We start from the raw sequence: 72,089 nt of genomic DNA on the forward strand, positions 1-72,089 counted from the left end.
AGATCCAACAAGAAGGTTTTTATTCACAAAATTTTCAGCCTGCCTCAGGCAAGTGTAGTGTATACTAGGACAATGACGCTACACTGACGAAGGCCTATAAAGGCAGGCTGAAAATTTTGTGAATAAAAACCTTCTTGTTGGATATATTAAATAACATTCAAAGTCCAACACGTGGAAAACTCCAAGATGTATATACATATATACATATATATATATATATATATATATATACACATGTATATATATATATATATATATATACACATGTATATACAAATGTATATAAATATATAGAAAAGATGATGAAGTAGGGTGGTAATGCATATCAGTCCAACAGTGCTATTTATTCAGACCAAATTTTCGACGAATACATACGACTTCATCAGGGTCGACAATGACAATTAATTGTCATTGTTAATTGTCATTGTTGACCCTGAGGAATATTTTCCATCAAAAAGTAATACACGTACCATCACTCATAAACACATACACTACTCTGTAAAGCACACTTTCACCACTCCAACATAAATATTCAAGCTCTGCAAACTCTCGATGAGAGAGCGAGAGAGAGAAAAAAAAATGCGTCCATCAAACAGAATTTGAAGTTTAACATCACGCAATTTATTCCGTATCTCACATCAAGAACAGCCGCAAGTGACAAGAGTGAATTATCGCCACAAAGCAAGCATCATGCACAGGGACCACGGACACTTTTGTTGATTTGTTTTTACCTGTTTTCTCGCAGTGATCTTGATTCACTGTTGCCTAATGACACAACAGTTGTGAGCACTGCTCTGAACTGTCATACACAGGGTGGCTCCCATGGAACTGTTCCTATTCTCGCCAACAGAGGGAGTGAGTAGCTGCAGCGATATACTCTTTACACATATTATGCCTTACTAGTGTACCATGCATGGATAACTTAAAAACACCTTGGAGAAATTTGGCCGAGGTGCATGTGTAGCTTCATTGATTGCTTTGTGAGGCTTTTCTTGTCCATAAGTACACTGCCCTCGAAACTGCTCAGACATAATGAACATGCCAACACCGTACATGGGACAGTGGCTCATGTGGCAAACCTAGTGTGTTATTTTGAGCATTCCCCTTAAAATCTCAACAGCTACAAGAGTCTATGAAGACAGGAAACCATTCTATCAGTGTGTATGGAGGGAGGGTAATATCTGTTACACAAGATAAAAATAACATTAGAAAGCAAAAGCATGCAGGAGTAAGGTAGTGATTTCATAACACAATTCCTTGAATCTGTCACTGTACATAAGGTTTTGTATCTATTCTCTTGTCACGTTTGGATGTAAAAGCTGGAACACAAATCAACACAATTCAAAGAGGAGCGCAGCCAATCAAAATTCACTTGGGTGGATGCTGCAATTTGGGGGATGTCATACACTTGAAGCCTTAACACCAGCAACTACAGTGTACAACAATCAAGGCACAAATGCTGTATCTTCATGCCCCCATTCCTTTCTTTTGGATCTCGAATGCTGTGAGAAGCTGCGGATCGGTAGTATGTTGCAAACAGCTACAAGAGACAAAAATTCAGTGCATTTACGGAGTGACATGCAGGTGTACAGAAACACATTGAAGTGTACCGCTGTTTGCTCTGACATATTAAACATGACAAGCTTTTCAAGACTGGCAACATTCTCAGAGCACTGGCTGCTCCCTAGATGCCATCTGTACCCAACGGTCAAGTGGTCATTCCTGGGGGACATCTCCACAGCTCTTGATTCCTTCAAGCTTGCACACCTCACTATGGGCATGAGCAACTGGTCAGCAGCAGCAGCATTGGCCAGCAAATTTTCTTCTTCTTTTTCTTCTTCCTCTTCTTTTGCTGGTGCACGCTGAAGGTGAGGTGGTTACACACTTGTCACTACAACATCATCAATTTTAATGCTTCACTGCATATGTATTAGTTTTTTTTTGTACATGCGTGGGTGACACATCTTGGCAATGCTGCATGAGTATGACTAATGGGAGTTACATGAGAGTGGAGGAGGGTTTGTACAGATTAATGTGTTAGCATGTACACAGCGGCAGGAAACAAAGTAAGAAGTGAGAACCAAAGAAAATCTCATAGAATTCTAAATTATACTCTGATATTCTGCACTGAAAAACAAAACACAATTAAAGAAAAAAAAAATCAAACAATCAATATTTCACATGCTATCAAAATATAGAACTCTTGTGGCAGTGATATCACATTGTTTCAGAGTATGACAAAACTGCAACAGGTCTTCCGGCATCTCCTGGATCGGAAATATTGCCTCTTACCACCACTTGGTAGTTATCGAAAATCATACGATAATCACGACAATAACAACTCATTTTTCTTTTTCCACACTGAACCCCTAAAGCTTATCAGTCAAAGCACCATTGAGTGTTCTAACAATGCTTCATGCAATCAGTTAATGCAGCAATTCGAATTTAAATCATTGCATTTAGATTTCAGTTCAAGAATAGCTATCAATCATGTCTGACATTTATGCAAGAGATGTATTCTCCAATTACAAAATATAAACCAAAACAAAGATTTAAAAAGAAGAAAAATTCCAAGAATTCCATCTTGTATAAAGACTAGATCAAAGGGATACAAGACCAGATGTGACATACCATTAAATAATCGGTTACAATCAGTTTGAAATAAATTTATCGGAGGGCATTTTCTTGCTCACAAATGGTCCTGAAACGAAGGATAAACTTTTTGACTTTTTCCCCCATTCGACTATTGGTGGTAGGGACACTGAATTGATTACTTTGGGTAATGCAGAGCAGATGGGACTACTACATGTTTGTTCAGAACCTGCCTGACAATAACTATCGATGAGAAAAATTCACCAACCTTTGGAATATTAACTATATCTGACTCTTCTCCCTTGTATTACATACAATGTATGTTATGCCATCCTCAAATGTGGAACAAAACTCTTTCTACAAGTCACTGTTCCACAAATATTTTTTTTCTCTAAATGTCACAGAGAGAGAGAGAGAGAGAGTGTGTGTGTGTGTGTGTGCATGTGTGTGTGTGTGTGTGTGTGTGTGAGATAGACTGCAAGAGAGCACTTACTTTACCAACACCAACTAAAACAAATAACAGTGAATTTTTGAACACTCTACACCTGCCTGAAAATTATTCACATATGACCATTCTTTACAATCTCTTTAGCTGTCACTGCTACTCTGTCTACACTCTTTTGACATAATACTGATGAAAAGAACCATACAACAGCCCGCCCACATTTCTGAATCTCGCAATATCATCTTCTCACACTCAGCACGTATGTTTTTCAGACTGCAATACGTGTCCACAAGCTACAGACGGCCTTTTTAAAAAAGACAATGCAACTCGTCATGGTGACTTTGCATGCAAATGTGGCTGACTTACAGGTACGACTAATTCCTAGCTTTGGACAATCATTCTGCACTACCTCAACTTGTGCACTGAAACCATGACACGCACACACGGAGATGCAATTTTTATTGCCGACTCTTGTTTGCCTGTGTCCCTGCAATGAAACCGGGCTGGTGCTGTCTACTCCGTGCTGGTCTGTCATGATCTAACCAGTCAACCAGGGTTGTGTCAACATGGGAAGGAAACCTGCTGCCACAAATGACAGTCTTTGCACGCCAGCCACCAGGGCCAATAAACGACACCATCAAATCCGTCACTCGTAGGAACTCGGGTCAAAAGTATATCATTCCAGCAGTAGCTACACGTCTGTCTCATCTGCTTCCGCTGATCAATTGCTATGGAAGGTTTCTGGGAGTGACAACCATGGGGGAGACATACCCAGTCAGGCAAACTGCATTTGCTTCATATGTTTGCAAGTAGTCTTTCTTGACCAGGCACCAAATGCTATCTTAGTCTGCATGGATATACAGCCTAATTTCTGTGCCAGCAGTTTTGTCGATACAATGTCTGTATATCTAAATTTTCTAGCCCCATAAACTTCTACTATTGAACTAGTCGATTAGCCTACTTACAAAATTGAAGTTTAGAGGTGGACATGCACATGCTGTGCCTTGCATGAGGTCTAGTAACGGATGTTACCTGTATCACGTGGCCAAGGGGCTTGCTATTTTGCTAATGAAGTAGGATCTTGTTTGACGCCTCTACAGGACTGCTTGACAGCCTTTTAGCGATGATTCCTCTTCAAATAAGCCTTTGTCGTCACTGTGAATAGGGCAATGCCTTGTTTTAATTCCGAAGGTTGCACACTCTATATGAATATATGACAGCACCACAACCATGATGCAACATTCAATTTTCAAAGAAGAAAACAAACCTACGACTGAACAATCAATTAAAAGAATATTATGGTGATAATTGAACTCGTATGTAAAATGCTATGCAATCCCCTCCTCAGCAATGAAAAAGTCGGGAACGAGTTGATCAGGAATCTTAGAGTCCGCCCGGCGGGAGGAGCGGTGCGGCAAGCTGGCGTTGCGAAACCAGGGATGTTGCAGGATCTCTTCGGCAGTCAGGCGCTCACTGGGGTCCACGCGCATCAGACTGTGAATTACCGACTTGGCCTGGGTGGACATGGAATCCGGGAGCTGGTACTGTCCCAGGCGGATCTTGGTGAAGAGGGCGGCGGGGTCCGAGTCGTGGAAGGGGTAGCGGCCCACCAGCATGGTGTAGAGGATCACCCCCAGGCTCCACACGTCCGCCGCCTTTCCCGAGTAGCTGCCATTGGTGAGGAGGATCTCAGGACTGACGTAGGCTGGGCAGCCATGCTTGTCACTCAGACTGTCGTTGTCAGGGGACTCCAGGATGTGGGCATCTTCGACACCTTCTAGAACTACCTCAGTCCTTCAAAGAGAGACAGAAAGAATGCAAGAGAAAGAGAAGAGGGACACATTCACATTTAAAATCAAAGCCAGATAAAGCAAGGGCTTACTTTGCAAAACAACAACACTTGTCAGGATCTACATGTAATTAGACCTTTTACCGTCAGTGGAAGCTCCAAAATATAAACAAAGGCCCATAACCTACACTGTGGCATTTCTTCTTCTTCTTCTTTTTTTTGCACTTCCGCATATAGAGCAGCTATCTCATAGCGGTCATATCCTCATCTTACACCTTTAAGGATGGCAAGAAGTACCGCAGATCACATGACAGGTTATTAGTCATGTGATTTGGATAACCCACTTTGCGTGGTGGTTACAAAGCCCCAGACGGGCGGATGACAGATAGCAACCCTGGGTTGAACTCTCACTCCAGCTTTCGAGCACTGGGCTGTGGAAAGCCATTGAGGGCTGCTGACAACGTGAGAGGAAGCGTTTCTAGGCAATGAGCAGTCATGTGGTTTCTTTAAGTGGCAAGTGCTGCTATAAAAAGGGGGAAACTTGACTGATTGAGCAGCAACTACACAGGCCCCTATCGCAGAAAACTGTTTTAGTTTCAAGACCGAAGAATGGTGCTGTGCACGCAAGCCACGATCAGATGTTCTCTTTGTTTATACTTTTTTAAGTTGTTCAAAACTCCTACAGAATCACTTCACACTTTGTATGTTAGGGTCTGTGATCTAACTATTTCTGACACCAAATTCATCATGGCAACCAATACAAATTCAACATGGCAATTAATACAAATTTATCATGGCGATCGATAATATATTACCAATTGTCAAATCAAAGCATAGTACCTTGCAAGCGTATGTTATGATGCAGTGAACATGCATGCATACTGTGGCAAAGAAATTACTGAAGACATACATTGTAGCAACATTTCCAATAAAAAAAAAGGCACTATTGATAATTCATTTACTGTATATCATGTAGGAATCCCATTCCTGTGAATGCGTCTAAGGTGAAATATCAGCCATTAAAGGTTAAACCCATCCCCTGCCATAATATTTGATTTCTTAATCAACCCATTTTAGTCTTAAACCAAAGTCTGTAGTTTGGTGCTACAGCTTGTTGACATATCTTTGTATCATAATTATTCATTAATTATTCATTGAGTATTTGAAATGGCAGAATCAAGACTTTCATTAAACCTTTATCTTTCATCTTTGTTAAAGATAATAAAAAGTTTTGGTACCTCAAAAGTTTCCCTGAATTTCCTTGTCTTGGTTTGTGTTTCACGTTAAAGTACGTTGTCTGTGAGAATTACTCGCCCCAAAGTGCTCTCATGTCTTAGTAATCATGCAATAATGGTTTCGTACCAGAGCCGTCGCCGTACAGCGTCGATAAATATTGTACGAAACCGCTGACTGCGACCAGCAGCGTGCAGCCCATTGTACGCATAGCTAACTGCGACCAGCAGCCCCATACGCATAGCGTAATGGGGCTTCGCATTGTAGCATTCAGGATCATGACAGAATTAGTATCGCGGGTAAATGGCAACTTAAAATCCAAAAATTTCTTCGATTTGAAGACTTACCAATTAAGTTGAAGTATTGAAAATAGGCTTCGAACAACGTTTGGTTCTGCCAATAGTCCCTTTCTTTTCGAATTGATGACTGAATGTGACTCGGTCGAGAGGACCTTAGGAGAGCTACTACACTGACTACTACGGCCAGCGTATGCGCACACAAACATCTTATCCGTTGATGGATTTGAAATTTGTGCGCATGTGATGTGTTCGCATGCACTGGCTGTAGTATTCAGCGTATGGTAGCTCTCTCAAGGTCCTCTCGACCGAGTCACATTCAGTCATCAATTCGAACAGAAAGGGACTATAGGCAGAACCAAACGTTGCCCGAAGCCTGTTTTCAATACTTCACCTTAATTGGTAAGTCTTCAAATTGAAGAATTTTTGGGATTTTAAGTTGACATTTATCCTGCGATACTAAATCTGTCATGATCCTGAATGCTACAATGCGAAGCCCGATTACGCTATGCGTATCGGACTGCTGGTCGCTATGCGTATGGGGCTGCTGGTCGCAGTTAATTGCATGATTACTAAGACATGAGAGCACTTTGGGGCGAGTAAGTCTCACAGTGTTAGTTATATGAAAGGTACTTTAACCTGAAACACAAACTAAGACAAGGAAATTCAAGGAAACTTTTGAGGTACCAAAACTTTATATTATCTTTAATTTTAGTTGCAGAATTATCAAAATCCTCTTAATCACTAAATCAATTTATAAAAATCTTGAACATATCAGCACATTTAACAGGTTTAAAACTGAGGAAATATTAAGGTGTCTTTCTTTCCTTTCTTTACTGACTTTGTGCAGATTTAACCCTAACTAGGCTGGGGGGAGGGGGGGCCTCCGAGGCCCCCCCTCGACGTTTTGCGCGATGTATCGCTATCGCGAGAAGCTATCGCCGCAACGTTTCATGACTTTTTTCTTTTGAGTCTCCCGCATCTTTTGACACCAAATTTGCGATGCCCGGGTGTGCGGTTCCGAAGTTGCGCATGAATATGCACGTGCATGTCAGACCAAAAATTGCTCAAAAACATGAATTCGTGTATAATTTCAATGCAAACTGTGTTTACAGGCAAATTTCATAAAAGCATGATTATTTTGGGGTTTCATTGATTAAAATCAATTAATAACATATTTTCTTGTTCAGAACAATGTCGCGGACAAATTTCATTGAAAAAACAATGAAAACCATAAAGTCGAAAAAACAAGGAAATACATAAGAAATTCAAAAAACAATAAAACACTTAGGAAATTTTTTCTGATTGCACAATTTTTTTTCTCTTACATTTGCTAAGGACACTAAAAAGAATATTTACACAAAAAATGTGCCTGTTTTGAGCTTTGTTTAGTGATTTATACCCAATTGTCTGATTTCATGCATCATTATGCATAAATTAGCATAATTTAGTGTAAATGATAATTTTTGAAAAAATTAACTTCATGGTACCTTAGATTACATCATAGGCAATGTGTGTGCCAATTTTCGTCGCGATCGCGTGGTCGACGGCCGAGATCTGGAGGGAGGGCCTGGGAGGCCCCCCCCCCCCCCCCTATCATCTACCTAAATAGCCCGGCCTAGTTAGGGTTAAGGGATTAACCAATTTCATCTAATCTTTATGCAATATAAGATACAATTTGTACATAATAAAATTCAGATTACTTGTTCAGGACAAGATGATAGAAGTAACATATGCAGCAAATTTAACTCAGGAGTTGATGGGTTAAACTACAGTAAGAAAAGGCTTGGTGATGTTGTCATTATGGGGGATATGGCTACGTGAGATTTCATTCAAAAGCTACGATTTACAGCTGGTTTTTCTCAGACTAGTCTTCTTAACGTGGTCGGCACAAACTCCCACTAGGACAGAAAAGGGAGCAAAACCTAGTGAAGACGAGTGACGAAAAAATTATATTTTGCAGAGGGCATGTCTCAAGTACATTCTACAAATATAGCAAACATAACAATCGGGGCGTTGGTACACTTTTAAGGATGGCAAGAACTGCCGCAGATCACACCACAGATTATAAGTCATGTGATTTTGACAACCCACTTGCGTGGTGGTTACAACACACCAGACGGGTGAACAAAAAGTCAATATCAATCCCCTTCCAAATTGACAATGAAGAAAACACTGTATACAATGTACCTTTCTTCATTTTTGAAGACAAACTTCCGCAGCTTGAGGTCTCGAAGTACCACTCCGTGAGCATGGCAGTGGGCTACAGCCTCCACCATCTGGCGAAACAGGGGCGCGGCCTCCCGCTCTCGAAGCTTGCGCTTCCGGCGCACAAACGTGTGCATGTCCCCGTAGGTTGCAGGGAACATGACGTAGGCTTGAGTTTCTCCCAGCAGTACCTCCTCGACATTGCTGATGTGGGGGTGGGGTCCCAATTGGAAAGTTGGAGCAAATGTCTCACGGTACTGCTGTATCTGTGTTACCTGTGATGCAGAATGAATAAATGATCAATGTTTAATAGTGAACACTGACAGACATTTAAAAGGACATCAAATACACAGTGTACAGTACATACTGGACATGTATGTGCACATACTGTACTGTACACATTGTTCATTGTATAATACATGTATGTACAATGTATGAATATACTATGTACAGAGTCGTACATGTAGCCTTGAATAACTTTTAAAATAATAGAACACAGTAGAAAAAACAACAACATTATCTGGTGAATATTGCCCCTTTCAAAATACTGTACTTGCTGTCATCAAAATAACACTGAAACATGGCAGGGCATAACAAAACATGTACATCTACTGTATGTACAGCTTGTATTTCTCTCTTTTGGCCAACTCCATAGGCAATCAACCAAAAGGCCCTACTCTTTGACAGCCAAGTCAATTACTATGGTGCTTGTCTGACAGTAAGTTCTAGTTGCCCAAAGAAAGAGGGCAAGTGGAGTTGTTAAAGACGATGCTCAGAATTTTTCACTTTTATAAACCTGCATAATTTTAGTGTCGATCGTGTGACTGCTAGTACAGAAGGTTTGACTTACAGGGCACTGTGCAATTAATTGCATACAGGACAAGTAATTGTACCATACTGGTACACAAGTACCACACATCTGCTACACAATATTGCCCTTGGTTTTTGCAAAGATGGAGTCATATACTGACCAATAGTCACTGTATAATATGACACATACTGTAGGATTGATTGGCTGCCTAATCAGCATTTCATACTGACTATCAATAGCATGGTTGAGTTGGCCAGCCAGATTAACCTCCTTGGACCGGTGATTCACCAAATATCAGTCGGAAGTGACACAGAGAACAACACTCACATGAGCAATGGCAAGTGGTCTACTGGCTTCCACCCCCAGCAATTGCGCAATATGCTCTTTACCACCCACAACCATTGGCACATGTGCATACACTGTGTGTACTGTACAACAAACCTTAGCACTTTCAGGAGCACCCCATCTCCCTGCCCCCCCCCCCCCCCCAAAAAAAAAAAAAAATGATAATAATAATAATTATAACAACAATCCTGCAACTTTGATGTCTACATTTGGTGCCAATGGGACTAGAAGATTTACAGTACATTCCTTCCACTTATACTGCACACGTGTGCCATTGATTGAAATTGTCAATTCCGTTCAGGTTATGTACAATACAGCTGTACATGTCGTTTGTATGACAGTGTACAGTCGTGAGTAGAAGTTGGCTGAGGAGAGTTCTCTTCAGTTTGTCTCCCTCTGCAAATGAAATTTGTTAAGATCACAACTGCTGATCTGTAATTTAACAAACATGTCGGAGAAAAGTAACCACGGGATTTGAACCTGTCATCTACTGCTTTCCGGGCAGCGACACTACCACTAGGCTATCCCTGGTTACCGGCAGTGACATGATGAACATGGAACAAATACTAAAGCTCCGGAATTCAGACATTGTTATGTTAAGTACATGTAGTCCAAAGCAGACAAAGCTTTTAGGAATAATGAAAGCAGCATGTGCAACATGCACATATGTATAGACAGGGTATGCAAAAATGTCTATAAATACTTTTTGTACTCCATACAAAATTAGAAACTGATGGCCACAAGAAACTTGAAAATTTAGAGCAATTTATCAATTTATTTAATTTTTTGTTTTTGTAATGGTGACCGATCAAGGTCATCTTGGCTCATTACTTTTGCTACCGTTACAGTACCACACTACTGTGTGAGAGGTTCACAAACTTGCAGTGAACTAGATAACAGCGTATACTATGTACACTCTGTGTACACCGCAGATATTATATCATGGACATCATCTACCCATCTCAAGCTTTAGAAGAAAACAAACAGGAAATTGGCAGCCTCAGTAAAACCACCTACACACAATTCAAGGTGATGTTACAATTATCATTCTTTACTAGAAAGTACACTCATCAGTATCAGGCAGAAAAGCAGTGACTTCCGTTGCCTCAATGAGCAGCATCGGTCTACACGGTGAAGTTGTACGAGATGCAATAAATGCTAACCACAATTTGCTGTATACTTGTGAGTGATGTACAAGTGTAGATGGTGGCTTCGTGTCTGTGTGAATACACTGTATGCTTGCAGTTGCAGGTTTTAGCATTGTACACTTGGGTATCTGTGAGCAAAGTTCAGCTGGGGTTGCTACGAGTCACAAAACCAGCTACTCTGGCAATATTTGACTTAGGCGGTGAACACGTACGTCACAAGTGAATGTGTCACTATGCACGTATACACTGAAATCATCAGATCTCGACAGATACAGAGAGAATGATTTAACAAGAAAGAATCCCTTCATACGATCACTTGTTTCATCATGGACTGTCTGATAACAGAATCATACACACAAATACACGTGTAGATGGATTTTATCTCCTCACAACTTGAATAATGTTGAATTCTCATGGCTTCCACAAATCTGGTTGTGCCAAACAAATTTTATTCTGCTATCATTTATCATACACTTGGAAGATGGCCTCTCTATTAGAAAATTATCGCATGCATCTCTGCATACCTGTGATTGGAGGATCATCAACAAGGTAAAGAAATCCCACTGACCATTGTACAAACATGTACAAAATGTACTATTCAATGTTTTCAAATTTTGTACTCTGGAATTCTATGTCTACTAGTACAATGTAGATACAATAATGGCCTAACTTGAAACCTCTTACAATGTGTATTACCGTGGGTCAAATATTTGTGCACATAGTCCATGGCACTACTGAGTTGTGGTGTTCTGAAGCAGGCAAAACACAGTACTAAGTACTAAGCAATTTTTGATGGCTACGTGCAGTACACCAAGATACATTTTAGGAGCACTGCTTTCATTTTAAAACCTGCATTAGCCTGCCAAATGTTATTTTCACAACTTCTCAAATACACGCAAAGTTGCCAACAGTTCTTAAAGTCTATAAGTCATATATATTGATATATTAATATGATCGAAAAAGAAAATACTCAAATTTGAATCGTTTTCGTTTGTTTGTTTGGATGTGTGTGTTTTGTCTCTTCTTTTTTTGAGGGGGGGGGGGGTGAAAGGGGCAGCGCTTTTGCAGTGAGAAGTACAATTTTGTACACAGAAAGGCAGAATCATAAATATTGATGTGCACATGCACTTGTACACGATGTATGTGTACAATGTGGTACACTGTATGTAATTACCATTCAGAGGCAATGGGGTGCCTATTTGTACTGGACATGGGGTGCGACTCACATATGAAACGGGTTGCTTCGTGAACACTAATAAAGCACAGCCTACGGAGAGATACTGATCAGTTCTGGTTCATGACAAGGCACGCATTGACTACAGATGTGTCTCACAATTGCCAGGGCTTGGCTGATAAATCACAAGTGAAACTATGTCACTGTGGACTTCCTCTTCCCCGACACATCTTTTAATAGTAATAAACAAAAGGCAGACAAAGCAGGGGTCACTACAGTTGTCCCATTGTCTCACTCTGGCTGCAGTTGTACAAGTTGTATGTGGCTGCTCAAAAAACATACTGATCTGGGGCATGTTATGAAGTGTTTTTATGCTGCAAAAATCACTACATGGTCTCTGAATTTATAAGAACTGCTTAACTTCATTAAATTTGCACAATAGGAGAGAGAGAAACAGGAACCTTCATCTTCACAAATATGTTGCCAATTTGAGAATTGGTTACTTTTCCAACAATTCAGAGGCTTTTGCCAAAATTTTTTTCTACTGAAATGAACAATTTTATCCTAAAGGGCTCACATGAAAGATATGTTTCATTCATAACAATAATAGTGATGGGGGGGGGGGGGAGTACTAAGTGTACAGCACCATGCAAACAAATGTGGTTTTGGAGATTTTCTGGATTAACTACAAAGAAAAATAAATTACATGTACTGTAAAAGTGGAAATTTTCGCGGTGTTGAAATTTTTGCGCATTTCGCGCAACCAGAACCTAGCGCGAAAATAAAAGCACGCGAATATTTTTGCTTGCCATACGTTCCTGTGCGTGATGTCTTGATTCCGCGGAATTAGAAACACGCGAAACTCTTCTGACCCGGCAAAGCGCAAAAAAAATAGTCGCGCGAAAATATCCACTTTTACAGTAGTTGTATTCACATTGAGTATGTACACATGTAATGTACATTATATGCATTGTACATGTACAACGACCGTTGTACATGTACATGTATGATGTTATAGCAAATTAATTTATGTTCACATTGTGCATGTACACATGTACATCTGGTTGTAGCAAAATTAATAAATAATTCTATGTACAAATGATAGCAGTTGTACATCTTGAACACTACAGAGATATATGACAGTACTACTGTATGTCCACTGCAATCCCAATGAAATGCTTCTTCTTTCAGGAAAAGTGCAATACCACTGTAATAGATTGTACAGCTGTACAACTTCCAATTTTACTGGCTCACATCAATATGAAAGATTACTAATTATTTTATAGTTGTACATTGTATGGTGTTGGGGTTCAAATCTAGTGTCTCATACTATAGGCCTACTTACAATATGTAACCACAAACTTGACCTTTCATTTCAGTTCACAACTTTACAACATTTGAACAATGTCTGGTCAGGAAGCACTCTGATTACTGTAGGATTCACTTCTACATGTGCTTAATGTCAGTGCTATTGATAACAATTTTCATCGCCACAAGTTTCGATATTTTTTTATAGAATGACTCTCAGGCAAAGTAATCTAAAAAATCAAATCACATAAGTAAGTGTGTTGTTGTAAGTTGTACAATGGACATGTACAAAACAGTTGTAGGTGGCATCGAAAGAACAGTGCACAAAAGATCAATTACAGCATACCCTGGCTGTAACTTTAGACTGTAACAACTTCCTGCAGCATCAAAAGAAAAACAGTGAATGTTTTCCCAGGATGATCACCTGCTAAGGTGCAACAGTTCCACACACAATTGTAATAAGTACAGCTGTATATCTGCATACTGTGTAATGAAAAGGTAGAAAGAAAAAAATATACATATTTTCTTTAACCGCAGGAAACTCCCGCTTTGATTCAGTTCCTGTTTGTTTCCAGCGTTTGTTTGGTATTCCACAGAAACATGATGCAACACCATGATCACCGACCTACGGTTTCCGAATACCGGTGCTTCAGATTCAAGTGTACTTTGAATATCGATGTGTACTCGTTCAAGTGTACCTGTTCACTCATGCATACAGCATCGTAGTAGTTCCTGTGTGTGTGTGTGTGTGTGTGTGTGTGTGTGTGATGACACAACAGTTTGCACAGTGAGTTTGCATGGTCGTCGAACATTCAGCATCATACGTATGCATTGCCACCGTTTAAAGGGGGAGTTCCCAACGATTTTCATAATTTCACATTGTGTACATTGTAGTACATAAACAAACAGCTCCACATAGAGATCTGTGGAATTTATAGTAGCACTACAATGTAGATTGGAGAAACCAATACTATGCAAAACCCAAAACAAATTGCACTGAATGATGACGTACAATTGTAGGAGGCTCATGTTGTATATCAAAAATGTAGCAATTTTCCATTACAATACACTATACAGCTTGCTTGAAATAACAAGTTTACCTGCAGGTGTAGAATTTATGCATGCTTTTTCCTTTTGTTCTACTTCCTTGAGCCCCCACTCATGCATACAATGTACGTACCTACACTTTTTGTACAGTGAGGCTTCACCATGTCATCAAATGATCATCCTTGTTCATTGTGATTTGTTTAATAAATCTTGAAAACCTTCATATTCCTCATCCCAATCATAATATAAATTCTGAAACTCTAGACCCAGTAGGCCTATACCCAATTTATAGCTAATCAAATCAAAAAGTCTGAAAATCATCCAGAGGTCTCCTTTAAATCACTCTTACATTGTCGCAAAGGAACATCTCTTATAAACACATTGTAAGTGTATTACCATTTGTAATGGAATTCTTCTTCGATTACAATCTACAATTGTAGTTGCTTGCTAACAAGTTACAATGTATGCAAGTGTGCGTGCAATGTACACACGTACCTGTGTACATTGTGTACATCGTGTATGTATTGTACAGTATACACAGCCCTGTCACACTGTACACAAGTGTAAGTCGCTAGCGCACGGTGTCTGGTCGGGCTGATTGTACTACTGATGTACAATGTACATTTGTAGTGTACAGGTAGGCCTACAGGGTGTACTACTCGACTGTATTTCCCGCTGAAATGTGGAGAGCACCAGATACAAACTATGATGTATATGCTGGATAAACAAACATTCATGCGATTGTGGTGATGTTGAGGTGCTACGATGAGTCAATGTACATTTACAGTACAGTACATTGGCACTGGTCTACAGTAAATACTACTGTACATCACACAACAATTGGTGTCCTGCCAAACCAGAGTCATGCTCGCACACTGTACCACTTTCTACATCCTGGCTATAAACAATGATGATGATGCAACAATTCATAAACTGTAATGGGCAACTATGACAAGTGTCTACACAAATACGAAGTGCGCTCAGATTGGTGTACATACTGAACCCTTTGACAGATTATTACATGTACACATGTACAAAGGCCCCATGCAATGGCGGATCCAGCGGGGTGCGCACCGGGCGCACGCCCCCTCTTTATTTTTTGTGAAAACAAAAGAAATAAAAAGAAAAAAATGGGGGCTGCTGGCACCCCCTCTAATTTATGTATTAAAGGTGCCTCCCCTTTATGGAATTTCTGGATCCGCCCCTGCTTCATGTATCCTGTTGCTGAAAAAAAAAAAAATTGAACAATAGGACTAGAAATACCTGAAACCAGGTAGAGATCTAGGGCATCTAGATTGGGGCCCCCTAGATTGTATTCAATCAGTTCAATGAAAGAGAGAGATATTTAATCAACCAAGATTAAACCCGACAACCAGATGATGAGTGTTTGGACTATGAAAGAACATAGACGTCTGTTCTATAATGTAGACTTTCCAGAAATTCTAGGTCAATATAAAAATAAACATGAACTCCCATGAAGTAGAGAGTCCATTATTAATTAAGTACAAAAATGTCATGACACAAAAACAAACAATTGTAACAAGGAAGCTGTTTAGTGTTGCTCAACAAGTCTGTCGGAACGCAAAACACTTACCTTACAGATGCACTCATGATGATTGAAAGTATTGATACTCTTGAATACTTTGGGGCCTACTTCCTCCAGAAGAACATGGTTTCCAATTCTTGATATCACATGCTCCTCTTGGGGTATAAAGTCGGGTGGGCTTGGGGATAACTGAGGTTGCGGGCTTAACGCCCCACTGCTGCTATTCAAATTGGATGATGAGTCCTGAAAAATTTGAACTTTACTCCGACCATGATGGATCGGAATAGGAGCAGTAGGCGAAAGGTTCATGTAGGATTGGTACAAAAGGTACGGCGTCCTTCAACTTTCTCCCTTTTGTTTAATCTCTCAGTTGAATATGCTGCGAACTTCTCTGGATATTTGTTAAGGGGTTTCGAACAAAAAGCAGCAGACAGGTCTTTTCCTTGCTACAATAGTAGCAAGAACACTCACTAGTCCCTAAATCTCTATTTCAGTTCTGATCACATGAAACTTTTGCAATTCCACAGCAAGCAAGGCAATGCAATTACAATGTCATAGTACACTAGACGCCTTTGTTTGTGGTTTAACTTGGTATGGGATGCGCAACAAGCGCGTAGAGAAATGCGTCTTTGTTATACAAAAGGTTCAAATTGTCCTCGTAGCGCAGATCTTTGTCGTGCGATGAACCTTACTTCCAACAGTTAGTCATAACACTTTTACAAAATGAAATATAAAATCCAATACTGCTTTGGTACATTCCCTGAGATTCTAAGAACGGTTAGGCGGTAAATCAAGACATAAAGAAATATTCCACCGTTAGATCACTGCTAAGAAAACTGACAGCTAACGATAGAATTTCGTTCAGTTGCGATGCGTTGACTCCACACGTACACACACACACGTCACTCGATTTTTGTGGATAGAAATTGGTCCGGCCAAAAGTCCACCTTCAAAATCGCTGGAATGAAACTAGTTCTAGTCCAGCTAGAAAAATATCAGGAACTCCCAAGTACAACTGTCCAGCTCTGTACTTTCTTCAAAAAATCGCGAGATAATAAACACTGGCATAATCATTTTACGCTAAGGTGACGCAATTACCAATCAATGAAGATTCTGGAGTTCGTTGGGTGGCCGTTGCGTTGTGGCAGTCGGTTGTGTCACCGCAAGATTGCAGTTGCACAATAACTACAAGTCCATGTGAAAGATGATGTTTGCAAAGCGTATTTTTTAACTTTTGATTGAGCGATGATCACAAAAACTGACAGGCATATCCAGGGAGATTTCAATCAGGCACACAGCATGTTATTTGGTGCGATTGATGCCCTGTACAGCGTCAATCTCGCTCAGAGGCTACCGCAGTATTCCTTTCCTTTACACCAAGCCATCTTTGCAACGAATGGGATAGTTCGAGATCCGTGCAGAACCGCGGCGACCGATCTATCGTACGAATTACGTGTGGGCCGGGTTGGTGCGAGTGTGCGCGTGTTGCTTTTGTGCCCCACTACCACACCATCTCGCACTTATTGCTACGTAACTGCAAAGGGTGGCTAAGGCAGCAGCGTCAGGATTCGCATACACACATACACACACTGGGCACACACATACACACACATACACACAGTACATAATGCAGAATGCCCGATAGAATTACGATCATGACCGATTGCCACGATCGATTGTCACAAGGTGACTACTAGTAGTAAGGAATTCATTGAGTTGAGTTTGGAGTTTATTTGATTGCTTTGTTCTCTTTAGTTTTGCTCCACGTGAAGAACAAAAATAAGTTACAAAAACACAAAAATACTATTTTTTACATGCTAGTTACGCATCTCGAGAATGATTCTACAGTGGGACACTCAAAACATTTTTTCCTGACTGAAAGGATCGTACCTAAAAAAAAGGGAAAAAAAGAAAACTGCCTGCTATAGCTCAGCAACTCCATCTGAAATGCAAAACTCCTTAGTAAAATTAAAAAAAAAACAAAAAAGTCAATACACTATATAAAGAGATAGATGAGTAGATTGTAAAATGCAAAATTTCAACCACTATTTGGTAGGGCCACGACCTATTAAGCCATGACATTCAGATCTAATTTCAATTTATTTTTGCAATTCAAATTATTGAAAACGAAACCAAACGTAGATATAGGGCCACATCCAGGATTACTTCTTTCTGCTCTAATGGAGACACACACACTCCACATGCATAGGCCTTGTCGCATGTAATATTATAACCTGCATGGTAATATCAAAGATTTTAAAAAAAAAAAATCTGTTGTATTACAAATACATAATTCATATCAACTATCAATGCCATTATATAGATATGCTTGTCACAAACTATTGATAGTGAAATGAAATTATATCATTCTGTTTTGCATCTTAGCTCTACTAGGAGTGAAGAAACCAATTCAAAAAGAATTGACCAAATTCTTTCACCGAATAAAAATACAATCATTCAACTGTATCACAAGAGGAAGCAATTGGTTCATATGTAAACAGATATCAGCTCTGTTTTTTATTTAAATAAAAATCTTTGTTTTGTTACTGTTACAAGAGAAAATCTATATCAAGCGTTTATACTGTGCTTTCCTAGTTAATATCTCAATTCAAATTCAATTCAAATGAGATTTTATTTCCAATATCACATTTTTTTGTTGATACAAGTTCTAGGGAAAAATACAATGTAAATCATACAACAATACTAGATATACACATATACAGGTGAATAATGATGTTCCAAATAATGATGTAGTGAAATTAGTAGTGAAACGAATTGTAGTGAAACGAATCAGGATTAGTTGAGTTGTGAACATCGTGTTGAAGGTCAATCGAAAAAAGATGTATTTTAGGGTTTTTTTTATATAGTTCTTATACATTTTGCAGTGTATGATGACTACTTGTATAAGGCTTATATTGTCAATGTGTATTTTTAAAAAAAAAATCTCATAACAGTTACGCTTGAAAGTTTTCACATACAGTCAAAATAAGGACAAGACGGGGGGTGTTTCATCAACGTTTGTCAGCGCTGACAAGTTGTCAACGCTGACAATTTCAGCAAAATCCTTGGTTTTGATTGGCTAAGACGCTCTGGTCACTGACTGTTACTATGGTGATTCAAGTTGTCAGCGCTGACAAACGTTGATGAGACACTCCCCTGAAGCCAAGAGTTTGAGTCAGAGTTTCGATAATAAGTTACTCGGTGTTTCCTTACTTTACAAATAAAATGCGCAATCGTTTTTTTTTATCCTTAGTCAATAATAGCCTACAACGATTTGCAACATATCGTCTTCAGCAAAAGATGTAGCAGAATATACAAAAGTTTTGAAAATTAATGTTGTACATTTATTATTATGTAAAGGTTATCATCCTGTGTATAAAAATATTTAGTTGATTTTATTTGAATAAAGAAAAAAAAGATACACGTGGTGGAACACAAGCTGAAAGGACAGATTGTATAGTTTAGGTCAAACATTCGTTAAAACGATGGCCAATCTTTTAAAATTTTCTAGTAATATGATCTTCACCAAAAATACATGAAGTTTTTGTGCTTAGATGATTGTAGTGCAGGGTCCAGGGGTTGCAACAGTTGTTGTAGACACGATATATCGATATTGATAATATTGGGATATCGTATGTCTATCGCAATCGGAATTGGTGTTTGTGTACGTGGTGGTGGCTTCGGGGCCGCGGATACAGCGTGCGATTGCGACATAAACTGAGATGACGCAACGCACACTGAATAGCATAGGCATGAGCTGTCACTACTTCATACCATATTTGGAAATCAGTTAGCTTTATAAGGAAGCAGCAATTGACGTGTACCATGTGACGTAGCCAGTTCCACCGATAGTCTTCCAATGAAAATCTTCCAACAAAGCGCTGGTTCCACGATTGCTCACGAAAACTATTCGCCGTCTCGCTATGTTCATGGTACTTCTTCGAACCTCTTTCAACTCTTTTCAAAGAAGTAAACTGACAGAACAATGGTATCAAGGCCTTACGTGCTTACATCTTGACAGAGCCACTGGCTGACAATGCACGCATTGAAGGCCTGAAATGTCATATTGTCATCATTTCACTCTGGTCTCAGCTATGGTCATTCGCAGCTATGACAGGTCTAGTACGATATAGTAAACATGGTAAAGATATGTCAAACTCCAGCAAGAAGTTTTCGGTATTAACCAGGCGCTCGGATATTTGAAGGAGTATATATCTCTAAAGTTTTGGCTGGTTTATTGGTAATAAGTGATAAGAGAGAGAAAAAAACCCGGAAAGCACATAAAATGGCCGTATAATATAAGACAGATAATAAGCAAACATGATTACGTAAGAAAGCCAAAGTTTCGCATTAAATTTGTGTGTATTATTAATACAGTTGTTTCATTGATTATGTATTTCATTTGGGGGAAATGAACAAAGTGGAAATACACTTGACTAAACTCAATCAAGACAGCCTACACTCTTCAGAATTAGGCCAGAGGAATTGAAATGTATTTAGGTTAAAACCTCATTCTTTTTCCATCACTTTGCTCTCTCCCTCCCCCCCCCCCCCTCTCTCTCTCTCCCTCTCTCCCCCTCTAGTCTCAATTGAACAACGTCGGAACAAAATTTACATATCACAGATAAGATACGAAAAATAATTTAATGTCATTAAATATCATAAAACGTAACAACAGACCACCTTTCGGAAATTCATCATACTGACCAACTGGACTCGCAGAGCAATTACAAAGTTCAAAGGATATTCGCAGTGGGCATAATTATTCTACTATATGTGTGTGTTTAAGATATATAAATGTGAATACAGCAGTATCACACTATACGCACACACACACACATAAGGAAATTATATGACTACCACGTGATCATTGTATAATTTTCACATTGAAGAATTATTTTCTACGCCACGTACAATTTGTATTGTCATGGAGCTGATAATAACTCGAACCAAGATGGTTCAAGAGATGAAATTCCAACTGACTTTTTATTCAACAGCTTTCAAGTTCTATGGATGGACAAAAGAATTCCTTTAGGAACATTTTATGCCTTTGATGATCGGGGTTCGCGAATGCCACTTTCTATAATTTCTGAGCAATCTTAAGATTTATTTGAACGCTAATTAATGTCAGCTATATTTTACTTGCTTATCTGTTGAATGCGACATTTCACCTCATGATTAGTAAGCAAAATAAATCGCGTCCAGAAAATTAATGAGTAAAAGCGAAAATCTTATTTAGCTGTACATTGTGAAATTATTTTAAACTGTATATATACCTTCACTTGAAAGCCGATTTTATCATTTTTCTGATCACTTCCAACAAATGAAACTGATGTTTTATGATCTTCAAGTATAGTTCTCTATAGACTTTATTTTGTTCTATATGGCTGTGTGAAGTTATTCTATTTTGCCTATAGCAAACAAAATATGCTGTAAAAGAATTGCAATGAAATATCTAGCTGATATGGTTGTCATATGGTACTGTATAGATGTCTCAATAAATGGGAAAATGAAAAAATTATGATGATGATAATAATAACAGTAATAATAATGATAATAATAATGACAAAAATAATGATGTCAAAATAATGATAATATAATATTATGATATAGGCCTAATGATAAGATTATTTAGTTGGTACATGGTTGTCCCGTTATCTTGCATTGCTCAAAATTACAACATTTCCAGGAAAAATGGTAACAAGAAAAGAATTCGGGACATTGTCATAATGATTTGATTATTATGAGTTAAATGGAGACTGAATGTTGCTCGGATGCAATACATATTATTGCTGCTATATATATGACAGGATTCTTGTTCATGAATGCACCTGTGCAAATTCCGTATGTGTGTATAAACTTTCGTTTGTGATCTTCCTTGAAAGAATACAGGCATCTCAAGCATATATTGACAAAAACAAAATGGCTATTTCTTATCATGACAATAGCCCCTTTTTAACGTGTAACCCTCATTGCATTCTGTGTTTATACGGTGTTTACATCCTCCATCACAAAAAAAAAGTCTCATGGATGAAAAATAGATAGTTGTTGTTGTTGATGCTGCTGTTGTTGTTGTTGTTGTTGTTGTTGTTGTTGTTGTTGTCGTTGTTTCTACACGTGATGAAATGATAAAGTTGTATGGGATTTCAAGGTATTGCAAGTTTTTGGGAAACAACAATATCTCTTGGGGGAAAGTATCACTGTATCACTGATAACAATTACACAGTGTATGCAAATTCGCCGTCACAGCTTATCTCCACTTCATATATGGTTTGTGCCTAAATTTACATCACAAAAATTGTTCTCTTTCAAAACACGATCAAAATACAACCCCTCAATTTTATAAATCAAGTCGTCATTGCCAAATTATAACTATCCCTTAGAACAGGATTTAGATATTGCTTGATAAACAAGAAAACTTATGGAAATTATTTTGTGTGTGTGTCCAAGAGAACACGAGACCTGAAAAGCCACAACACGTCATTGCCTTGTCCTATTTGCTTTGTTGCACGTGTCCCCGATATCATCACTGATAAAATCTCTGATAAAACACGTAAAATCAAGAAATCAAATTATTTTCTTGCATTCTTTTTCTTTTGTATATATTCTGCTGCAAACCTTGGTGAGCCTATACATCCCTTTTCATGTTACTTTAATTGAGTAGTTTATTATAGTCAAATGGAAAATGGTGGGTGTTTTTACTTTCCCTAATAACAGTGCAATTTTTCTTATCCGCATCTAAAGTATTTTTATTCCGAATATCGGGAGTAAAGGGAAGTTGATACAAATAAAAACACCGAACACCACATGGTGACCTGTACTTTATCGAAAGAAGAAGAAATGCGAGGTGCGTGAAGCTACATGAATGAAATGCGATGCACATGTCCGTTATGTATACGGATGTAATCATTTCGACAGACTTAGTTTTATTACAGAAAACCATTTCCTTCCAAGCATAAATATTATTATCCAAGGATTTTTGCGTATCTCGTGATTTGGGTGATGAAAGCCCTGAGAGCTGTTCAATAGGCCTACACCATGGCACACACGCATGCAACGCACACACACAAACATGAACAAACAAGGAACAGACCATCGCTTATTCCAAAGAACAGACGCTGCATAAGACTTTTGTTTTTCATTATATATATATATATATATATATATATATATATATAGGCCTATATATATATGTATATATATATATATATATATATATATAGGCCTATATATATATGTATATATATATATATATGTATATATATATATATATATATGATATATATATATATATATATATATATATATATATATATATATATATGATTATACACACATATACATACATATCAAAATATTACACCGTGGTGTCACCACGTAACTGACGCCACGAAACCACTCCGCACCGGCCGCATTCACATTGCGCAGCAGTTGCGCCATTAGGGTCGTCACGTGAAAGCGAATGGCGTTAATCCAACGTTGCGGCTTGTGTAAGTAATACTAGTAACCTACGGGTTGGCCTGATCAACCTCCTTGGCCTGATATTGGGCAAAAGGTTGCAATTGCGCAACACCAGTAATCCGAGTGAATCGGCTTATCTGGCGATCAATGTCCGCGATTTATGTCACGTCATCATGGCCCGATTATGTGGACTACCAGTAACTATCCAATCACAATTTGAGTACAGACTTGTGGAAGTCATCGTTTATAGGGCCTAATCATTTCACATTATAAATGGCGCCGACGTCGAAAACTAATCGTTAGTGTATACTAAACACTGACAATGGATCCGAGTTTTGGGACATCCACAGAACTTGTAGTCACAAGATATTCTATTCGAATCGTTCTTTTGATTTTACGACACGACGCAGCATTGCTATCCATGACTATAACAGGATTCCCTATATGTGCTATACGATATACCTTTGCATATTATCTTTGATAAAATTTACGGTACACATTACATTGGTGCATTAGAATGCAATATACAACAGGTTGTTGAAAGAAATAATAAAATCAATAATAGGGTCTATGCGTTATGTACTAAGCGTTCTGATATTCATTTATTGTAGCTTCTTAAGAAAGTATCTATAATTTACAAATACGACGATTTAACAGAATCTCTGTGCTCTTAAAAAGTTAAATTCGTTATTTGACGGAGTCATTTACACATTAAAAAAAAAAAAATGAAGAAGACATTCGCAGTCCTTCAAATCATGTTCATGCATGGGAATGGAAAGGAATCCCAGCAATGTATTTCGAATTGTGAATACACGGTCGAAGTCGATACTATCATAATCATAATCCTCCGCAAAATGTTTCACAAAATAATGATAACAGCTATACAGATTGCATAAAGAATTTCTTTTGTGGAATGGGGGAAGGAAACTCATCTAGGCTTAATCGTTGAAACATTACAAAATCGTTCAACTGATCCATAAATCACACACACCGAAGAAAATAATAACCGGGCATGCCGGGGGAAAGTGCATGATTTTGTAACGTATTGAAAGGCTGCACATTCATAACAGGCTCTTACATATTATTACGATTTACAGTTATTTCTGCGTTGGTATAATGAACCTTGCATAATGTCAAGTAAATGTAAGAATTTTCTATTTTCGGAGTAAGAGGGTATAATATATTATTATATAAATATAATGTTGCTTTCCTGTCCTCCCCTCTCTCTTGGATCTGTAAGTAGAGTTGATATACAGTAGGATGTAGGATTGGGAGTTACATGTACACATATAATAGGCTAATGGATTGAAGAATAATATCTTTCAGCTATATACGGGCGGTTCAGCTGGCCAGTACAGAATGAATCGCGTATATTTTGTGTTCTGCAGAAGCTCGGTATATTATAGTCTAGTGGACATGACGCATGTCCACACCAGTTATAAGGTCGTGGAATCAAATCCCACCCAGGTAAGTGTCCATGATTTGTTATTATTATTGTTATTATTACTATTATTATCATCATCATCATCATCATCATCATCATCGATGTTATTGTTGTTCATCTTCTTCTTGTTATTGTTATTATCAATCATTGTAAGAAGGGCCTGAGGGCTAATGGGGTAATGGGGGGGGGGGGGGGAGGGAGGGTCAAGAACAATGTACACCCCCCACATGTGCGATGTATATTTTATCTATTTATCTATTTATTTAATTATTTATCTATCTATCTATCTATCTATCTATCTATCTATATATCTATCTATTTATGTATATATATGGTATGATAACACGTTTTGCGCTGTGTGATGTGTGAAAAGATGTGCAAAAATTACAGGTAAATAATTTTTAGATGTCTCTAAAACATGACAACAAAATGTTTTCTCGATATGGATGAGAACAAGAAATGGAAATAGTAGCTTTTGGTTTCTGAGGACAAATTTTACACTGATATTCTTGTAATCATATACGCACGACACACAAACACACACGCATTCTCACACTCAACATTCTACACATCTGCCACGGATATCTTCTGACTTTCTTTATCCCACAGATCGAACTTCGAGTTGTTGCGTTTTTAATGAATTTTATACATAAAATGTACATGTTCACATAGTAAAATATCAAATTAACTGTATCAGATAAAACACCTTCCTTGTCAACCCCACTCAGCAGTCTCAACGTACTATTTTCATAATCATCTATTTGTCTAGATTTTTTTTTTTTTTTGTTCAACAGGATTAGCGACTTATAAATACGAATGCATCAACTTAACATGTGGTTCAGAATCAAAATAGTTGGGCTGTTAATGTTACTATAAAGGAAGCATGTAAAAACGATGTTTGCTCAATTGAAGTCTGATAATGTTGGCATCATACTCTTCATTGCAATTCGAAAAGACGAATATTGTGACAAAGATGCAAGTAATTACATAATAACTACCACCATACCGAAGATAGATGAATTGGAAAATATACATCCACAATTAGACATAAATTGACGAAATGAAAACATAAATCAACAAAAGAAATATAGCTAGTTCACAGTTAGCAATGGTGTTCAATGAGCTCTGAACAAAATACTTTTTTAAAAAACACGGGTTGGTCTTTTAATCAGGAGAGCATGCATGATTGAAAACAGCCAGGCAGAAAATGGTAATCTACTTGAAGTAAGTGCTGCATGAATGGCCCTGGGTACTTCGGTTGAAATGAATACACTTTCACCTCATATGCACCTAATAAGCTAATTCATTTGATATTTATAACATACACGTAGTTTTCATGAAGACCTAGCCAATTTTTCAAATACTTCAGTTAAAAGTCAGGTTCAAGAAAAGTTTGCAATGACCTTTATCCGCACATGCACAAAATGTAATTGTGAACTGGCTAATTTTATTGTAAACTGGTATCGTTTGACAGCTGTAATGTGGTCATACATGTACATAAAACTGCAGTATGGGAAAAAAAATCCTTGACGGGTGAACTGAATTCCACCAACAAGTACGCAATTCTCTTTCGGATGAACATTTCTAAAGACTTCTGACTAATGAAACGGTAACATATAAATGCTTAAAATGATGACGCAATGGGCAGTTTTACCCAAATAATGAAAATGTTTGGCTTTGTTTGGAGCAGAAACGAAATTGAATAAAGGAAGAATGCTGCATAATCTAAAATATGAAAACAGTGACAAAGAGAAATGGAAAGGTAAAACAGATATATGCATTATAAAATATTCAAGCAACTAATATACACTCTGAAAGATTAATTTGAATATAGAAATCGTTTCAAAAGGGGAGGTACAAGATTTCTGCTCAAATTTTAGTTAGATTCCATTCAAATATCGCAGAATCTATAGATAGACATGAAAAGAATCCATTTTTTTTCATTGTAAACAAAAGCCTTGTAATTCTCCATCTAAAATGATTCCTCTTCAAAACTGCTTTTACAGTGTACAATGTCTCCGCATCCGCCCTAAAAACAAAACGAAACGAAACGGAACATCATTTCTTTGTTTTTGTTCCTGCTGATGATATCGGAATGTCGTCAATTTCATGAGCAATCATTTGCGATAGTGTATTTGCCAATTATTAAACGAATCGTATTTTCCATGATTTTCAAGCTGCCATATACTTTACGTTCGCATGAGACTCGATTTGCGATACAAGTAGGTAGCACTTGGTCAAAGTTTAGTTTGGTACAATTGTAGTACAGATTTCGTGCGACGAACACATTTACATTTACATTTATCCAATTTCATCAACCCTTTCACTTTTTTTTTCATCAACCCTTTCACTTTTTTTCATCGATTTTCTTTTGTAACTTGTTCAGTGCTTGTCATTTATTGTGTAACATTGTATAATTATGTTTGCATTTTCGCCGTGTGTATGTACGTTTTGTTATTCGATGTAAAACACGGCCTTCCTGAAAAACAGCTGTCCAGCTGAAAGCAGGCTTTTATTTCCGTGTATACTAGTAAATAAAATAAACTCAACTCAACTCAAACTTCAGCCACTTTAGTATCCTTCGTTTCGGTCAAGGTTGTAGAACAGTCTTCACATGGTTAACTGATGTTAAAACTTAAATATTGTTCGGAGATACATTTGTGTACACTATTCAATTACAGTGCCGGCATAACCATGATGGAATAAGCAAAAGTTATTCATAATTCTTAGGATGAAGGTTACTTCCAAGAGGTATATTTATAATCATGGTAACATTATTTTCTTTGACAATGTGTTCTGCTAAGATAACCAGCTGACTGGGCAGAACCTCCTCATTTTGGTGAATGTCAGCATGGTAACACGTCCCCTTTTTTCCGGCGGCATGCACCTTTTGCCGCTAATGAACAACTTTCCCCGTACTGTTACGAGAAGATGCGATTGTCGATATGCACTAATGTAAGTCATGTTGCATTTCTTATATTATGGCATGCATTATGTTAATTACAATGTCCCCCCTTCATTACGTTGACAATAATTAGCATCATCTACTCTTTCCATAATCAGCTACCATGGCTATCTTAACAAATCCATCCAAAATGTGATTTCACGAGCAGCAGTTGCGAACTTCGTCGCCACAAAAACATGCAAATACCAGCAATATAATTATGACGCTGGTCCTTGTGCCCGACAGCATATTTGCTCAGTTAGGAAAAAAAAATCAATCAATCAATAAGAAAATATACAAAAAAGGGATCGTTCATGTAGATTCTAGTACCATCAGCACAGGTCTTTCAGATCATATTGCACTTCCTTCGTTAAACATTTCAAACCAATTAAATACTACTAGTACACTAAGTTGTATAAATTTTGACATTATGTTATCATGCAGGTAGCCTATGCGTAACACTTTCGCAGTTATTCCTTTATAAGAACTGTATCGCGTTGAATGACGCGAAAAGAACCTACAACAAGCAGGCACATCACTTTATACGATATCATTGGTAGATTCAGTAAAAATTTACTGTTCGTACACAAACAGTAACTTTCAAACTACGGTCAATCTCGCGCCTAAAGTCGACCTAGCACGAGTTAACAAATTGGCAAAAGCGAAGAAAAAAAATTTACCTCGGATGGATGTAAACATGACTATTGAGATGATCTATTCTGTAAGTCGAAATTCAAGTAAGTCGAAGGATTTTCTCACGCTTCTTTGAACTAGACAAAAACAAATTTGACTGTACACCTTGACTATCACATACCTTCAAAAGCAACACGCCTACTATGTTCGGGGAAAGAGCAAGGTAGCGTATAGGTGGAGCAAACGTTCGACTAATTCATTTATTTTTGTTTCACCCTCTCTCAAGAACATCATCCTTGAGTGTCGCCGAGATTATACATGAGCCATACAATCGCCGGTGATACTAAAAGACTTGGACAACCTCACCTACGTCGATGTCACACAAGTCGAGAAACTCAATAAGTCGAAGAACACCTTTACGCCGAACGGATATAAACATGACGATTGTGTTCATCTAATCTGTAAGTCGAGATGCACGCAACATGTCGAAGAATTTCAACAGTTCACTTGGGATTCGACTTAGGCGAGGCTGATGTATTGCAATATACACTGTGAACTCAGACACATTTTGATACGTTTTCCTTACGATACCCCCTTTGGGTGTCAAGTTTAAAATATTGCAACAAACACTACCGAAGCAGTAACTTTTATGACCAAGCAGGAATTCGCAACACAGTTACGCCTCTCTACAGACCTCCCTAGAACCCACAAAACTGAATTTTAAACTGACTTGGCTCTGATATTCTAAAAGTAACAACGTAATCAAGCCTATGGAAGAAGCATATAATCTTTAACCAAATAATACCTACATTACAAGAAAGTTCACTATTTCAGAACAAGTACTTCTAAATGACAAAACCGACACCATTATTATCGTAATCATAACCAATGCACATGTAATTGTTCTTACGATGGGACTTTACCACTGAAAGAGAACCTCGACCAGATGCACGGCCACTCCCTGTGGACACGTCAACTGCTCACAGAACCGCATACATTTGGAAAGGCATTCGATTCCACTCGACGAACTCAAGAAGATGAGTGAACGTGACGCTTGGCGTGACGTCACAATAAGAACGCCGTTCTAGATCTTAGCACGACGAACGGGTGGAGTTCAAGATGGACGCGTGCTAGAGAAACGATGTGGCCCACGCGCAGAGCTGCAGTATTGATGACCATCCGCAAAGTCGGCGTGCGAATTGGAACGTTTTCATACTCAAAAAGTACCTTCACCCTTACATAAAAAAGAAAAGATACAAAACTGACCAGCAAAACTGATCCATACGATGTGCTACTAGTAACATAATAGGCCTACTATATTGACATATCCTCGATTGCCTAAAAAAAATAATTTCTGTCTAATTCTAAGTCAGGCACTATATCGTGAGCAACCAGAAGGTTTGATTTGATTTTTTTTTTGATTGTTTTTGTTTTTTCATCCAAAACATCAGTCGTTGAGTTGGATTATGCTCGTAGTGGCTCCTTATCGCCACATTTTCATGATTCTAACGCTAAAACAGTTAAAAAGTAGAAAACTACAGCTCTACGTGCGACACTCTTTGACCTTTTTTTTAGCAACCTCTTGCCTCCTTCAAATCTAAAGAGACACCGTTCTAACCCTATAATAAAGAATCAGTAGCTATGCACATTCATGGGGAAAAAAAGATGATAATGTAAATCCTTAAATGTGCATTTATAATTAACATTTCATATAAAAAAAAATGTGAAGACAACGTGCGTTATAAGGCCTTTCCGAGATCTATCTTCTTTTGTATTGCCCTCGCTGAATGGTAGATCATCGAATCAATGAGTCCCGCCACTGCAAAGAGAGATGAAACAAATATATATTATATAGGTAGAAGCTTTCATGTGCTTTCATATGTCATGATAACAACAAAGAATTAATAATGATAATACAAATTCAAAGAGAATGATTACGAAACGCAAAACGAACATCCGAAACAATTCACGAAAATTGAATCAAAGAAGGAAATAATAAATAATTCAAGATTGGTATGATTATTCCACTTTTTACGTTAGTTGGCGTCACGTCATTTCATGACATATATTTTTGAACCATTTCATGAGATGATGATTTCATTTATTAATTTCATGGAGGACCGAAGTAAAGAAACAGAGCAGAAAAGTTTGATCCAATCGAAATAGAGAATGATATAGATATCAAATGATGTTTTACGCGCTCTTGCGAAACAGTGACAACGCCCACATCCACATGATTATTACGCAAATTAAGCATGGTGATGATATCATATCATAAATGTCCAGCAGGTTTTCAAAACAAATCTTACTAGTACGCATTATTCTTTTGGTCAATGATATAGCACACAAGATCCTTTCTGTAGAGGTACAATGTATAACATTGCACTGTCATTCAATACTATCGAAAATATCCACGCAAAGGCTTTATTTTTTTCAGTCAGAATTCATGTCAGATTGGGAAAGGAAGTGGAAATTTATTTGCAAGCGAATTGGATACTTGTGCAACCAATTTATCTCCTTTACATTTTCGTAACTTTTCCCCATTTCAGTCTAACTTCAATGCATCACATTTCTGTTTGCCCGATTTTTATTCTCTCTGTCCGTGTCATTTCGTCTTGAAATGCTAGATACGTCAGAAATAAGAGCGATGGACGGACTGAACTTTGAATCGGGAGTGCGAGGAAAGACTACCTCATTAATTACCACCGCCAACTCATCTACGTACAAATCAGTGGTATTTTGAGCTGGCAGTCCAGAGGGTTTAGGGGTAAACACACACACACACAAACACAAATGCAACAAATAATTTACCTGTAAAAACTCCTCCAATTATTGCGCATACGCCAGTCAGGAAATGCATGAAAGATCTGCAGGGATACGAGGAAAGCTAGAATTAGAGGGCGTCCAGATCCATCACAGTGCATGTATAATCTCGTAATTATGATGTCAACTTTGAGGTGCTGTTTCAACGTAGTTCATAGAAAAATCGCAAGATTATGTAAAGAGATCACAAAGTGGTAAACTGTGCTTTGAGTATTTACGATGTATAGTGAATTCTGTACACGCATATAAATTACATACCACTATTAAGTAGGGCCCTATTTACATTTTGTGTCAAGATGTAAAACTTTGCTAAATAGCAACCAGTCATACGCAGTGTACTACATGCGTCAATGTACAAAATCATCATTCCTTTCAGCTACTTCACTGAAATTGTTCAACGAAAACAAACACAACGATAAGTGAAGCGTGCTTTTTTTTTTTGCTTTTTTTTTCTGTTATGTTGACTTCTTACTCATTTGAATTCCAAAGACAAAATGGCATTATAATCAAAATTGGTAAGCCTTTGTTTTGCCCTCGCGAGAACGACATAAAGCCCGATCATTTGTAGTGTAGGCTATTTCATTGTTTGTACTTTGTTTTAATGTTCATGACATATTTATCTGTACATAATGTAAGCAGGGCCCCTTGGTAGAACAGTTAACCAACTGAAAGGGCTACCTTGCTAAAAGAATATTGAAATAAATAAAGCAAACAAATAAATGCCATGCGTTGCACTCACCTTTGTTTTTCTGTAAATCTGACCATCAAAGGTGATAGCTCGTAGAGCACGAAAATTCCTGGCAGCCCGTGTTCGCCGGCCGAGAAGGTTGTTGTTACTTGCTTCTCGTGTCTTGTCACTGAATATTGGTTGGTTCGTGTCACCGTCTTATCGAGCTTGGTATAAGTCGTCGGAACAATTTTAACGAAATATTGAAACATCGACGATCCTGAAGGAATAAAAGAAAATAAGAGAAATAAAATAGATAACGTGACAAATAATTATGACAATGCAGGAGAGACTGCAGGCTAAAAGACTGTGGTGTGAATTTGAAGAATGAGCGGCCTTGTTTTCATGCTTGTATACGTAAACGCTGACATCACAACCAGATCAGATTATTGTTGGCGGAACAAGACGTTAGTAATTATGCCTCTTTTTTTCATGGGTCCATCGATCGTTTTGTTGTTTGATGGGTGTGGTGTTATTTGTTTGTTTGTTCACTATTTCTTGATGCAGGAAAACGTATTGAGGGCCGGCATGCGAAGCGGCATTATGATGTGATGTCCGATGCATGTATTCAGACATACTCTTCCCCCCCCCCCCCTCTCTCTCTCTCTCTCTCAAAAAAAAAAAAAAAAAGAAGAAGAAGAAAAGAATGAAAACGTTCACTCACGAAGGGGTGAATTTCAGAAAAGAGTGCATTTTAGTAAAGTGAAATCGTAGTGAATCTGGAGTAAAAATACGTTGGTTTGTTGTTGTTTTTTTCTCATTTATTTTGGAGTGACCGCAGGGATCACTCAAAAACCTTTGAGTGATCCCTTTTGGTCTGCACTCCAAAATTGGTGAAAATAAAAATTTTTACTCAAAATTCATTCCAATTTCACTCTAAACTCACTCTATTCTGTTATCCACTCCTTCAAAAGTGAAATTTTTCACTATTTTGGGTTTGTTTGTTTGTCTTTAGAGAGAGAGAGTAGGCCTGTGTATAATAACGTTTTCTTTGACGAAGTGACTGATGTCCATAAGATGAATGGGGGGGGGGGATAATCTGATATAAAAATACATGAAGCTCCATCCCGGTTCACTTTGACGTAAGCGTCATCGAGATCTTTTTCTTCCGCAGCACTTGTCGGCAGGGAGGTGGGGGGAGTCTCTTTCTACCTCTCTGTAGTCAGCGAGCTGTAGATTGTAAAGTGAATCAAACTGCATTCAATTATACGCACGGACAAATAGAATGCACGGTTTCTTCGCTACAGTGAATTTGTGTGCGAGAAATCATGGTCAAAGCGCAGGACCAGCGTACTCCTCAATACTGAAGAGGGCCTATTATTACATTACTTATTTTCTGTAAGAGTGATTATTGACAGGTCAGAATATTGACGGCGGTACTGTAGTAGAACGAATTGGTGCCGATGCCAACAGACTGAAAGAGCTGGCGTAGTATTGGTTGAGGTGAAGATTCAGCCGTTAACTTTTTTGCAACTAAGAAAGCAGTCTATAAAATGCTACAGATCATACGAGTTTAAGAGGAATTCCAAGTTCATTTGATGAAAATCGGTTTTAAAATGGTTGAGACATCTAAAAACAAAGTAAAACAAAGCAATTCTAATAAAAGGTGGGTCCCACCTTTTACTAGTAATTGGATTGCTTTGTTTTTTATATCTCAGCCATTCCAAAACCAATTTTCATCAATTAAACTTGGAATTCCCCTTAAAATTATATGCTCTTTCATATTTCATAAGAGATCTTTCATTATCTCACAAAATCATCATCAAAAAACGTTGGAAACCTGCAGCCCCATCTCAACCGAAATTGTACCCATCCCTAAATCCACTGACACTCATTCGGAATTTCTAAATCGCATACTATTTGAATGAACTCGTTAACGGTGAAAAACAAAAGCTGAAAAGAAAGAAGGGAAGGATGAAGACTTTTTTGTTTTAAAGAATATTTTATTCTTCATCAATGGAAACATAACATACAAATAAATTGATACAGAAATCTCCGGACCAATTTTATAGTCCTTTTCATCAATGGATGCAAAACTGATATCAAAACTTAACATTGATTTAGCATGTTTTGATACACTCTGGTACATTTTTTTCACAATCAATATACACAATCCATATATAAACATCTCTTCTTTTCTAATTTTACATTATTAATTCCTCAATCTCTTAACAATTTTTTTCTTTCATTACATAATAAATTCTATTAACTGAATCACTTACCCCAAAAATAATTTCTTTTCAGCTTTCATACAATCCAACCTAAAATATCAATATCCATTGATTGAAGTTTTTTGTTAAAAAAACAAAACAAAACAACCCCCCTCGCCACCCCCCCCACTACTCAATACCCCCGTCCATTCTCCCTCTTACTACCCCACCCCGTCCCCCCTCCCCCTTCCAAAACCCCCATCACAACAAAACCTCAAAAGCAACTGAAACCTGTGTGTCCTGACTTACATTATAACACTTAATACGAGTGCGTGGAAAAGGCATTTCCTGGTGGATGTACGGCAGACCATACTCTGTTAAATAAACGCAAAGCAAATTCTCAATTCTTTTTCCAGTTTTCCCACTTTTGTAAATGTATTGACAACGTATTACGTATAACTGCTAATTTTTCTTCTTCTAACCTATCCTGCTCTATAGACCTTTTAATGAAAAATTCCGTTGGGACGCAAGCGTTGATCGATAGACTGTATTTTAGCGTATAATCGATTAAAGTACTAATCGACCGCATTTACTTGCTTGGCCGCTATCCGTACACAATTACTGGCGAGTACCCGATCACATTTGGACCTCTAATAACTCCTAAAGACCTTTCAAGCTGTAAAATATCACCAGAGTTGGTGCTGAAGATATGAAGGTGTAAGATACTGAATAACGTCAACATAACGCAATTCCTCAGATTCGCTTTCTCAAGGGATCAGAAGAGACGAACACACCAGCCATTCACTCCCACCAGCGAATAGCAAGGTGTGGGACTAAAAGGTAAACCAGCAAGCACGTCACGCACGTAGGCAGCAGGGATAGCGCGTCTGCTGCGTAGCTATGTATTGTAGCTGGGTAGCGACTTGGATATGTACCGCAGCTAGCAAGCTTGCCTTTGTTGGCAGACCAATCTCTGAATCTTGGGCAAATTTTGCGGCGTAAATACCACAATATTCTGCAATAGATGTTAAAAGCTACTCCAAGAACAGCTTGCGTGTTCTTTTCAATTCCATTTTTAGATTTATTATTTATTTTTTAATTTAATATTAGATCTATTTTATATTTTTTAAAGCAAAATCCGGATTGATGAACAGGCTCTTGACTTGAGTCCTGGGGCTTTGATGGGGTGTTTCATCAATTTAGTCAGTGCTGACAATTTCAACAAAATCTTTGGTTTTGATTGGCTGAGATGCTCTTGTCACTGACTGTTATCATGGTGATTGTCAAAGTGATACAAAGACTGACAACTTGTCAGCGCTGACTAACTTAATAAAACACCCCCAGACCTTTACAGCATCGTTCCAGAAAAGTAAAATAAATGGAAGCATTCAACAACATGTTCAAGAAGTTGATTAAATCGACTGCCTGAGATGAGGTGTCTAAGGTCCTAGACCTTTTTTTAATTTGTATAGTTTTACTATTATTAGCAGCCCAACCAGCAGTGAGCACGGCGTCTCGCAGAACACAGCGACAGGGCTGTGTATACACCTGTAGTAATATTTTCCATGACTGAGCAGCTAGTTTATTTGAAGCATAAATGGCCGGCTAGTATGTCAGAGCTCTATTTGCAACCTCAATAGTCAGATGATTAAAATGTGAAGTGCCATAAATGCTGTTTAAAAGGGATGGTACAGTATTGTTGGTGGAGATGAGAATTGGGCTGTTAACTTTTTGCGAGATACCAAGCAAGAAAACACTTATAAAATAGTGACAGAGCATACCATTCTAAGTATTACTAACTAGAGGAATGCAAAGTTTATTCGATGAAAATCAGTTTTGGAATGGCTGAAACATCCAAAAACAAAGTAAAACAAAGTGATTGTAATAAAAGGATGGGTCCTGCCTTTTATTAGAATCGCTCTGTTTTGGATATCTCAGCCATTTCAAAACCAATTTTCTTCAAATAAATGTTAAATTCTTCATGGAATTACATACCCTTTCATATTTCATAAGAGCTAGGTTTCTTATTATCTCACACCAAAAAAAAAAAAAAAAAATGTTAGAAAACTGAAGTTAGGCCTCAACCAAAACTACAATCCCTTTACAGCCATTGTGAGGTCAGTCAATCTTTGTCAAAGACAAATTGGTGGTCAGTGGTAATTGACAATCAGCAAAACAACAAACTTCTGATTTTTCTCCCCCCCCCCCCAAACAAAAAACAAAAAACAAAACAGGTTTCTGATTTGTTGGTGTCTGACACGTGACCATCCACAAAAATGCCTGTTTCCATGCAACCCACCGGAGGCCCCAGCTGCTTCGACCGAGTCAAGATGGGATTCATGATTGGCTTCGCCGTGGGCATGGGATCTGGTGCCCTGTTTGGTGGCTTCTCAGCTCTTCGGTGAGCATTATCCACAAAGCAATTATTAAGAGAACTACAGTGGACTCCCGTTATAACGAAGTCTTCGGGACCAGCTGTTAAATTTCATTATATCGAAATTCCCTATAAAATCGATCAAATAAACAATAAATAACATAGAGCAAATAATGATGCAGCATGAATTTTTACTTCATTGTAACCGGAATTTTGTTATAATCGTGTTCGTCATAACGGGAGTGCACTGTAGAACCATTACACAATTCGTTGTTTGCACATTGGCAATATATCATACATACAAGTAAATACTGAGCTCCGCTCTTCATTAATTAATACTGTATAAATGGGACCATTCTCATTGCAAAAGTATTGTCAAACGGAGAGTAGCAATGTTTCAGCTTTCCACTCATATTGCAATGAAAAATCACATAGCTCGATAAAATACTACATGTGTACACATTACATAATTTGTGCAGTTGGGATGGAAGTCTGCAGCAAGCAATCTCAGCCACAAGTATGACATGGCAATAGACAGGATGCTAGCTGCACATTTTGTGTCTGGTCATGTGAAGGAATCGAGACATCGAAGTGTAAATCAATCATTAGTGAATTTTGGGAATATAGATTTGATGTTTGTCTGGATTTGTGCAAGGTCGTATCTTAATATCAGTTGTAGAATTTCCCTTTTCCATATTTTTAAAAAATTCAGAATTATACAGATGTCAAGAGTAACAATTGGCATGTGTACATCTGAGAATGCTGAGTGCAGTAGCCTTTCTTCTTTACAAGCCTTCCAATCTGTGCAAAAATGATTCATAGGGAAATCCTGTTAGTAATGGCTTAAAAGCAATGACAATTTCCTTGTTATACAGGCAACTCCATTATAACAAAGTTCCTCGGGACTAGCCAAACAATAATGTTGTATACAAAGATAATGCATGTATGACGATTTTTGGACCTGCATTTTTACTTTCTTCTGACAAGAGTTTTGATATGACCATGTTCATTATGATGGTAGTGCTCTGTATCAGGTTTCTTACCATATCAGGTACAAAAACAAATGTAAAATACATGTATGGGACCTCCAACACCTTGTTGTATTAGGGTTTTATTATACAGTGCACTCCCATTATAATGAACACGGTTATAACGAAATTCCGGTTACAACGAAGTAAAAATTCAGGCCGCAACATTATCCACTCTATGTATTTTTATTGTTTCTTTGTTCATTTATAACGAAAGAAAACTGCCGGTCCCGAGGACCTGTAGAACTGTATCTGACCTCATGAGAATGAGGTTTCTCTGTACTTTAAAAGAATGCTGGCTAAGAAAACAGTTACTTTGCATTGCTTTTCTCTCTTTTTATTTTTTTGTCCAAAAATATCCAGATATGGATTGAGGGGAAGAGAGCTGATGAACACAGTTGGCAAGAGTATGGTGCAAGGAGGGGGAACCTTTGGACTTTTTATGTCGATAGGAACCGGTATTCGGTGCTAAGAGGTTGTAGTCTTCACCTTATGCAACATCAGTGTAATGTTGCACATGCTTCATCGACGCCGTGTCTTGGAGATGATGACATGTTCTATCAGTGACCTTGCCTTGACGTCCTGAAGTTGGTTCTGAACGTGACGTGTCAACAACATTGTCCATGCTAATGTTAGAAATTGGGGTTACATTCACATGATTCACGGAATCAGAAAGGATCCGGTACCCATCTCGCAAAGCCAGGCTGTGCCGACATAGAATGACTGATGTACACTCGCAAAATCTGCAGCCCAGTGATTTAGTGCCCTCTGCAGCACTGTTTAAGTGAACAATTATGTTGCAGATTCTGAAAGAATCAATGTTTCCTAAATCAGTTCTGTTATGAAAGCTGACTTCTTCTCTCTCTCTTTTTTTCAACACTTTATAATTTCACATCATTTGTTGGGAGGATGTAAACTTGACAGAAAAATAATGTGTAGAAGATGTATTTTGGGAACTTTCCAAGGGAAAATTTAAAAAGGAGATGAATAGTCTTTCTTGAAGGAATCGACATTTCAAGTTCTACTGCACTTGTGTGACATGAGTGTCCTCCCAGGATAAGAAGTCTAATTGACAAGATATCTATTATACATTGAAGTTGAAATGTCTAACTGCAATCAGATGTGTGTTTGTTTGTTTTTGTCAATGATTGCATTTATTTGTGTCTTCAAAAAGAACATTTTTACATATATTTCATGTAAAGAATACTTCGACATACTTATTCTTACTTTGAAAATGGTTTAACACATTGTCCTTCAAATGATACACTGAATTTGTTGTGGCTCTAGAAATCATATCATTTCCAGTATTGGACTGTATAGCACTGCTGAGAGATGTTATATATACAGCATGTATGAGCTGAATTTCTTTCCTGAACAAAAAGTTGTTGAAAGGAGTATTGTCTGCAAATTATCATTATCAGAGCCACCTAGCCATCACTGGTTGAGCATTATGAAACAGGAGATGTAACAAATAATAAGAAATAGCATGGAAGGAATGGGGGAAAAAATAATAATGTAAGGCTATTTTCCATGTAAGAAAGAAAATACATGTATCTGTACACTGCATAATGTAATGAAATAAAGAAGTGTGATGTAGGCATGTACAATGTTTATTGGAAACATTTTCTGCAAGGATGAGCAGTTAAAGGACAAATTAAGAAAAAAAAACCCCACCTGTTCATGTTAATCAAAATATGGTCTAAAGTGACTAATTTTCACAAACATTTAATTTGAGCATACATGCTGGAGACAAGAAAACAAAAACTAGAACAGATTGCTTCCGAAACATCAACAAACCAGTTAGCTGTTTGTGTCTGCATGTGTGTGTGTGTGTGTGTGTGTGTGTGTGTGTGTTTGAGCCTATAAACAACTGTTAACCCTTCTATCTCAACTTGCAAAGATTTAGATATTAATGAGCTTTGAAGGCCCGTGTTACATGTACTAATAAAAGCCTTAGCGTATTTGTATGGAAAAGATGGTGAAAATACACCATATGACATCAAAGATGGAATTATTTCAGTCTCTGTACAAATGTACTTAAAAGTGCTTGAAGGACATTAACTAAATTTGAACTGCTTTTGTGAATTCTGGGTAATGCTAATGACTAATTCCTGACTTTGGTTATTTTTTTGTTTGCAGAAAGTCTGAAGTCGATCTGTTTCTTCAGCCTTTAACAGTTGTATCTACTGCTCCTCTTTTAACATTTCTCTTCCTTTTTCTTCATATTTTTTTTTTGTGATATACAGTCTAGCAAGCTTGTATGCTGAGTACTCTGTCTACTGAATGACTGGAGATATACAGGGGAAAAAAAGACTATTCTTCATGCAAGTCCTTTCTTTAACTTTGGATGAGAATATTTTGTAAAGCATGCAAACTTCTCTTGTCATGAAGAATAAAGGGAACAAATTAAAATACAAAGAAATTGCAACCTTTTCTCAGTATGTATTGCTCTTCTTGTATGGGTATCGTCAAACTCATCACAGTGACAGAGTCTAGTTCAAATTGTGCACTCTAGCAGGTGGCAAAATAACAAACCATAAGCCTCCTTGAATATCAAAACAAAAATCAATACAACCAGTCTCCCATACCTTGACATCAGATTGGCAGAATTATCCAAAAGTCCCAAAATTTCCTCGTGTATTTCTTCTTCAAGACGTGTGAGTCCTAGTAATTTACTTGGGAGGGTTACCTTGACATGGAATCCCTGGTCCCAATAAATTGAACATACCGTTTCCACCCCAGGCATTACCCGGTACTCAAAGCAAAATTCCAACATATGTAACTTGGCTATTCCCAGGCAAACAAATATGTACCAAGATTAACCTGTTGAGGACAAGTCCCGAGTATACTCGGGCAGATGTTTATGGGAAATGCGTGTTGTAGCAAAATCAGCCCATCTTCAACGGGTTGAGCAGGTGTGGGTGGCAAATCCTGGCACTGCGTGACAAATCTTTTCACACTCAATCGCAAGTACGGCAAGGTCAGAATGAACATGCATCTATACGTGATTTGGTGTATGTAAGAAAAATACCCCTACCCCTACACACGTTTACAGTAAGCCAACACACAGCACTTTTTGCTCATGAAGCACTTTTTGCAGCATGATTAAATGTGTGAGCAAATGTAAACGTGACCAAGGGGCTCCTTGATCCGACACACCACACACACATGCAGACACAGTTCAGCATGCATATCCTGCAACTCTTGCATTTCGATTTCTTCTTGTTTGTTAAGGTATTTAAATCTTTCACCAGAAAATTTCCATTCCATTCAATTTATTCACATTCTAATTTATTTACAACTAAGACAAACATGCAAACAATCAGCATTAATCAACCATTTTGAACATCAATCAAAAGTTCCAACATTGGATAAGTCACAGATCCCGATGTTTGTCTTTTGAAAGTTGAACCATTTTCTTCGGTCCCGTCTGGCTCAAGGTAAGCAAGGTTGACTCTATTATGTGACATTGTTATACACTGTATTAGTTCATGGTCGCTAAATGGATGATATGGCAGAAGTAAGTTCCAATGATACAGGATTACACCATGCTCATAGCAGCATCTCTGACATTGTCATTTCCAAGTGGTTTGTCAAGTAATTAAGAGGTCAAACTCTGAAGCAAATGGAAATGTTAGTAAACTAGCTTGGCAGGATGCAGCAATATGCATTGGCACAGCACACACAACTTCACCATCACGTCAACTTGCGTCAACTTGCACCATGTGAAAAATGGATTGCGCAATGACTCTGCCTTCAATACTGCGATTACAGCACATTCTAGCCATGACAATGACTCACAGACTCACACTACCAAAACAAAGTCATCATGCTTGAAACTTTGTTTTGGCAACGAGACACACACACACACCAAAAAAAAAAAAAAAAAAATGTACACTTCTAAAGTCAGTTGTTGGTATTTTGTGGCTCACTGTAATATAAGAGCTCTCACCCTCTGCTTTTGTGAACAAGGTCTGTGAGTACAGGTATTGCATACAGGCGACACATGTTAATAACACAGTCCAGGACAGCCCTTTTTAATCTTAATATCAAAATGTTGGTACATTCATAGCTGAACAGTAAACTATATTAACCCTAATCAGGCTGGGCTTTTTTGGCTATGCTATATCTGGGGGGGGGATTCCGCCCCCCCTTCAGATCTCGCCTATGGAACGCGTGATCGCGCCGAAAATCGGCACACGCGACGCCCGCGACGTATAATATCAAAATGTATGGTTGCTTTCTCCGAAAAATTTTTCTTATATTTTATATATATTAATTATTGTAATTTATGCATAAAATCAGTTTTGGGCTCTAAATCACTTATTAATGCTCTAATTAAGCTAATTTCTTTTTAAAAATGTTTCTTGTACAGTTGTGTATCATTCTCCTGAGACATAGGATAAAAAAAAATCTGTATCGAAATTAATTTCTTATGTATTTGATTGTTTTTTGAATTTCTTACGTATTTCTTTGTTTTTCGACCTTTTGTTTTTGTTTGTTTTTTGGCCAAAATTTGTCACAGACATTTTTCGAAGCTTTATTATGCTAAAATAAATTAATTTCATCCATTCTAAGTCAAGATATGAATTTTTATGTGAATTAATTGAAAAAACACAATTTGCAGTGGATTTGTACACAAAATCACGTTTTGGAGCAATTTTGGGGTTGACGAATTTTTTTCGAACGGGCGTCGCGTCAAAACGGTACGCGCGGGCGCAACAATTTTGGTCTCAAAAGTTGCGCGATACTTCAAAGAAAAAAGTCATGAAACATCGCGGCGGGAGCTTATCGCGCTGCGAAGATATTGCGCGAAACGTCGAGGGGGGGTGGATTCCGCCCCCGCCCCCCAGCCTGATTAGGGTTAAGATATGTACAACGTAGGTGATAATTGGGTACCTGAATTTCTACTTCATTGCAACAACAATTTTTTTTTTTTTAATAACTGAGCTTGTTATAACGGAAGTGTACTGTACCATTAATCTTTTTTTTTTTTTGAAGGAAGAACCCATCATGTTAAGAGGGGTGGGGGAGGGGGGTGAACATGCACCCATCGGGAAGGAAGGGGACGGATACTTACCCTTGGTGTCTATAACTTTTGTCCTGTCCAATGGGTTCTCCATCCCTGGATACTCCATGCCAAATGACAGCGTTTTGATGTGATGGGTCATGTTGAACTAATGGCAAAGAGATGATGATAGAGAAGAGTAACATGTGTGCACAGTCAAGTATGATTTACAGACCACCAGTGAACTAAGGAACACATGTACAGAGCTGCAATCTGCCAGACTATCTCCTGTATCCCAGCACCTGACGTGGTACAGACATGTGTACTGGTTAACCACGTAGAGGAATTATCCAAAACAGAGAATAGCAAATACGTAACACTTTAATACCCATCCTCTGTATTGTCTTACAAATGGATCTAACTGTAGTCATTTCACAGACATAACTGGTTTCCCTGCACAAGGCAATGCTCTTGATATTCAATGCAGCTACACATGTAATGCTTTTGCATGCTGGCATAAACTCACTCATTTGCATGGAACTGGACTTTGATATCCGGACAGAGCATAGCAAACTGATACTTTCTCCATTCTCTGTATTGTCTCATACGCAAATCTAACTCTACTCATCGCACGAGCAAACAAAGCTGTATTGCATCGGGTAGACTGCATTAGTAAAGAACAGGGTGGATGACATGCAGGTTGCAATCTTCCAGTCCTGCATGTGACTGCAGCCATCCTGACCAAACCCTGCATCATATCGTGGAAGACTGCAACCTGCAGAAGTTCCCAGGAGGGCTTGAAGAACTTGCCCAAGCGAGTGATACTGCCCTGAACTGGATCTGCAGCTTAGATATCGACCTATAAGGCTATAACCCCCCACCCACCTTGTTGTACAACAGACGATGATGATGAGCTAACTGAGGGAAAGCATTTTACAAGAGCTAAACCAGCCTTTAGTGCATAGGTCTACTCTTCTGTCTTCTTCCCCTGCCAATCTCTTGATTGATCGCTTCAGTTTCTTTCTTCTACCTACTCTCACAATGCTTGCACAATACATTGTACTTTCTTCTTCTTCTTTTAAAAAACAAACAAACAAACAAACAAACAAACAAAAACAATCTTTCAGATTTGACACAGGACATCAGCACCTCCAATACTGGAGAGCCAATGGAGTAAAATGGGCCTGAGCTTTCGATCACAAAATATCATCTCCTCCTCAATTACCAATTGTATTATTTTTCATACTTCCATTTACCCACTAACCCAAAACTTACTAATTCCCCCTAGAGTGAAAAATTACATGCATTATTCCTGTGTTAGAAGGGTAAATCTAACGAAATTCTCATCTGCTTACCAACACATATACCATATTTTCCCTTCTCTGAACTGCAGATTTTGCATCTCACGTACTGATCTATTTGCCATTTTCACTGATGGAGATACATGCATATTGTGAAACACAAGGGAAGTTTAATCTGTTTTACCCATGTAGCAAACAATCTGATATTTGTTGCAACACACGTCCTGTACAGTGCCCCCAGCCTGTGGTTATCAGGAACTAGTCATAAAGTGTATAACAAGCTGTTTCATCACTTTAAAGGGATTGTATAGTTTTGGTTGAGATCTAATTTCAGGTTTCTAGGACATTTTTGGGTGAAATAATGAGAAACTTCTTATGATTATGAAATATGTAAGAGCATGTAATTCCATGAGGAATTCGACATTTATTTGATGAAAATTGGTTTTGAAATGGCTGAGATATCCAAAACAGAGCGATTCTAGTAAAGTGTGGGACCCACACTTTGTTACAATCGCTTTGTTTTACTTTGTGTTTGGATGTTTCAGTCATTCCAAACCCGATTTTTATCAGATAAACTTCGAATTCTGATCTGTACTATGAATAAGTATTTTCTTGGTATCTTGCAAAAACTTTTTCTCAAAAACCAATTCTCATCTCCACCAATACTTTTTCATCACTTTAACATGGCATTACATCAGGACCCCATTTCATAAAAGATGTTAGGATGACAACTCTTGCTGGAATGACAACTTCCCACAGCAAACAGCCAATCAGGAAGCTGTATTCTTGTCGTTACCATGACAATTGTCATTCCAGCAAAGAGTTGTCATCAAATCAACTTTTTATGAAATGGGGCCCTGATATGTTTGAATGACTCAAGACTTGAACCTCTGAGACTCACCTTTCCACCTGCATAAGGCTGTAAATCGTGAACATGCACATGATGCTGCTGGAAACTTTTACCAGGCGCAAAGTGGAAATTGCCAGCAACCTGCATGAGAAAATACCGTAAACACAGATAAAGCATGAGACACAGCATTGAGAAATTTTCTCCGCTACGTGAGGGAGAGATCACAGTGCATAAATCATCCCTTGCCGGAAAAATAAGAAAAACGAAAGGATATAGGAAAAGCTGGCATAATTTACCTACCAAAATGGATAACAGCTAGCAGTCTACATAATATGTAAACATGTGTATCCCTTCAATGATATGTACAAATGTGACTGGAGGTCATTGACCATGGCCTTTGACCTCACACAATAACCTAAAAACCTTGGCAAAAGTGAATCATTTCCAAGTTTATCTCCGTCTTATTTTGTAATTTACATTCCCATCAGATTTTAAAGTTTCAAAAAGTTATGGTTTGAAAATGAGATTTTTAACAATAGTTGACCTTTGACCTATGGCATTTTGTGTTGTTTTGTTTTAGTTTTGTTTTGTTTTTCCACACAATTTCACTGAAATAAGAGTTCATTTAATAGTACTGCTTCTTACTGCATGAGATTGCCAAGGATTATTCACACTTTAAAGTATAACGGATAGATAATATTAGAACTTTTAGCCAAGAGTTCATTGACCTTTGAACTTTTGACCAATATCTCATCAACACAATTTTCTCTCATTATCATCTCACACAGTACACCTTGGCTGAGTATTAAATTAGAATACTAGAATAACAACAAGAACATGGTACCAATTACAAATTCCCCATAAAATCATGTTAACAAGACCTGGAGTATATAAATGGCAGATTGATGGATAAATGGACACGAGTGGACAACAGAAATATGCACAGTCTTCCTCTAGCACCCGTCATGAACGGAAGGATGAAAATAAATAAATATTTATACATTTACAACAAAGAAGTGTATTTAACAAAACAACATCGTATGAAAGAAAAATATACTATCTTGAAGCATAATAGGTTCAGCATAGTTCCATCAGTCCTGAATGTGTTATAAAGCATAGAAAGTATACTAATCATGGACTGTGCAGAAAATGGTTACCATGGCAACAGAACAGTTACATCTTGACAGTATCATAAATTTCAATGTTGAGATGTCAGCCATCAGATTTGAGAATAAAGCAACAAATTGTGATGAACAAGATATCCCTCCCCCTTCAGTAAGATTGAGCAACAGAGTGTCATAACTGTGAGGCGAGAAGTCTGTACTGAGGATATTTCCCATACATTTGACTTGCATTGAGTGAGCGATATTACCTATAAAAACTAATAAATCTATGACAAATAAAGCTAAAATCATGACAACATCATAGTTCTTGATCAAGATCCAGCCCAATGTCATGTGCATTGAACAAAAACATGCCAGATTGCCCAGCTCCTTTCTGGAGATGGGCTCTGTGGACTTGCCATGGGTGCATTGATATGCTAATTAGCTTATGAATATGCAACATGCATATGCATGAGGAAACCTGCATTATATAGCGTTGTGTAATCCCACTATTTTCTTAATTGCATTGTGTAGATTTGTGAAGATTAATGCCATTTATAATCTAAAAATAATTGTTTAGTCATTTTAAAGTTAGGTTTTACCCTTCCAATCAATTAAGAATACCAAAGATGACTAAAACAAAATGATTACTGCTGTACTTTTTGTAACCGCGGGTAAAATTTCAGTGATAAATATAAGATTTCATATTTTCAAACCCAGGATTATTGAGTAATATCTTTAGATTTCTTTTGAGTTTCTTAAGCAGGGTGTATTTCTGAAGTCAGAGACAACACCCACATTAGAATGGCAAAGACAGAAATTGTTACAAAATGGATTTAAGAATGTAGCCAATTGGAAGCGCTGAAATGAGTCACGTGTGCGTGTATTAATTTCTTAGTAAATGCACGGCCGGGGCCTGACGTACGTCACAATGTTTACACTAGCAGTGCGCACTCAATCAGTTGTTACAAGTGCATCACGCGCTACTATACGCGCTGTCAATCCTGTAAACAACTTCTAGTTCGGGCTGCCACAACAGCCGGCGGCCTTTCTTGTGCATAACACGTGGCGTACGTATACTCTTATACGTACGTACAGTACTTATGTGCGGGATTTCCGAGTGCGACGTGCGTAAATGTTTGGGACGAACATCTTCGGACATCTTGACTTTTGAGCGAGTGCTACATGTAGCTGACTGGTATTGACCCACAAAGGTACGTGAATAATGCTGTTAGTTTTCGACCCATTTTATAAAACAAATGATGCACAGGATTATTTCGTGGCGTTAGTGAAGGTGCGGCTCACTCTCGAGTATTGACAACGGTTGCAAACATGCACTCGGCTGCGCCTCGTGCATGTCGCACCATTGTCAATACTCTCGAGCGCGCCGCACCTTCACTAACACACTCTATCCTGCGCATCATTTGTATAATAGCAGAGCAAAGCAAGAGACCTCCATGGCATGAAATGATCATGAAATGTTATTGGCATTCACTGCATGGGGCGCAGACAAGTGCATTTTAAAGCTAGACCAGTGGCCTTTGACCTAAGTTTGTGTTTCCTGTTGTTTAGTTTTGCTTATTTTTTGTTTTATTTCTGAGAAATGAGTGTTCATTCATTAGTAATGCTTCTTGCTGCACGAGGTTGCCATGGATTATTCCCACTTTAAAGTATAACGGATACGAGAACTTTTAGCCAAAAGTTCATTGAACTTTTGACCAAAATCTCATCACCACAATCTCATTATCATTTCACGTATTACACCTTGGTTGAGTATCAAATGAGAATAACAAGAACAAAATACCAATTACAAAATTCCCCCCTAAAATCATGTTAACAAGGCCTGTAGTAAATACATGTAAATGGTGGATGGATGGATAAGTGGACACGAGTGGACAACCAAAATATGCAGTCTTCCTCTAGCACCTGTCATGGACGGAAGGATGAAAATAAATAAATATGCATTCACAACAAAGAGGTGTAATTATTATAACGGCATCGTATGAAAGAAATATAACACTTTCTTCCAGCATAATAGGTGTAGCATAGTTCCATCAGTCCTGCAAGCATTATAAATCATTCAGAGAGTAAACTAGTCATGCCTTGTAGAATATGGTTACTATGGCAACAGAACAGTTACACATTGACAATATCATGAATTTCAACATAAATATAAGTTTGCCCTCAGATTTAAAAACAGAGCAACACATTTTGATGAATCAGATATCAATCCCCCTTCGGTAAGAATAAGCACTAGAGTGTCATAACTGCAAGACGAGTAGTCTGTACTGTGCATATTTCCCATATATTTGTCTCTCGTTGAGTTAGCAATTTTATTTATTAAAAAAAAAGAAATGCTAAATTTATGACAAAGAATGCAAGAATCATTATAACATCACAGTTCTTGATCGAGATCCAGCCCAATGTGGTGTGCACCGAACAAAACCATGCCAGATTGCCCAGCTCCTTTCTAGATGGGCTCCGTGGCCTTTCCATGAATGTGAGCTTTGATATGCTAATTAGCTCATGAATATGCACACATGTACTAGTATATGCATGAGGAAACCTAAAGTCCCATGATTTTACTATTTTCTTAATTGCATTGTGTATATTTGTGAAGATTAATGCCACTTATAATCTAAAAATAATTTTTTAGCCATTCTTATGTTAGGTTAGACCCTTCCAATCAATAAAGAATGCCAAAAATGACTAAAACAAAATGATTACTGCAGTATATTTTGTACCCGCGAATAGAATTTTACTGATAAATATAATATGTCACATTTCATAACACAAAGTTATTGAGTAATATCTTTAGATTTCTTTTGAGTTTCTCAAGCAGGGTGTATCTCTGAAGTCAGAGAAAACATCCATATTGTAATGGCAAAAACAGAATTTGACAACAAGGCAAAGCAAGACTTTCTTGCACCATGAAATTACAGCTAACACACAATATATGTGAATTGTCAATGGTGCTCAATGCACCATAGCGCAGACAAGACCTGTCGTATGTATTTTGATGCTATACCAGTGGCAAGCAGTGGTGGTTCTTATCTTTATACCATACAGTGGGTACTGCATAATTATTCAATTGGTACAATTCTGTTAAGTTCTGGTTATTTTTTTTCACCTTTTTTTTTTTTTTTTTGCAACTGACAAATTGCCCTAAACATGAAAAAAGCAATGAATTGATCAGTGTTTTAGTTGTAGCCATGACAAACTAAAACATTGATTAATTCAGTGTTTTTGTTTTGTTTTGTTTGGTTTTGGTTTTGTTTTTGTTGTTTTTTTAGTTGATATAGGCAATTTGTCAATCAGTTGCAATAAAATCAACAACTCAAGGGTAGAATTTCATCAATTTGAATAATTATGCAGTATCTGCTGCATGCTATAAAGATTAGAACCAGCACTGACTGTCCGACAAAAGCTCAGTGATCTAATTGATAAGACGCCTGTCCGGTGATTAGGAGGTCCTAGGTTTGAATCCTGCTGGAGTATGTATGCCCGTGATTTCTTTTTGTAATGACTATTACTAAGACACTGATCAATAAAGAGCTTATTAACATCGATTGGGATATAGGGCAATGTGTCAATCAGTTGCAAAAAGGTTTGCTTATCGTGACATCGGAGTTGTGCAATGGAACAAAATCCACGAGTCGATCATGAGTTTAATTATAGGAGTCAATGGAAATTGATGACGTTAGGGGACTCAAAACAGTCACGGCACAAAGCATTTACGCATGAATCTGGAGTGAGTCTGGCCAGAGTCTGGCGTGAATGTCGTGCTAGACAGCCTAGCACGAGTCTAGCACAACCTCGAGAGGTTGCGCTGTGTTCACGCCAAACGAAGGGCCTCTAAACGGTCTCGGCGTGAACAAGGCGGGGACATACAAGACATACTTCCGGTGACCTGTGCTGTTTGTGGCGGAGTGCGCATATACGCGCACCAGAAACTGCCACCTCTCTGGAGGAGAAATGCTCGCCTACTGGTTTCCATAGAAACGCATGCCGACCTCACTCTAGATGATGAACAAAGAAATAGTACTAGTAGTAGTAGTGGTAGTAAAAGTAATAATAATAATAATAATAATAATGATAATAATAATATTAATAATAATAATGATGATGATGATGACGATGATGATGATAATGATGATAATAATGATGATGATAATAATGATAATAATGATGATGATGATAATGATAATAATGATGATGATAATAATGATAATAATGATGATGATAATAATGATAATAATGATGATAATAATAATAATAATAATAATAATAATAAAAGTAATGCAAAAGTAATACCTTGTTGACCTCCAGGTATCCATACACCTCACACCCTTCCTCCTTCTGAAGTTGAATCTTCTGGGCAAAGCCCTCCCTCTTGCACTGCTCGATGCTCTCTGGATTGCTGAAGGCCCACCCCTTCCGCCTGTACGCCTCCTGTACCTCATCGCAGGTGTTGCAGCATCTGGAATGTGAGAGGTGTATTGTAGTCATGGGCTGATACTGCCGATGGTATTTGTAACTAGAGAAGCACTCTGAGAGCGCAGACCTCCGCCAAGCATGCAGCTCATTTCCATCACTGATCTTGTTCTTCCATAGAGATATCAGTGATTTCCACCCATACGTACTTATACTTCATGCTTGAAGTGTTTATAATAGTGTGCTGAAAGTCTCCCAATTTCCCAATATAGAAGCCCTTGTTACGTCATAAGGGCTTTTTACACTTGTAAATTTTTGCTTAGTCCCGTACCAACGGTGGGGCTAAGGGGGGGCCTTAGCCCCACCGTTGGTACGGGACTATCCTTAGCCCACTTTCTGTTTACACTCGTTTTTGCCAAAGTGGGCTAGCCCCATCGATAGTCCGGTACTATCTGGCCCTGCAAAAATAGCAGGGTTAGCACCGCAATTGCGGTGCCAAGCAAGTGAGTGTAAACAGAACGAAAAAATAATCCGGGGCTAAGCGACGGACACGAAGTCCGACCCCCACTGACCAATCAGAAACGAGGTAATCAAGTGCTGCCGGTGCGTGTGTGTACGTGTACAGTGCACAGCGTAATCATGAATATTCATGTGGTTTGGAAAGTCCGGGGCTAAGAAATACGAGTGTAAAAAAGGTCAGTTTTCTCCTTACCCCCGGACAAGAGATAGTACAGGACTAATTGGCCAGTGTAAAAAGCTGAAAAAATTGGTACGGGTCTAACGATAGTCCTGGGTCAGAGAAAGTCCAAGGTTAAGAAACACAAGTGTAAAAAGGGCTATAAACCCTCAGCTGCACAGCGCGCCTCGCCCGAGCAGAAACTAGAGCACGCACTTTAGTGTGCGCATGCAAACCTCAAATACACGCAGCCTGAACTCCCAAGTTCATTGACCCTACCTGCCAAAATATCAAAAATCCTTCATAAATTCCCAAAAAAATTCTCGGATCACTACCAAAAGTTAATCGTTTGTTACTTCTAAACCTTTCCTGCAAGTTTCATCCAATTCCGTTCACTACTTTTTGAGTTATTTTGCACACGGACAAACGAACGAACGAACGAACAAACAAACCAACAGTAACGAAAACATAACCTCCTCCCTTGGCGGAGGTAATAAATAGCAGATAACCACCTATCTCTCATTACGCAAGTGATAAATAATATATACAGTGTACTCCCATTATAATGAAGTCCTCAGGCCCAGCAGTTTTCTTTCATTATACAACCTGTATCGAAATTTCGTTATAACCAAACAAATAAACAATAAAAACATTGAGCAGATAATGCTGTAGCCTGAATTTTTACCTCATTGTAACCAGAATTTTGTTATAACTGTGTTTGTTATGACGAGAGTACACTGTAATAGATATTTCACCGGCTCAAAGGTGAATTCACCCAAGAGGTATACTGGGCAAGAATGAAACTTGGTGGAGGGGAGGGAGGGGGGACATTTCATGAGAAATAGGTGTCGGAAGGATGTACTCTCAGGCAAAAGTGTGCAGCGCTCTTCTGTTTTTATTTCAATGTGGGGGATTTATCAGGATTACTGACAAGTAACTCAATAACTCTGGAGCCATCTTCCTAGTCAAGCTCTGCTTATGAAGATGGTCCCAAGCATTTCCAATTCTATATGATATTGTGTATACATGTATATTTTTTACACCCAATTTGAACTGTTCCTTATTGTACTATTTACAATCAATTTGACATTGATGCACATTTTTCCATACATACGTTTTCTTTATACGATTGTGTTCCACAATCTGTATAAATTCGTTGGAACAATTCATATGATTTATGACATATCATCAAATTTTGTTATGCATTGTAATGAAAACAGAATACAGAAATAAACTGAACTAAACTGAACTGAACTTTCAAATGAACATCTCTTAACCCTAACTTACCTGGGAGGGGGCCATAATGGCCTCCCCCTCGACAAATTCAGCGACCATTCCGGCGCGCAAAATTTTTTGACCGCGCCGCTCACTGACTTTTTACTTTCAAGTCTCACGCAACTTTTGAGACCAAATTTGTTGCGCCCGGGCATACCGTTCCAAAGCCACGCCCCTTCAAAAAATTTTCGTCCACCCAAAAATTGCTCAAAAACGTGATTTTGTGTACAAAGTCAATACAAATTGTGTTTTTTCAATTAATTCACATAAAAATTCATATCTTTAATTCGAATAGCTGAAATCAATTTATTTTAGTATAATAATGCTTCATAAAATGTGTATGACAAATTCTGCTGAAAAAAACAACCAAAACAAAAGTTCGAAAAAACAACGGAATACATAAAAAATTGATAAAACAATAAAAAACATTAAAAATTTAATTTGATACTGAATTTTTTTTTAAGCACAAATGTTTGGAATGTCACTAGGAATATTCACACCAAAAATCAGCATTCCATAAGCTTGTATAAGCCAATTACAGACGGAAAATGAGGTTGTTTGCATACATTTGCATAATTAATTAATTTTGAATAGAAAATGCAAATTTTTTAAAAATTTAACTTAACAGTCTTGTAGATTACATCTGGCTTTATGTTCAAGCAAAATTTTGTGGCGATCGCCCGATCAACGGCCGAGATCTGAAGGGGGGGCCATAATGCCCCCCCCCCCCCCCAGGAATTCAAGCTCGCTAAATAGCCCAGGTAAGTTAGGGTTAAGGCACAGTATATTTACATACTATTACTAAATATATCTATACTATTACCCCTAGTATTTACCCTGGTATCACTGCGGACCAGTCGAGGACGAGATATATATAACAAAGTACCAACCTCTACCACTGTCATCCTCTCTCTACCATCCTCCCTTTCCCTCTTCCCCTCCAATGCAATCCCCCCCCCCCCCCCCTCCCACCAATCCCTCCTTTCCATACGCCACAATTTTGCTCCTTCAAGCTCATTTTCAAAAGCATTTAATTCACGGCTCTCACTTCAATCCCGGGGTCTCAGCGCCGTAACAACTCTCGCACCGGTCTGGATCCAGATCTGGCTTGGTCACAACTTCTTCCTTCTGTTTCTCCTAAATACAAGATTGTTTACAAAAAGTATGCTCAACAAATGGCAGGGCATTAAAAGGACATTTCAATTCATAAATAATGGGAACTTTAACAAAATTGCAATTTCTTTGACATACTTCCTTTTCCACCTTCCACCTCCCCCTTCACATTTGCATCCCCCATCCGATATTAAGATTATTGTTTGTATGAAGCTAGAAATAAGAACTTTATTTCATTCACAGTAGGTTAATGGACACTTTGAGGTGTTTGCCCATTATATGCAAAAGTTAGATCAAACCAGGGAGGTGGAACCTCTCCCTGATCAAACCAAGAGCTCTGAGTACAAGTTTTATAGGCTTGTTCTACATTTGCCCAAGATTTACACCACTAACTATAGGTCACACTCAATTCAGACTTATTCAAGGCAAGGATTTACCTAAACCCTCCTTTCTTTCATTTTCCTGAAACCCCTACAGGGTATAGGTGTAGGCACCAACTTGAATTAACTTGGATCAAACACAAAACAGAGAGGTTCAGCAGACCTGGCCACTTAAAATCTAAGGGTTTTTCTTTGCGTGTTTTTGTTGTTGTTTTTTTTTAAACAGTATTATCATCTTCAGCTGTTACCTCCTCTGTATTCTTCCCAATATCTTCCTTCTCCCCTTCACTTATCGCCTTCCCCGCCTTGTCCAGTCTCTTCTTGAACATGTTGTGATCCACATCCAGCTGCTGCTCTCCAGATATGTCCATCGCATCGATACTCAGGTCTGAAACATTCCAGTGGATCAGAAGACAGTAGCAAATTGAAAAGGAGGGGGTAGGGGTAGGGGGCAAGATCTCTTGAAGAGAGGTTCCTTGTAGAATTAAATGACAACTCATTGTGTGACAATAATCAAAACACCCATCACTCATGGAATTATTGAGTATTGGCGTAAATTTGTTGTTCATAAAGTGCAAGCATATCACAACAAACTTCAAAATTCTGATTATTCAGATGAACTATTGGTCCCAAAGTTGTAACCTTTTTATGTGAGCATTCATTTCCTATGTAATTTTGATGAAACTTCTGGTACTCTGTTCACCCAAATATTCTGTACTTGTTTGGGTAAACTTGAGCATGGTTTGAAAATAAGGTCATTTATTATCAGTAACATTGCGTAACTTACAGGCACATGGCATTTTCGGGAAAACAATCTCCATGTTGATTCTTAACTTCTCTCCTCTCGTTGCATCCACATACAGCTCCGGAATAACCTAAGGAAATAAAAAGTAGACATCACAGTCGACTTGATTGTGTTTTTTTTTTCTTTATGTCAACTTATTCTGATGGGAAGACGCAGCATGTAAAGTTCAGGGTTAGGTTGTTCAAAAAATCTCACCACTGAGTTAAAGTTTGACAACATATAAGGAGAACTGATAAAGTCATTCCACAAAACTTTCCACTATAATGCAAAGTTCAACTAATGACCTGCACAGCTATAAAGAACACATTCTTGTTGTTGTATTGTGGTTGTTATTCTTAGTTTGTGGATGGATGTATTGCTTTTGGTCTCTTTATTTTACACTGACAGAATCAATGCATAGTATACACACTACACCAGCCATTTTAGATTGCGACAACTGTCAGCATTACTGCAGATCCGAGGCTGGTCTAAGTGTGTAGACGAGAGCCTGTTTGAGGTAGACCTCAAAGGCAAGACAGTTATCTTCAGTAACGGGGGACAGCTACATACACGTCATGGTGAAATAGGTTTCACATTATGGTGTTGCTGCATTGTTATAAGTATCTCTAATGGGCAAGTTTACCTTGATATACATGAGGATAGAGTGAATGTCAGCAATATCAGAAGAACACATCAGTGAAAACATGAGGAAAATCAGACAATCTGCTCAATGGTTGTGAATTTTAAAGTTTCTGCGCAGTCACTTCTGAATTAGAAGACTACCACAGTTTATGATGTTACATGCTTACAACAATATTTAGTAAGGAAAACATAAAGAGAATTTCACAGTTTTTTTTTAAAAAGGATCCATTCCCTCGACTTGTTATTGATGTATATTTAGGGTACTGATATTCCCCCTACCTTCTGTAAGAGGCAAGTCAAGTGCTCTCTTATTACGTGAGAAAAATGAAAATATGTTTAATTTTCTTCGTTCTGTTCTACGCACGTGATACCACAAGATGTAGTCGTCTTTTCATCCAGCGATGGCGGCACTGAAACTTCAAAAATTCATAACTTATGAACGGATTGTCCGATTTTCCTCAAAATTTTCACTGACCTAGTGATAGGTTCTACAAAAATTGCTGCATTGTCTCAATCCTTAATATAATGTATATTAAGGTGAGCTTGTCCTTTAAAAATAAAGTGCCTTGCCCATAGGCCATGGGAACAACTGTTGCTGCACGGAGAATTGAGCCAGGGACCTAAGGATTGATGGTTTGCGGTCTTAATAGCCAATGAGCCACAACAATTCCTTGGGCCATTAGTCACGACAGTAAGACACAAATTTATCTTTTCAGATGTATACACCTCAGGCAACTTTACAACATTTCACCAGATCATTTTTGCATTCGGCATAAATTTCACAGAGTGAAAAACTTGTCAGACATAATACCTCACCTCTTTCGTCAAGTAGAAATTCAGTTCTGACACAAATAGTGTTACCATGAGAATGCTGCTGACTATAGTCACTGTGGAAGAGAAAATTGTAGAAATATGAGCAACTCAGTCACTATATTACTAACATAGGTGTCACAGATTATGTTTACACACTCTAGCTTAACAACATATTGTACACACATGACATTATTATGGTGCAAAATGAATGAATGACTTGCCTTGCAAGACACAGATGCATAAAGGAATTTGACAGGTCTTGGATGGTACATAGTAAACGTTCCAGTCAATACCTGAGAAGTGTGTAGACGTCAGCAATGCCAAGTCTCACTAACTTATGGCGAGACTCACACATCACATTTCAGACATTTTCAAGTTCTCAAGTTGATCTGAAATACAATAGTCCAGGAGGGAAAAAATGCATGATAATATAGTAAACAGATCTACTCAGGATTAATACTTAGGCTTTACTCAGGATCCCATCCAGACATCGCTGTGCAGCATCGTCGTCCAGAGATGGTACTGCTACTGTGTGATGTGGCTAGGGTATACTTAAGAATCAGACCCTGACGATTTTGTGCTTACAACCCTGTAAAATTTTCAAAATGTGTACCTTTCTGAGTGACTCAGTTCCTTAAAACTTTGTTTGGAAAATTGTTAGGTTCTACATAAGGTTTAGATAAAATGAATCTTAGTTACTTAAGACAAGAAAGAGTCTTCAAGTGAATGCAAAAATACTCCCTAATATAACGCATCTAATTGCACCTTATCATGCTTATATGATGAGAAGAAACAATGATTGAAGCACCCTATTATAGCTATTTTGGTTGCTGTTTTATTGATCTTGATCTTGATGGTGTACGTTGATCAGCCCTGGTAGAGCAACACTCAACTTATTATACCCACAACTTATTATACCCACAAGAATGTGAAGCTTTACATGTATATATACTGTGTAACTTATTTCTCCTCTATCATCTATATGGGTGCATTCGAGCACTCTCCTAAAGCGAACTGTACCGTACCATACCCGTGCCAGAGGAGCGCTTGAATGCTCCTAAAGTGTACCGTATCATGCTGCACCAAGCCAAAAGTGGACCACTTCCCGATGTGCTCCAAAAGGGTACCAAAAGCATACCAAAAGTTTGCATGTGAGAATGCATGTATAACGTATACTGTAACAGTGGATATTTTTGCGCGACTAATTTTTCGCGCTTGGCCGGGCAAGCAGAGTTTCGCGCGTTTCTAATTCCGCGAAATCAAGACATCACGCACAGGAACATATGGCAAGCAAAAATATTCGTGTGCTTTTATTTTCGCGCTAGTTTCTGGTTGCGCGAAATGCGCGAAAATTTTAACACCGCGAAAATTTTCACTTTTACTGTACGTCATAATGCAAAGAGCCTATTCTCTTTGTTCGGGACATCTGTAACTAAAGTAGGTTCAAGCGCGCAAGGTGATGACCCTCTTGCAACAAAATGCGCGACCTCTTCAAAAATTCATGAGGTACACTTTCTCAACAGAGTGCTTGAATGCTCCAAACCTGGCACAGTTCAGTACGGTACGTTTTCGTTCCATTTGCTTTGGTTCTCCTTAGAGTGATCAAACACACCCTATTAATACGGCTCGACAAATTTGACACTCGTGACAGCTGGCCAACTAGACAGAAAAATCAGTCTGTTTATCCGAGTTTTTTATCCTTTTTTGTTTTTTGTTTTTTACATTTACACGTAGGAGGGGATTCCGTGATGCCAGACCTGCACATAATCTCTCAAAATATCCGCGACGAAAGGATACACTCTTTCGGTCGACAGGCCAACTGAAATATGATGATCATGACTGAACTTGAATTTTACCGATAGTAATCACTCTGTTAAGAACAAAGAAAATGGGTGAAAACAATATCAAAAAAGAATCCTGTTTGTCACTAGCTGTTCAGCGCATACTTTGTATAGTCTCCTTTGAATATTTCACACAAGTGCTAGATTTTTTTACTGAATTAGGCCTACCCATGTCAAAGTTCCAAAAGAATCGAGAGGGACAAACGGCACGTTACAGACGGTCCCACATATTCACATTCCTGTCAGGGAGGGAATAGCTGCCTTATTGTAACTCATTTAATCCTCTCATAATGGCCTAAATACTGTATTCAGTTTAAAGGTAAAATAAATTAGAGGACATACCTGCTGCTCCTCCGAATGTCTTCACTCTGAAATCTTCTAGAGTTTTAGGATAGGCATCAAACTGCCTTAAACGGGTCCAAATATCTTGAGTAGCCATCTCCACTAGCTAGCTCTGTTGCATTTTACCACTCAAGTAAGTTCCGTGAACAATAATCGAATGCGATTGCATCGACGTAGTACGTACACACACCATCTGTGGTACACACCACACAACCACGCACACTCCCAAGCCCTCTTCAAGAGTGACACGATATCACTACACTGTCTTGACAGAAAACGTTGAGGGAGACATCCTAAAATGTACAGCTAGTTCCCCAAGAGTAGACTCGGATTTTTCATGAAGAGTTTTGATGGCAAAAGTAGTTGAAACTTGTTATTATCATTATTGTTTTTTAAGAACGGAACAGTTGGGAATTCATGGGTGTTTCATTTTATGCGGGTTTTTTCTTTTTCATCAGGCAAGAAGCGGTTGTGTGTGTGTATGTGGGGGGGGGGGGGGTGGCTGCAGCCCCACCCCACCTCGTTCGCAGCCTTTGTATGAGGATCAGGAGGGCATTTCATGAAGATTTTTGTCAGATATAGAGTATATTATATGTATTTTTTTTCTGACAAACTGGTACAAGCTACTGAAATCCTTGCATCTGATTGGCTTAAAGCAAATTGTCCGACAAATGTCTCGGACAAAACGCTTCATGAAATCCCCTCAGATATCTCACATTCAAAAATTAATGTTGCATCTGTTGCGAAAAAAAAAAAACCATGTCCTCATAATATCACTCCTGTATAACAGTAATTCCAATGAAACATCACATTCAGAAAAAAAAGAGAAAAATCAATGCCAAGGGGAAGAAGAGTAGCTTATGTTACTCTGCTGAGAGAGGTGATAGTCTTATGAGCAAGAGCAAATTAGTAGCATATCATATTTTAGACCTGTTCAGATTTAAAACATTGTAACTTGTATATGGCACTCGACATATCGGACTATTTATAGGAAGCTTAAAAAAAAGAAAGCAAGAAGAAAAGGTTGATTCAATTATTATCATTATTGTTATTATAGTTTGGCGTTAATAATTTCCCCCCCCCCCTAAAAAAAGGTTGCTATCATTTTGTTTCTTTGTTTGTCTTTTGGTTCGATTTTTATCTCTTCTTCATGCGTCGTCAGATCCCATGTACAATGTGAAGGCTACATTGTTTATGATTATTATAAAGCACCGCAGGCGCAACCTTTTCAAAAGTTGGGGGGGGGGGCACTTCCGGGTTTCATGAGTTAACAAAAAAAAGGGGGGGGGGAGCTTCAGCGCAACTTCTGGTGCCACTTCCTGGTTTCTTAAAACCAGGTCGTCAGCGCAAAAACAAAGGCCTTACCGGGGTCAAATGTTTTATTCTATTTTTTTTTTTACTGCCACTTCCGGGGTTTAAAAAAAAATGGGGGGAGGTATTCCTATGTTCGGGTGCAAAAAAGTTGGGGGATTCAAACCCCCCCCCCCCCCCTCCCCACCACCACCCGGTCGTTCCGCCGGCCTTGTAAAGGTACACATTAATTTGTGACTCCCGGTGTAACTATTATGTCTGTTTACGTTGAGGAAAGCTATCATTCAGGATGATTTTGTTACTGATGTTTCGAAACTATACAGTTAGCTAGAGAATTCCTAAGATATAGACAAGTGACAGACAAGTGTAAAACGTTCATCAGCCTTACACTCTGACATGCCGAACTCTACACTGCAAAAAGTCCGGTGTTAAATAGTGAACACCGAGCTGGTGTTAAATTTTCGGTGCTCATTTATGGTGTTAAATTAACACCTCCTGGTGTAATTTCCAAATTTCAAACTGTTTTTTGAAGAGTTTCTTAGTGACTGCACTTCTTGTTGATTTTTAATTTAAACAAGACGATCAAGAATTTTACATTAAAATACTAGATTTTTTTAAAAATGTGAAAATAAATTTACACCACAGTAACACCAGCTGGTGTGGTCTTATTGAAGCTGGAAGGGTGTTAAACCATTGATATTAACACCAACAAATATCAAATCAACACCATGTGGTGTCATTTTTTAGCTAACACCAGTACTGTGTCAAAATAACACCAGGTACAGTGTCAAATTAACACCACGAAGTGTCAGGTGAACACTTTTCAACACCATCACAGTGCATTTTCAACACCTGTGGGTGTGGTCCTTTATTGAAGTTTGACCGGTGTTAGATTTAACACCCGTGGTGTTAAATCTAACACCGATGTTTTTACAGTGTATAATCGTCTGTCAGAGATATAAAGCCCATTAAAGGAAACCAAAACCCAAAGAGAAATGTGGATTGAGTGAAAGCAACATTACGTAGAACACATCGGTGAAAGTTTGAGGAAAAAGTGACGATCGACGCAAAAGTTATGAATGTTTAAAGTTTTGGTGTATATGGAACCATTATAGGCAAGGAGACTACTTGAGTTTATGACGTCATGTGTGATAACAATGTAAAGAAAATGATAAATAAAATAAGATTCAACATGCTTTCACTTTTCTAGCGTAATGAAAGAGCACTTGACTAACCGCTTTCAGAAAGCAAGGGGAACTTATTTATTACCCTTAACATATATTATGTCAGCATCAAGTTGATGGAATTTGTATTTTGCTTGAAAAAAGAATTTTTGTGGAATTCTCTTTATACTTTCTTTATGTTGTCCACACATGACGTCATGAACTCTAGCAGTCTCCTTATCAGGTGGTTTCAACACCAAAAAAAAAAAAAAATGCATAACTTTTGCATCGATTGTCCGATTTTCCTCAAACTTTCACTGATGTGTTCAAGTTCAAGTTCAAGTTTACGTTCATATTTATTCGTTTTTTCCACAATATTATAATACAAACATAAATCTCACTTTCTTAAGTGACAAAATCAATGCATACAATTGTACAGAGAAAACAACAATAATAGGAAAAAAACTACTAATGTTGCTGCTTTCTATCACTCAATCCACATTTCTCATTGGGTTTTGGTTTCATCATGCTAATTTTGACTTAACACGTCTGTCGTCATGACATTGTTAACCAATGGTTAAAGGAGAATGAATCCCAAATATTACGATGATTTGAAAGGAATGTAGCGATATCAGTCGACGTTATAGCGCATATCAGCGAAATTTGAGAAGAATGGGATCGCTGCATAAGAAGACTCCAACACTTGACGGAATGATGGAAAACAATTTTTTAACAAATAAAGAAAAATCGATACATTTTCATAATTCTTAGCATTATCAAAAAACGTGTGACATCACCTCTTCAAGAAAACATGGGGTATACCTTTAATTAAAATTATATCAGTACCAAGTCGAGGGGATGTTTATTTTTTATCTTTTTAGACATGAATTTTGCTGAATGTTCTTTCTGTTTTCTTTAAATCCTTGTATACATAATTTTTGTGTGACGCCACGAACTGGCAGGCAAGCTTCTCATACAGCGATGGTTGTGCCGAAACTTTAACAATGCATAACTTTTCACCGGATTTTCCGATTTTCTCAAACTTTTATACCGAAGTGTTCTATACCATCGCTGTATTCACTCACAATTATATTGATATTGGGTTTCATTTCCCTTTGGATTTTGGCTCCTACGTATCATGATCAAAATTACCGCAAAACTTGTAGTCCAAGTTAATTTCTTTCCTTTTATCACAATGGACCTAACCATACTGCAAATTTCATTGAAATTGATCATTAATGTTTCCGGCGATATTGTTATAGTCTAACTGACAAACCAACAAGGAAACAAATATCCGCAGTATATTAGCCTCCTTGAATGATGAAAGGTATTTCAGACAACCTTCGGAAAAACGAGTTAACTTCATTTCATTTTCGGATTAACGAACCTTAGGAACAACGAACCTCGGAATAACGCCACAACCCTATAGGCCATACTCCATTTTCGCGGAATGAACAAAAGTAGATAGAAATGGTCAAAATTATCAAATCTGCACAAAATATCTTAGAAGGAGAAATGCCAGTTTTAAGAGAGGAAGCTTGACCTTTAATCATCGAAAGAATATTTCTATCTGTCGGATAATTTGCAATGTAATAGCTAATTAAAAGCTAATTACTGGCAGCAACATTAGGAGAGTGGCATAACGATTCAATGCGAGCGAGCGAAGCGAGCGAGCTTGAAAATTTTGACATTTTACAGTCCCAAAACTCCCGTTTGCAGCTATATTTATCTTTCGCTTTGGAAATTAAGGGGTGGGGGCATCGGGCGCAACTACTGGCAGTTACTGTCAGCAACATTAGGAGAATGGCATAGCGATTCAATGCGAGCGAGCGAAGCGAGCGAGCTTGAAAATTTTGACATTCTAGAGTCCAACAACTGCCGTCGTAGCTATGTTTTTCGCTTTAGAAATTAAGGGGAAGGCGCACCGGGCTCAACTGCTGGATGTGAGCGAGCGAAGCGAGCGAGCTTGAAAATTTTGACATTTTACAGTCCAAAAGCTGCCGTTTGTAGCCATATTTTTTCCCTTTTATTCATATATATAAATTCTATTTTCTTTGTTTATTCATTTATTTTTATTATTATTATTATTATTTTTTTTTTTTTGGGGGGGGGCTTTTTTGGGGGGCAAAAATGCGTTTTGCCCCCCCCCCCCACTTTTTGGATTGGGGGAGGGGGCGGCCGCCCCCCCCCCCCCCCCCCCCCCCCTGCCCCCCACTTCCGGCGCCTATGATCTACATTATATCCTACGAATTATCAATAATTGATATTAAACGTTATAATAAAAAGTCAAAAGATAGTAGAACATCTAAACCATATTTTTTAGTCGCTTCTGAATTACGCCTCCAGAATGGAGCAGCATAAACGGAAACATTATGCTGATATGCACGCTATAAACTGCAATCAAAATATAGAGGAATGCAACAGAACAGAATAGGTAGAATAGAATAGAGAATAGAATAGAATACTAGTAGAATAGAATAGAATAGAATAGAATAGAATAAAATAGAATAGAATTCAATTTGATAGAATACTAGTAGAATATACAGAAGAAATTCGAAAATGATAAAGAATATATATAGCTCAATCGTATACAACGTAAAAAAATAAGGAGAAAGAAACAGGTGAAATGTGAAAATGTTCACTCTTGAAAGAGTGAATAACAGAAAAGAGTGAATTCAGACTGAAAAAGGAGTGAATTTTGAGTGAAAATGTTCATTTTCACTCATTTTGGAGTGACCTCAGGGATCACTCGAAGATTTTGGAGTGATCCCTGAGGTCACTCCAAAACTAGTGAAAATGAACATTTTAACCCAAAATTCACTCCAATTTCACTCTAAATTCACTCCTTTCAAAATTCGCTGTTTCAAGAGTGTACATTTTCACTCGATTTTTTTTTTATGTGATACGGTTGAGTATACTCAACCGTATTTTCATCCAGATCATATTCATATACGAGTGTTTAGCGTGTGCATTTTTTGTCTTGTGTATTGGTCTATATATATATAGGGCTCTAGAGGTTATCACTATAGGACACTGGGACCAAGATATAACAAAACATAGACCATTATTGCACTCGCACCATCGCATACTAGTACTATGCTATACTTCCTTGTGCAATTATGCTGTCGGAACCCCCTCGTAAGTTCATTATTACATAGTAAACTATTGCAAAAGAAGGGCGCGGTGAGTACGAAGTTGCACAATGAATCCTCCGCTGTATTCAAGACACAAGGGCTGGTTTACAATTGGCACAGTGGACAGAACTCCTCAGGCAACTATAGGCCTATTAGATAGGTAAACAAACTTTATATGGCTGATTGACGATGTAACATGGCTATAATTTGTGCGATTTCTCGACATTCGACCTTTCAAAGAAAAAAACAAACACTTTATAGTTCACTGGAATCAGTGACTTACGACACAAATCATTCTAACACATGTATAAGAATGTAATAGATGAATAATATGGTACATTGGTAGCTATTCATAAAGATAGAGATAGATAGATAGATAGAGATAGAGATAGATAGATAGATAGATAGATAGATAGATAGATGAAGATATAGATAGATAGATAGATAGGTAGGTAGGTAGGTAGATAGAGATATAGATAGATAGATAGAGGAATGGTGTATACATATCATAGAGAGAGAGAGAGAGAGACAGACAGACAGACAGAGATCAAGTCTAGAGGGTGATAGAGGGGTAGAGAAAAAAAAAGGATGGGGGGCGGGACCCAAGATTACACCCCCCCCCCCCCATCCTTTTTTTCCCTCTCTCTCTCTCTCTCCCTCTATCACCCTCTGTAAACTTGATCGTTCTTTTTCGAACAAGTGCAGGTTCTTCACAAACTTAATTGACGTCATTGAAGAACATTTCTAAGAGTGTCCCATCATGTATGCAAAGTCCAGCAGGAAGTTTGGCAGTTGTCACTGTAGGCGTTTTCACATCAGCCCGATGTTTCGAAATAGCGCGCTATTTTCTGACTTGGAAAATTAAAAAATATCTCGAGCTTGGATTTTTATCGGGCTGATGTGAAAACGCCTATGACTTGTTTGTTCTTTCAATTTGCTTCAGGTGCGATTTTCGTTCTTTACTGCTTCATATCTCAACTTCACAAACTTTCTTTGAAGACATTTTGCGTGATATTTTTGTCCTTTTGATTAAGACGGGAGACTTTTTAATGTTTAATGACAGGTTTGGACACTGTGAATTACTTTTCTCTGTTTTTATAATAAAATATTTGCAAATAAGTCCCCCGTTCAAGCTTGTACGATACGCTATTATTCCTTTCGCTATTATAATCGCATCGCAGTTATGCCGAGCCTGCTGACGTTGCAAGTCACGTGACAGGGAAGCCGCGATAGGCTTTTTCGTAAAGGCACATGTACTTGTTGGGAAATCCTCCATTGTTATTGGGATCGGCCGATATAATTTGCCTTGTTTTTTAGGGACGATTTTGTTGCCGAAAGGAACTAAATACTGTCTTGTGACAAAAGACAATAACCAGTGAACATTTGGACTTTCATTAGAGGATATATTTTGGCAGAATCGGGAGTCAATAGTGGATTTACAAGGCAATGTCTGCAGCGGCAGGAGTTGAACAGGTTCGTTTCACCGTCTGTTTCTGTATCGCGAAATTATGCATTGATGTGTACGTTCATGACATGCACACTCGCCGGCCATGTACACCGTACCCCTATGTGCCATAGGGTTTACGTGGTGGAGCGAGCTTGTGCAGTGCTGTGTGTATGTGTGTGTGTGTGTGTGGATGAATTCCCCGTAATGCAGGCTTCGTCGTGTTGACATGCCCGTATGTAACAAAATGCGTAAATGATAGCCGTGCAATGTACAATGTTCAAGAGTTATTTTAGGCTGATATGAACGCCTTGATTCCATACTTCTGGTCAGTTTCGATGCCATAAGCATATCCAGCATATGCAAAGAATATTTTTGTTACATTTACCAATTGTTTGTGGCACATAAGCAAGCGGATCGTGTCCATGGACCTCTCCTAGTGCATGGTTTCTCATTCACAAATGAAGTGTGTGAAGGCTTGAGTGTGCGTGGAAGGATAAGGACGTGGCTGAACTAAAACTAGAAATCTACATGAACTAAACTTCTACGTACGGTTGTTGTACCACTTGTAGACTACTGTCAAATTGTCGAATATTTTCCTCCCCGTTTGTGTCTTTGGTTTTTAAATGGACCGTATAAAGGTCTTATGATATATTGAAAGTATTGACAGTGTACAATGTTTTTCATTGAAACAACACTCGACACTAATCACTTGATCACAGTCTAGTAAAAAGTAGTCTGCACTCTTCTTGTAAGTTACATGTAGCTGTCACGATCACTCAATTCCATGACATTGCCATTGCCCATCCCCCATGTAAATTTACATGTATGGTAACCCTACTACAATGTATGGTAGCCCTACTACATATCGACCACCATCTTTTAAACCGACCGCGTATAATTCGTTCACTGAACACTTAGTACGCACTTCTCTGCGCGCAAAGCACATAAAAATGGATTGGCTTTGAATGCTAGATGAGGATGGTGTGGGAAAACGCGATAATTCACTGTTCATTAATGGTTTTAATCAAGGACAAAATTTTGAATGAATATTTTCACCGGATCGTAATGTAATGTCTATGGAAGTTTCTAAAAAGCTTCGTACAACACGGTGTTCAATACAACTCGGTTTGCGTGCATTGTCAATGCAAAAACAGCGGTCGATCTCAATAAGGAGCGTTACCGCGGGGAGCTGAAACGAGACCATGCAAGTTCAACGGCGATATTTTTGCACTGAAACTTCAAATCGAAAAGGGAACAATGGCATCTGATAGAGCTGGATTTTCTCGATCACGTAGGTCAAGTTTTTTACGAGAATTTCAGTGCTAAATATTTTTATCAAGCAAATAAACATTAGGCGGTCGATGAGTAGTAGGTCCAAACATACTGATGTAAGTTTTACTGTATTCTGTAGTGTCACTCTCTCAGACTTGCTAGGTACTGTAATAGCAAAAAAAAAAAAAAAAATCTGGCTCCACAGATCCACTGCACATTCAATTTGTACGTGAATGCTGCTCCAGTTTTTGCCAGAAGCTTGGAAACAATATTGTCAATATTATTACAATGTAAGATGTACTTCGTAAATATTAGTTGTGATTTTGTCTAATGTAGCTCCATCATTCACAATGTCATTGATTATGATAGGTCTAACGTTACAATTACAATTGTAGTAATTTGTAGCACATTTCAAGTGACATGCTGTACATGATGTACACAAACAAGGCACCAGACCAGGACCCAGATGTTATATCATCATGGTAGAAACTTTTTGCGTTTAAACGAAACTCGAAAAATCAAATGCAAGTTTCCCAAATCGCCCACAACTCTATGTTTAATCACAAGGCAAGTTTCTAGCAACATGGCCCTTGTGTAGAAACTTTCTACCATTAAAGTATCTTTTGACATACTACACTTGTACAAAGTTGTAGACTGTCTATCTCAAAATGTTGGGAATTAACATTTTCAGTGATAGACTTTATTCCTACAGACACCAGAGGCACAAAAGCCCTACAGTGTACTACATGTACATGTACAGTGTATGTCATTGTAAACTAGGATCTGATAGTAATGCATGGTACATGTATGTATCTGTCTTCCTTCATTTAAACATCAGTGGCCATGTGTCTACCTAACCTAGAAAAAAAAATCTGTATGTAATTAAAACATGCACAAATAAGAGAACCCCCCCCCCCAAAAAAAAAAAAAGAAAAAAAAAAAAAGAGGGAGGGCGAGGGGTAAAGGCAAATGAGAAAAAAACACTACCTTACTGTATAGACTCTCTACAAGTAAGTAATGTTAGGACAATGTTTAAAAACATTTGAGGCCATATTTGCTATGTATTCTTCAAGCAAGCAACAATATTGTATGTTGGTGTTTTTTTTTTTTAATTTGTACGTGGAGTACAAACTGTATTGACTAAAATGGACAGTTGCTGAATAAGCGTTCATTAGAAATTAGAAAGTACTGTAGGCCTGTCTTGCTCATTCATTCACAGTGTCCAGGTGTGTTGATTGTTAGTATTTAATGTCTTTTCAAACACAATGTGTGATATGCATTTTATTTGTTTATCGTGCAATCAAAATTTAGAATCCATTAATTACAATTTAACACTTTCTTTGCAAATCAAGGGTTGTTATCATTAATGTGTTCATTTCTGATTTTCGTCTGTTCAAAGGTTACATTTTCTTTATTCCATTGTAGTCTTTGTGCACATGTTTAATCAAAGATTCCTCATTCTTTTTATAGTAGGTATACTTGGAACATTAAACTCATCCAGCTGGTGAACAGGCTTTGATGAGAAACCAACATACAAACTGTACATTGTGGAATTAGAAGTACAATGTAGCCATTCACCTGTACATGGTGCATACAGTACATGTACAAACCCATGGGTGAAGGTTACAATGTAGATAGTGCAATTGCCTGCCAACCCATACAATGTATTGTACAGTTGTATATGAGGCAAAATGGCAAATGTGTATTCAGGACCCTTAATTTATTTTTTTCGTTTTAACTATACTATGTGTACATACATGTATGCATCATTTTGAAATCTGTGGTCCGTTACAATCTATGCATATTTTGAGTCATGTCGTGAGAACTGTATTTGTGTGTGTGTGTGTGTGTGTGTGTGTGTGTTCATAATAAGCTTCAATAAGAATATGTGACCATGTAGAGAGAGGGAAAAAACACTAACGAAGTATCCTACATGTTTGTACAACAAGTACATATTGCAACTTTGGTGCATGGTGCACTGCTTGATTCTAACTTGTTAAGGTATCAGATTTCAAGCAACCAGAGAACAAAATGAATTTGTACTTGTAAAGAAAGTGTAAATTGTACTAACAGTAGGCCTGTCTTCATCAGCCCAGAGTTTCAATGTAGCGCGCTATTTTGCGGTTAGGAAACAAGCCCGATGTCAAAATAGCGTGCTATTTGATCAGGAAAATTTCCCCAAAAATCTTGGGCTAGTTCGTGAACAAGCACGCTATTTGGGGTACATCTCCATCAGCCCGAAATTTTCTCGATCCCATCATACTGTGCGCACTTCCGGTTAGCCAGCTGGCTGGGGAAAGCACACATACTGTACATGTGAAAATGCACATGGTGTATTTTGTTTTTAAAAAAAAAATTCAAGGATCACATGTGCGTACTACTGTTGTTGACATCTTTTGCCAGTCTGACCGCACCTATTCTCAGCATTAGGATTTCTCTTTGGGTATTTTCCTTTTTTACAAGTTTAGATTTTCTTGATTGCAAATCGCTGAATCCAAAAAAGCTTTTACACTGTTGATGAGTTCGTGTTTTTTGATAAGCTTTAAAAAAATAAAATGTTGCATGCTAAATGAATTTCCTTGCGAGCAGGATGCACCTTATCTCATTTCTTTTCTTTCATAAAAGCCACAGCCCTCAGTGACTTTTAATATTGTGGAAGAATCAGTGAATTTAGTGTAGTGAACTCTGCCAGTGCACTTTTGTATAAAACGCTATTGGAATGTTGTCTGTGAAATGACTTACAACCAATGTGTGTGTGTATGTGTGTGTGCTTGTTTTTGTGCTTGTGTCTGTTTTTTTTTTTCCAGTCTTACCAGCATCCTTAACTGTTTTGCCATGACAGAATACATACAGTCACATCTGTCAGAAATAAAAAAAGTTGCTATATAAAAATGGATACTGGTTGCATGCAATGTACATTTACAGCCGTACATGTATCACATGGAAGTTGCCCATTATAAACAGTTCAGAAACCTGACAGAATTTGCTAATATTGAAAAACAACAAACTTTATAGTGAAAAATTAGACACCAGTATTAAACATTTCTTCTTGACTATTTTTATTCCCTTTACAGAAGCCACGAAGTCAGAGGAGCCAAGGTAAGCTGTTGATATTGATGATAATGTGTGCTTGTGCCAGTGAGCAATTAAATGATGGCCAAAAAAAAAAATTGTTTCCAAAGTGATTGTGCAGTAATGCATATTTCTGTGAATTCATCAATCTTCAATTTTTGTGTCTGAAAGCGGACATTAATCACTTTGCTCTATTAGAAAAACAAAACAAAAACAAACAAACATATTTCTCAAATTATGTTTGGCCAGTTGGGTCTGAAGACATACACTGTATTCACTAATTTGTAAGAACTGTGTTATTGACTGTGGAAAGTCATGAACTTTCAGCAAAATATGTTTCAGAAGCAATCTTACAATCAAGATTTTTGGTTGTAAAGAAAACAAAAACAAAAAACGACCATGTCTTTCTGTTAGAGTCATTCTAAATCTTGTACAACTGGGTCTTCAAATGTACATTGTACATTTACTGTGTACATACAGTGTATGTTCTTTCGTGTTTCATCATTTCAGCAGAACATTCAAAGTGTACTAGTCCTTTCCCAAAATGTTTCACATTAAAGTTACTGTTTAAAAAAAAAAAAAAAAGATGTTAGTTAGAGGGGTTGTTCATAATGAATACTTGTGTGATGGTGTAGGCAAGTCATTGGATTTTCATTTTTCGGCAAGTACCAGGGGTATTACAGACAGCTTGAAGTTTAACAGATGGCTTGACAAATTCATGTACAATTGTACGTCAAATGTATGCAGGCTAATGGTTTTATGATTTAGCAAATGATAGAAAGAATGTATTCATAACTGATAAGGATAGGAGAAAAAAAGTTGTGGAGAAGTTACATGTAGTGTTACCAGTGTATACATTGTAGGTCAAGACATCTTGTTTTCGCATGTGCAGTTGTAGACTTTCTTTGTTGCTGTTACTCTCTGTGAATAAGATAACTGTAAATTATTTTACACACATGAATTTTTTTTTTCATTAATTTTCATGAAATGAAATTATTATGAACACCAAGTAAAGAAGAAAGAACAAGCCTGGGGTTTAGTTCGGTCTTTTTCACGTGGCGTACAGATCGAGCATACAGTCTTATTCACGGAGCACAACAGCAATAAAGAATGTCTGTGTATTAAACTACAACAGTACAATCTCTCCAAACCACAAACCCCCTCCATTACCTTTGCCAAGGAGGTTATGTTTTTGTTCGCATTGGTTTCTTTGTCTTTTTTAAAATAACTAAAAAACTTGTGAATGGATTTGGATGAAACTTACAGAAAAAAAAAATGATAATGGCACAAGGAACAGATGATAAAATTTTGGTAGTAATTCAGGAATTTTAATGAAGTTTTGAAGGATTATTTCATCTTTTGGCAAATAGGGTCAATGAACTGGGGAAGCTGCACATATTTGAGGTTTGCGTACAAGCTGTACACATTGTTTGCGCTATTAGAAGCGCGTGCTCTGCTCCTGGCGCTGCGCAGCATCCAGGAAGCTGATGAGGTATTAAGGCTTCTTATCATTGGGAAATACAGTAGGGCAATTATCAGCATGCGTATGGGTGGAAAAGAGCTGCTTGGCGAAGGTCTGTGCTCTCCGAGTGCTTTTCTACATGTTATAGTATGTAACATCTTCTCTCTCAGCGAGTAGTACAGATGTATGTACAGTTGTACAGTAGTGTGTACAGTACTAGCATAATATTGTGGTTCCATGACATTTGCTCCTGCGACAGTTACTCCCATGGTATATCTGCATGCTAAGCCAAACGTAAATTCAACCCATAAACATAACCCTAACCCTAATCCTAATTCTCACATCAAACTAAATCTAAAACCCTATCACAACCCTAACCCTAACCCTAAGTCCTTAGAGAAAATAAGACCGGAGCAATTGTCGCAGGAGCAAATGTCGTGTCACCAATATTGTATGTAACATAAAACATCCCTTTTTTCCAATCAAGTGCAGTTACAAATTTGTATGCAGTAAAGGTACTCTTCTTTTGTAATACTTCTTGTAGTATCACATGAGAGAGTTGATTTCTTTTTGTTGGCCACTCAATTGAACAAATGGCCACTTACCTGGTACATACATCTAGTATCTGCTTGTCCTTCAGTTGATTATGGGCTTTCATGATATTGGCAAAATAATAGTTTGTGCATTAAATTTTATTTGACTGTGTAGGATTAAAAGTGACATCAAAAGTAGCATATTGTGATGTTAATGGTTCGTTTAATTTTATGATTCCGAGATCAGAACTGCATGCATGACATGTTATTCTGTCAAATTACAACATATGTCCCTACAGTTGTATGCTGTGAAGCCTTCTGAAGCCAAAATTACAGTAGATAACCCGCTCTGAAAAGATGCACTTTGTCTAGTACACCAACAGAATACACCACATGCAGTTCTGTCTTTTTTGGCCCAAAACGTGACTGGCCTTCGCTGCAAATGATAGATGATGAATTATTTCCTGCAAGCGTGCAACCTCTGTCTGAATGCGCATCGCAACAAAATGTATCAAGTAGTAGACTGTCAGCAAGCAGCTACAAATATTGCAGTATGGTTGACTCTGCCGAATGAAGACGCATTCAAACCTTCAAGCAACATAAAGAC

The 72,089-nt window shown here is 38.0% G+C and overlaps 4 protein-coding genes across 4 annotated transcripts in view; 2 read left to right on the forward strand and 2 right to left on the reverse strand.

Moving 5' to 3' along the window:
* Positions 1-3,044: 3,044 nt before the first annotated feature.
* Positions 3,045-17,295, reverse strand: LOC139714408 (tribbles homolog 2-like). The gene is made up of 3 exons (XM_071626117.1): positions 15,991-17,295; positions 8,546-8,838; positions 3,045-4,831 (listed from the first exon to the last, which is right to left on the reverse strand). The coding sequence occupies exons 1-3, from the start codon at positions 16,249-16,251 to the stop codon at positions 4,366-4,368; spliced, it is 1,020 nt and encodes a 339-aa protein (XP_071482218.1). The 5' UTR covers positions 16,252-17,295; the 3' UTR covers positions 3,045-4,365.
* A 12,868-nt stretch (positions 17,296-30,163) lies between these two features.
* LOC139714396 (endoplasmic reticulum-Golgi intermediate compartment protein 3-like) lies at positions 30,164-58,204 on the reverse strand. The gene is made up of 11 exons (XM_071626104.1): positions 58,089-58,204; positions 55,909-55,979; positions 54,454-54,541; positions 53,915-54,054; positions 53,222-53,310; positions 50,103-50,268; positions 44,737-44,826; positions 42,607-42,703; positions 31,987-32,194; positions 31,236-31,291; positions 30,164-30,243 (listed from the first exon to the last, which is right to left on the reverse strand). The coding sequence occupies exons 1-11, from the start codon at positions 58,183-58,185 to the stop codon at positions 30,164-30,166; spliced, it is 1,182 nt and encodes a 393-aa protein (XP_071482205.1). The 5' UTR covers positions 58,186-58,204.
* Positions 36,376-39,636, forward strand: LOC139714397 (reactive oxygen species modulator 1-like). Its single transcript, XM_071626105.1, has 2 exons — positions 36,376-36,525; positions 37,890-39,636. The coding sequence occupies exons 1-2, from the start codon at positions 36,401-36,403 to the stop codon at positions 37,996-37,998; spliced, it is 234 nt and encodes a 77-aa protein (XP_071482206.1). The 5' UTR covers positions 36,376-36,400; the 3' UTR covers positions 37,999-39,636.
* A 6,746-nt stretch (positions 58,205-64,950) lies between the features above and the next one.
* LOC139714405 (YTH domain-containing family protein 1-like) overlaps positions 64,951-72,089 on the forward strand; it is a 26,071-nt gene continuing 18,932 nt past the window's right edge. Inside the window, exons 1-2 of the mRNA XM_071626113.1 lie at positions 64,951-65,169; positions 69,490-69,514. Of these exons, the coding sequence (XP_071482214.1) occupies positions 65,143-65,169; positions 69,490-69,514 (52 nt within the window). The 5' untranslated portion in view covers positions 64,951-65,142. The remainder of the gene's footprint in view (positions 65,170-69,489; positions 69,515-72,089) is intronic.

The sequence above is a fragment of the Diadema antillarum genome, unplaced genomic scaffold, assembly GCF_040938485.1.
Source record: "Diadema antillarum isolate AM-2024a unplaced genomic scaffold, OU_Dant_1.0 seq00002265_RagTag, whole genome shotgun sequence".
Lineage (NCBI taxonomy): Eukaryota > Metazoa > Echinodermata > Echinoidea > Diadematoida > Diadematidae > Diadema > Diadema antillarum.

Coding starts and splice junctions, on each gene's coding strand:
- LOC139714396 (XM_071626104.1), bottom strand. CDS start 58,185: ATGGCTACTCAAGATATTTGGACCCGTTTAAGGCAGTTTGATGCCTAT. Junction 54,055..54,453: donor CCCGAAAATGCCATGTGCCT/GTAAGTTACGCA, acceptor GGAATGTTTCAG/ACCTGAGTATCGATGCGATG. Junction 30,244..31,235: donor AATTGGAGGAGTTTTTACAG/GTAAATTATTTG, acceptor CTCTCTTTGCAG/TGGCGGGACTCATTGATTCG.
- LOC139714408 (XM_071626117.1), bottom strand. CDS start 16,251: ATGAACCTTTCGCCTACTGCTCCTATTCCGATCCATCATGGTCGGAGT. Junction 8,839..15,990: donor ATCATGAGTGCATCTGTAAG/GTAAGTGTTTTG, acceptor TCTGCATCACAG/GTAACACAGATACAGCAGTA. Junction 4,832..8,545: donor GTCTTCAAAAATGAAGAAAG/GTACATTGTATA, acceptor CTCTCTTTGAAG/GACTGAGGTAGTTCTAGAAG.
- LOC139714397 (XM_071626105.1), top strand. CDS start 36,401: ATGCCTGTTTCCATGCAACCCACCGGAGGCCCCAGCTGCTTCGACCGA. Junction 36,526..37,889: donor GGTGGCTTCTCAGCTCTTCG/GTGAGCATTATC, acceptor AAAAATATCCAG/ATATGGATTGAGGGGAAGAG.